This window comes from Nicotiana sylvestris, chromosome 9 (assembly GCF_000393655.2).
Source record: "Nicotiana sylvestris chromosome 9, ASM39365v2, whole genome shotgun sequence".
Classification (NCBI taxonomy): domain Eukaryota; kingdom Viridiplantae; phylum Streptophyta; class Magnoliopsida; order Solanales; family Solanaceae; genus Nicotiana; species Nicotiana sylvestris.
Window position 1 is genome coordinate 107,791,225 of NC_091065.1, and position 59,156 is coordinate 107,850,380.

The 59,156-nt window shown below is 39.3% G+C and overlaps 1 protein-coding gene, 1 long non-coding RNA gene and 1 pseudogene across 2 annotated transcripts; all 3 read right to left on the bottom strand.

Annotated features, from left to right (window-relative positions):
- Window positions 1–12,354: 12,354 nt before the first annotated feature.
- LOC104234458 (myricetin 7/4'-O-methyltransferase 2-like) lies at window positions 12,355–31,605 on the bottom strand (annotated as a pseudogene).
- Window positions 31,606–34,776: 3,171 nt separating this feature from the next.
- Window positions 34,777–36,609, bottom strand: LOC104234457 (uncharacterized). Its single transcript, XR_712950.2, has 2 exons — window positions 36,293–36,609; window positions 34,777–35,064 (listed from the first exon to the last, which is right to left on the bottom strand). It is a non-coding gene; the product is annotated as an uncharacterized lncRNA (long non-coding RNA).
- Window positions 36,610–42,610: 6,001 nt separating this feature from the next.
- Window positions 42,611–48,053, bottom strand: LOC104234455 (uncharacterized). The gene is made up of 2 exons (XM_009788021.2): window positions 47,181–48,053; window positions 42,611–43,545 (listed from the first exon to the last, which is right to left on the bottom strand). The coding sequence occupies exons 1-2, from the start codon at window positions 47,760–47,762 to the stop codon at window positions 42,787–42,789; spliced, it is 1,341 nt and encodes a 446-aa protein (XP_009786323.1). The 5' UTR covers window positions 47,763–48,053; the 3' UTR covers window positions 42,611–42,786.
- Window positions 48,054–59,156: the final 11,103 nt, after the last annotated feature.

Sequence of the window (59,156 nt, forward strand, 5' to 3'; positions counted from 1 at the left end):
GTCCATTCTTTTACGAAAATAACCTTTCGACAACTGAAAGATACTCTAAGGCTATTTCGGCAAGAACGGTTTAAGACGCGGCCGAAGCTGGGTCGGCTTATTTTGACCAAAAATCCGAACGGTATTCACCTAACTGCTGACTCTTTGTTTTTTTTTTTCAAATTACAATGAAAACGTGGAGTTGCAAACACGGCCCTTCAACGCCTCGGGGACGAAGATTTTTAAGGCTGTGCGGGTCAACTGGACCAAACTCCTAAACATGACCCAAAAGGTGGTTGTTTATGCAAAGTCAGCCTTCCGGCGTCCCTTTCGGGAACATTCGGCTATTTATGACAAAACAACATCACCTGACTTATTTATGACTCTTTTTATCGATTTTCAAATTAGAAAACTCAATACTGCAAACACGGCCTTTCAACGTCTCGGGGACGAAGATTTTTAAGGTTGTGTGGGTCAACTGGACCAAATCTTAAATATGACCCAAAAGTGGCTGTTTATGCAAAGTCAGCCTTCCGGCGTCCCTCTCGGGAACATTCGGCTATGTCTTGATAAAACAACGTCACCCGACTTCTTTATGACAAAATTAAAATTTGACATATTATTCTTTTATTATTATTTATTTGTTTTTGGCTTTTTAGCAAAAGGTGGGGTTGGACCCGATGAGGGTTGCCTACGTATCTCACATCCGGTGAGAATCAAACCCGCGTAGTTCGGGCAGGTCATGAATAAGTAAATGAACTAACACATTTTTTTTAATCGGAATTTGTGAATGAACCGCTTCAAAATAAGAAAGGAAGTATTTTTTGATTGATTTTCTTTTTGAAAGAAAGACTTGTAAGAATTCTTTTTCTTTTGATTTGAACTTTGAGAATTGCAAAAGTAAAAGGAAGATATTTTTTGTCTGAATTTTCATTTGTTTTCTCTTATTCTAAAGAAGAAAGAAAATATTTTTTTTTTTGGAATTTTACCTTTAATAAAAGAAATACTTCTAAAAATATATATATATCTTTTTTTTGAATTTTGAATTTTCTTTTCAATTTTTAAAGAAGAATCAAAATATTTTCGGATTTTTTTTTTTAAAACGAAAATATTTTTTTATTTTTATTTTTATATTTTTTTTTTAATTTTTAATTTTAAAAAAACAATTAAAAAGACTTTCTAAAGAAATCAATAATGGAAAATAAAGATATATATATATATATATATATATATATATATATATATATATATATATATATATATATCTATTTTTTGCAAGACATATCTTTTTGAAATTTTACTTTGAATTTTTTTGGTAAGACAAATATTCTTTGCAACAAATAAAGATATATATACATTTTGGAAGTAAAGAAAAATACTTTTTGGATTATATATATATATATATATATATTTTGGAACAAATAATAAAACCACGTTCAACGCACGACTCATTTTATTTTATTTTTATTTTTTGGCCTTTTCATAAACAAATAAAAAAACTATTTTAAACATAAGACTCTTTTTCATTTTCATTTTCATGACAAACTATTTTTCTATGTTTTTTTTTGAAAAAAAAAAAACAAACAGAACAACGATATTTTTTCTTTTATTTTCCCTTTGCTTTTAATAAAACAGACTAATAAGACATTTTTTCATTTTCTCAAAATTTCGGCAGAGTTTTGACAGTATTTGGGTATTGTTTTTTTTTCAAAAATAAACAATCAATTCCCTAACCGCTATTTCTTTTTTTCAATTTCACAATATTCATAGTATTCAAACACCGGTCAGTGAGACAAAATAAATGCACGGAAAACAAATAGGATGCATCAGGATGGTCTTTTCATATTAGGTTGCTAGTCCTAGACGGACTCAACCCCTATGTTGAGTCCCTTAAGTCAAATGCAACGTGATGCAAATAAGCGTTCCTACTAGGGATCCGACATGAAGTTACGTTATTCTATGTTCAAAAACCTGGGTCGGTGTTCTAGACAGTGCACCCGAGCGGACAACTCGAGTTGAGGAAGGAGCTCCTTTCCGGGAACCAAAAGGCCAGCCGGCTTAGAAACTTTCCGAGCCTCTTTTATTTAGGGTATGACACTAACAGAATAGGGAGTCTCAACCAGTGAGCACATCCCCGGAGGTAAGAAGAGAAAGGTTTCGGCACAATTTATATACAGTTCAGATAATATCAAAGCGGTAAAAGCAGCATTTAGCACATTAGGCTCAGAACATGTAATAATCAGATAATAAATAAAGCCAAATAATAACAATTATTCTAAGCTCGAATTCTTAACCCTGAACCAGTGGTTCTGGGTAAATATAAAATCCCCAGCAGAGTCGCCAGAGCTGTCACACCTCCTTTTTCCGCGCCCGCGGGGCGCAGGGGAGTTTTTTCCAATTAAAGGACAATCGAAACGGGATTGGTTTAATTATTTCAGAGTCGCCACTTGGGAGATTTAGGGTGTCCCAAGTCACCAATTTTAATCCCGAATCGAGGAAAAGAATGACTCCATATTACAGTCTGCGTACCAGAAATCCGGATAAGGAATTCTGTTAACCCGGGAGAAGGTGTTAGGCATTCCCGAGTTCCGTGGTTCTAGCACGGTCGCTCAACTGTTATATTCGGCTTGATTATCTGATTTTATACAAGTGTGAACTTATGTGCAAAATTTAACTTTTAACCGCTTTTATCATTTACTGTTTTTATCAAGAATTGCAACGTTGTGAAAATGTATCTCGAACCGCGTTACAATCAATGTACCCGTGGTCGTCGACACACTTTGACTCCGTTGAGATTTGGATTTGGGTCACATCAATGTGCACCCGAGTTTTAAGGAAATTAAATTATTAAAGGCGCGCCTAAAGCGACTAGCGTATTTATTTTGGGTAGGACCGTGGAATTTTACTAAACGGTCCATCCCGAAGTCTAAATAATTTTTAAAGCAAATATTTACTGAGGGCCCCGCAATTTGTATTTTATTTGGCGAGGCTCATCTCATTCTTCTTATTTTTTAAAAATGAATTTGCAACGTCATGGACACGCATCTCGAACCACGTCACAATCAATGTACCCGTGATTAGAAACACATTTCGACTCCGTTGAGAATTGGATTTGGGTCACATAAATGTGCACCCGAGTTTAAGAAGGTAAGATTTATTAAGGCGCGTCCTAAAGAGTCTAACGTATTGTTATTTTAGGAAGAGGCCGTGAAGGTTCATTAAACGGCCAAATCCAAAGTCTAGTCAATGGTTATGTATTTTATTGAGGGCCCCGGCGGTTTGTGATTTATTTGGCGAGGCTCGTCTCATTTTTATTTTAAAAGGATAAACCTATAGCGACTACATTTTTTATTAAGTTCGTCTCTAAAATAAAAGAAAAATCTCCTAATTATTTACATGCTGAAAAACGCAACTTATTAGTTATTAAGTTACGGCTTATGTGAACGGAAAATTGCGATCGCGTTTGTACAAGGAAAAACTGCTTTCATTTCACATTTTATTATTTGCTAGAACATGAGATAAATACACAATAATATCAAAGCCGATTAACTATTCTTCAAATAATTTAAACTAGCATTATTAGATGAAGAAATCATACATATGCAACCTCATTACTCATTAATTAATCGACTACATTTTTATACGAAGAGAGGAAAATTAATATTCAAACACAGATCCAAACAAAAGAATTCAACAGGAGCAGGAGCCTGATTAATATTTCATTTTTCGCTTCAAGCCAAGAGTGTACAAATGTGTACCTGGAAACAGCAGTACAAGAACAAAGAAGTAGGAGTCAGCAACAGTAATAACGCGGCAACAGTAGGTTCAGCAACACCGCAAAACCAGTAACAACCAGTAGAATGACCCAGTAACAGATTGAAAACTCAGCAGTGCAAAAGTACAATCGCAGTCAAAGCAGAAGAGAGAAAAGATACGAGATGCAGTAGTTTCTGACTTTTGAATAACACTCGAAGAAAAGCAAACAGAATTGTTCGAGTGAAAGTTCAAATTGTCTTTCTCTTTTACTATCACAAACTCTCTTAAGTATAAAAGTATGTCAACTCTCAAGTGTAAAAAATCTCTCAATAATCTCCACCCTTTTTCTCTCAATGTTCAAGTTCTAGTCTTTTTCAAAAACCTCCCCTTAATGTCAAGAATAGTCCTCTATATATAGCAAGACAAGTCTTCAATTCCCAACCCCAAAATTATTCTCCCAATGGCATGTTTTGTCCCACTACATAATGTTTTCTTTATTTTAAACTTTGTCCCCCATGCCTACATTAAATAAATACCACATTCCCAACCCATTACCATATGTCCCCCATGCCTATATTAAAAAAGTACAAGATTCCTCCCCATTATGTTTTGTCTTGTCCCCCATTACATTAAACAAGTACATCAAAAACCCCACCCCATTATATTTGTTCCCCATGCTTAACATAAAGAATCAAAATAATGTTTAATTACCAAACTACCCCTCCTGCCTTGTTGCAATTACAAATCTACCCCCGAATGCAATACAATTTACCAAATTACCCTTCTGCTCTAAACAATCAATTAATCATAACTCAACCAAAATATAGTCAAGATGACCAATTTCTCAACAATCTTCAACAACAATTTACATGAACATGATGAACAACACAAACTCCAAATTAATGGAAATAAATCAACCATATCGGGAACCAATCCTGGTTAATTTAGACCATTAATGGATGAACAAAGAGACAATAATACAAACAACAATATGCATGATTCAAATTAAACTAACAAATCAAAGACAAACATAAACTCATATTAAATCACTGGATTTAAACATGAACTTCAAACCAAGACGAACATGAATTTAATCTATCTTTAAGCAACAAACATGACGGATTCTAACGATTCAAACAACATTAATATTTTCTGGAAAATACATAACACATGAAACAAATTGAAGAAATAATTAATTAAATTTCAATTTGAATCTAACAAACATTAAAAAAACAAATATTCACTTAAACAACAATACAAACATGAAATAAACATGAAAAATAATTAATTAATCCTTCATTTGAAATCTGAAAAATTAATTTAACAAACAACACATGAACATGAACTAAAAATTAATTCAAACGATAAACAAAACAAACATTTGCCGATTTTAGATTCGAAAATATCAAAACAAAATATGGACAAATAAAACTCAAAAATCTACTAACCGGAGATGAACACCATACGTACGGACTGTTTCGTCAAACCTCGAATGGGAATAAATCTGTCCGGACTCAACAACGGACTTAACGACGAACAAACGACTTTAAGAACTTGACTGAAGCAAAAAGCCGAAGAAGATGAAACAGTGGCTCGGAGCGGAGGGGCTGTCTTGACGAGCGTCGACCAAAGCTCGAACGAACGACGATGGAGGCGAATAAGAAACGAACCAAGCGGCGCCGAAGCAGTAGAGGCAGTACAGCCCAGCAGCGACGCATCCCTTCAGCAGCGACCAAGCAGCTACGAACCAAGTAGCGACGAGCTGCTGTGTTGTTTGGATGGGAATATGAAGGCAGCGACAGCAGTAGCAGCTTGCGCGAGCTTGCAGCTGAAAGCAGAAGAAGCGAGGTGGAGGAGGGCAGTGTTGACGACGGGTTGGCCATGGCGATGCTCGAGCTTTGAAGAAGACGAAGTGAGGCAACTGTTCGTGCGTTCGGCTAGCCATGGAGTCAGCAGCGATGAGCTGCAGACATGGCATCCATGGGGTTTCAGAAGCAAGGGCAGTAGCGAGAGACAAAAGCAGTAGCGCGAGCTTGAAGCGGACGACGCAACAACAGTTGGGTTCGTTCGAAGAAGGTCGATTTATAGGTAGCAGCTGCGACAAGAAAACAGCAGCAGTACGGAGGAGCTGGAGCAGTTGTTGGCTTCGTCAATGGCGGATGTTCGCGATGGTGAGGTCGAGGAAGAAGAAGGCAGAAGCGTCTGGTTTAAGGGCAGCCATGGGAGGTCGTTTGGTGGTTCTTAGTTTTTGGAGAAGATGGAGCGTGGGGGCGGGTGAGTTTAGTTTAGGTTTTTAGGGTTTTTGTTTTGTTTTGTTTTGTTTTTTTTGTTTTGTGTTTTGACAAAATGAAGAGTGGGTCTTGGGTCAATGGGTTAATGGGGCGGACCGGGTCGACCCGTGTGAAGTGGACTGGGTCGTGGACAATTGTTTGGGCCTGGGGTTGAAAATTGAAGAAGTGGCCCAATCCGATTTTTATTTGTATTTTTGTTATCTTTTCTTCTTTTGTTTTCTAAAACTAAATCATAAGAATACTTAAATTATTATTAAAAACTAAATTAAGTTATAAAAGTGCAAATTAACTACCAATAACAATTAAAGCACAATTAAGTAATAATTAAGCATAGAATTGTATATTTGGACATTAAATGCTAAAAATGCAAAAGGTGCCTATTTTTGTAATTTTAATTTTTGTAAAACTAATTTAATTACTAACAATTATAGAATTAAATCCTACATGTAAAATATGACATATTTTTGTATTTTTTATTAATTTAACAGATAAGCAAACACAGACAAATACAAATAATAATCCAAAAATGTCACAAAAATACTCAAAATTGCACACCAAGGAAAATCATTTTATTTTGCATTTTTTTGAGAGTAATTCTCATGTAGGGCAAAAATCACGTGCTTACAGCCCCAGTTCTGATATTGCCTACAGGTTTGGGGTCTTACACTGTCTATTATGATCATTGAGGATTGGCCTCGCAGCAGTGTTGATGTAGGACGGTAAGGTGATTGCCTATGCGTCCAAACAATTAAAGGTACATGAGAAGAACTATCCGGTCCACGACCTTGAGTTAGCTTCCACTGTTCACGCCTTGAAGATTTGGCGCCATTATTTATACGGGGTTCCCTATGAGATTTATACTGACCATCGGAGCTTGCAGCACTTATTCAAGAAAAAGGATCTAAATTTGCGCTAGAGGAGGTGGTTAGTGTTGCTGAAGGACTATGATATCACTATTTTGTATCACCTGGGCAAGTCCAATGTGGTCGTCGACGCTTTAAGTCACCGGGCAGAGAGTTTGGGGAGTTTGGCTTATTTACCAGCATCATAGAGGCCTATGGAGATGGATGTTCAGGCATTAGCCAGCCAGTTTGTGAGATTGGATCTTTGAGAGCCCAGTCGGGTTCTAGCTTGCGTGGTTTCTCGGTCTTCCTTATTGATCGTATCAGGGAGCAGCAGTATGATGACCCTTATTTATTTGTCCTCAAGGACAATGTTCAGCACAGTGATGCCAGGGATGTGACTATTGGTGATGACAGTGTATTGAGGATGCAGGGTCGAATTTGTGTACCCAATGTTGATGGGCTTAGGGAGTTGATCTTGGAGGAGGCCCATAGTTTGTGGTATTCCATTCATCTGGGTGCCGTGAAGATGTATCAGGATTTGAGTCAGCACTACTGGTGGAGGCGGATAAAGAAAGATATAGTTAGATTTGTGGCTCAGTGCCTCAACTATTAGCATGTGAAGTATGAGCATCAAAGACAAGGTGGGTTGCTTCAGCAAATAGAGATTCTGGAGTGGAAGTGGGAACAGATCACCATGGACTTTGTAGTTGGGCTCCCACGCACATTGAGAAAGTTCGATGCTATTTGGGTGATTGTGGATCGGCTGGCCAAGTCTGCTCAATTTATTCCTGTGTGTACTACTTATTCCTCGGAGCGGTTGGCGGAGATCTATATCCGGCAGATTGTTCACCTGCATGGTATTTAGGTTTCCATCATTTCAGATAGAGGTACTCAGTTCACATCACGGTTCTGGAGAGTTGTTTAGCATGAGTTGGGTACTCGGGTGGAGTTGAGTATAGCATTTCACCCTCAGACGGACGAACAGTCCGAGCGCACTATTCAGATTCTTGAGGATATGCTTCGTGCGTGTGTGATTGAGTTTGGAGGGTCTTGGGATCAATTCTTGCCATTAGCAGAGTTTGCTTACAACAATAGCTATCAGATCAGCATTCAGATGGCACCGTATGAGGCTTTATATAGTAGGCGGTGTAGATCCACGGTGGGTTGGTTTGAGCCAGGTGAGGCTAGACTATTGGGCACAGACTTGGTTCAGGATACTTTAGAGAAGGTTAAGGTGATTCAGGATAGACTCTATACAGCCCAGTCCAAACAGAAGAGTTACGCGGACCGGAAGGTTCGTGATGTTTCCTATATGGTTGGAGAGCGGGTTCTGCTTCGAATTTCGCCTATGAAGGGCGTTATGAGATTTGGGAAGAACGGGAAGTTGAGTCCGAGGTTTATTGGTCCTTTTGAGATATTGAGGCATGTTGGGGAGGTTGCTTATAAGCTTTCCTTACCTCCCAGTTTGGCCGGAGTTTATCCGATATTTCGTGTTCCAATGCTTCGGAGGAATCACGGTGATCTGATGCACGTGCTAGATTTTAGTTCAGTCTAGTTGGACAAGGATCTATCCTATGTTGAGGAGCCAGTGGCAATATTGAAAGGCAGGTTAGAAAGCTGAGGTCAAAGAACATTGCATCAGTAAAGGTTCAGAGGCAGGGCCTGCCGATCAAGGAGGCAACCTGGGAGACCGAGCAGGATATGTGCAGCTGTTACCCTCATTTTTTCACTACTTTAGGTATGTCTTTGTGCTTGTTCGAGGACGAACGAATGTTTAAGTATAGGAGGATGTGACGACACAGCCGGTCATCTTAAGAATTTACGCCCCAATCCCTCATTAACTGCTTTCTCCAAGTTTATTTCTGCTATTTTGATTTGCCAGGATGTTCAGTTTTGAGTTTCAAAGCATTTTGGGATACTTAGTCCCTAATTGAAAGCTTAAGTGTTGGAAAATTGGCCGTAGTCAAAATAGTGAGAAGATGGCCTCGGAATGGAAACTCGATGGTTCTGTTAGCTCCCGTTGGGTGATTTTGGGCTTAGGGGCATGTTCGGATTGTGTTTTGGAGGTCCATAGCTAATTTAGGCTTGAAATACCGAAAGGTCAAATTTTGAAGTTTCCGGTTCGATAGTGAGATTTTGATACGAGGGTCGTAATGAAATTCCGGAAGTTGGAGTAGCTCCGTAGTGTTGAATGTGACGTGTGTGCAAAATTTCATGTCATTCGGACGAGGTTTGATAGACTTTTTGATTGAAAGCGTATTTTTAGAGTTTTTGGAACTCTTAGGCTTGAATCTGATGAAAAATAGGTGTTTTGATGTTGTTTTGAGCGTTCCAAAGGTTGGAACAAGTGTGAATGAAGTTTAAGGATTGGTTGGAATGTTTAGTTCAGGTCACAGGGGCCTCGGGGTGATTTCGGATGGTTAACGGAAAGATTTTTTTGGAGTTTGATGTTTGCAACTCCAACTATTATCTGTCATAACCGCACCTACAGTTTGGGCCCCGCAAGTGCGGTGCCGCAGAAGCGGCTCAGTGGTCTCAGAAGCGGAAATGAGGAAGGGGGCCAGGAACCGCAGAAGCGGCTTAATGAACCGCATCTGCGGAGGAAGGGGGCCAGGAACCGCAGAAGCGGCATAATGAACCGCATCTGCGTGACTGCAGATGCGGAATTTGAGGTTGCAGGTGCGAGATTGGGCTTTTAAGTGAGAACCACAGAAGCGATATCGCATATGCGATTATTTCACCGCAGATGCGGAAATAGCTGGACAGAAATATGAAATTTCGAGGGTTTAGTTTCAAAAGTTAGAAATTCGACTTGCAGTTCGGGAAAGGGCGATTTTGGGAGGAAATTGAAGAGGAGATCATTGGGTAACAATTCTTTAACCCTTTCTAGTTTTATAACATCAATCTATAGTTAGTTTCATCATTTAATTTCGGATTGGAGATGAAAATTGGGAAAAAATTGGAAGAAAGTTCTTAGACATTGAATTCGACTTTTGATTGGGAATTTAACCTTGGATTTGGATAATTTTGGTATGCATGAACTCGTGAGAGCGTGAGGATTCTGAAAATATAAATTTTACCCGATTTCGAGACGTGGGCCCGAGGGGCATTTTGGTCATTTTACCTAATTTCGCATATTAGATTAGAATTTCTTTGTAGAATCAGTTACTTGAAGTGTTATTTATATTATGCAATTGAATTGAATAAATTTGGGCCATTTGGAGTCCAGTACTAGTGACAAGAGCGTGGTTTCGGGTTAATTTTTGAGTCGGTTCAAGGTAAGCGGCTTGTCTAACCTTGTGTGGGGGACCTTCCCCTTAGGATTTGGTATATTTGGTAATTGAAATTCCTTGTACGTGAGGTGACGAGTGCATACTTGTGCTAATTGTTGGAAATCCGATTTTCTTTATGTAATTACTAGTATGTTTCCTTTCCTGTTTCTATTACTTGCACTATTAAGTCTATTGTTAGCTTAGGAAAGCATGTCTACATGACTTAATTGCTTTACTTGCTCAAACTGCCTTACCTGAATTCTGTGCAACATGCTAGGCTAGAATCACTTGTTGCCTTAATATGAAATTTTTCCATTTCTGTATATTTTCCTATTGCTGCTGTGTATTTATTTTGGGACTACGGATGTGGGATTGCGGTAGCTCCCCCTTGTCTGTTTATTTTGGGACTACGGATGTGGGATTCTGGTAGATCCCCTTGCACAGTTATATGGAACTACGGGAATGCACCTAGTAGATTCCCCCAGTACTAGGTATTTACATTTGGGACTACGGAACGGGATTCCGGTAGATCCCCGCGCACTATGAGTTGGACTACGGGACGGGATCCTAGGAGATCCATTGGATATGTACATATGGGACTATCAGACGGTATCCTGAGAGATCCCCGGTTGTTATTTTGGTGCTAAGTCACATTTCTTTTCGTGTTTTGCCTTGTCTCTATAATAGTTGTTGTTGCCCTTTTTATATCATGTGTTACTTTTACCGCTGTATTTATTTATACTCTTCTGTTCTACAATGTCAAACTTTATATTTTATTTAACCTCAGTAGGGCCCTGACCTGCCTCATCACTACTCGGTCGAGGTTAGGCTTGGCACTTATTGAGTACCGATGTGGTGTACTCATGCCCCTTCTGTGCATGTTTTTCATGTGCAGATCCAGGTACTGTGACTCAGTCCTATCACCTTTGAGGCTTGGCGACTGCTCCAACGACTTCGAGGTATATCTGCCGTGTCCGCAAACCGAGGAGTCTCTTTCAATTCTAGTTTTTAAACACTTTCCCTTCTGTATTTCTTTTCCTTGTTAGATATTCTAGAGTTAGAGTACTGTGTAGTGATCCTTAGCTTGTGATTTATGGGTTTCTGGGTCTTGGAGATATGTATTGGTTTCTGAGAGTTAAATATTGTGTAAGCCGAGCGGCACTTTTAAACACTGTCTTATTACTCTAATTCTGTTTTAAATTGTTTGCTTCCGCAAATTGGTTTATTTTTCGCAATTTAGGCTTACCTAGTCATAAGGACTAGGTGCCTCACGATGGTTCACGGAGGGAGAACCGGGGTCGTGACAATTAAAGTCTTCAGAAGAATGTAATAATTTCTTCCTATAGTCATTCCAAGTGGCTGGTAATTTTGCAAGTATAACAACCACTTGAAGATATTCAGAAACATCAACTTTAAAATCTTTGAGTCTAGATATCAAAACAAGCTACTCATTAACCTGTTCCATGATAGATTTCCATCTATCATTTGAAATTCAAAAAATTTCATTCTAAGGAATCAGTCTGTTCCTTGTTACACAATAGTATATTTCTGTTCCAAGGCTTTCCAGATTTCTTGTGTTGCTTTTAAACACCTCTTCCTTTCTTTCTTTTTCCAATTATGGACAAAACAGCCTCTTCTCAAATACTCCCATCAAACATTAACTAATCTAACAGTAGTCTTAGGGTCCAACACTTAAACAATGACGCTTTAAAATCAATTTTAATTTTGGAGTTGTTTATAGAGTTAGTTATACATGATTATTATTCGTTATCTTCAGGAACTTATACTTTTATTTTATAATTTAAATTTAATTTTTAAGTAAACTTTTACTCATTGAACAAGGTACATGCGCAAAGCAACTACACTAAGATTACTATGTAAAAAAGAGAGAGAAGGGAAAGTTAATACTTGGAGTGACAAGAAGCATGTTAAAATATATATCGCGAAGACATCCAAAAAGGATAAAGGGAAAAAGGAGGTTATCAAATAGTAACAAGTAAGATTATAATGAGAAAGAAAAATAACATATAACAATCTCATCACTACATATATATATAAGACAATGCATAACAGAATTTGGTGGAATAGATGTGATCCCCATCCTTAACAAGAGATATCGGGTTCAAGTCTTGAGAACGGAGAAATATCTAGTACGGGTGTTCCCATTGAATGGATCTCACGTGGTGCGAATCTGAATTAGCTGAAGTATAGCTAAGGATAGATTTCAATGAGAGACCTTAAGCCAAGTGCGGGAATTATTTTGTATTCAGTGAAACCAGCATGAGTGAAGAGCTTTTCCCACTCCTTGTTAGTTCTCTCTTTGGAAGCACAAAGAACCATCATCAACATATCCATATTACGTTGTGCTCGAACAAACTCATCAGTACTCTGCTTCTTTGTATCAGACTCCATCAATGTGTCAATGATTATCATTTTCCCTCCTTTCTTCCTATTTGGAATTGACTCTTTGCATTTCTTCAGTATCTTCACACAATCTTCTTCCCTCCAGTCGTGCAAAATGCACTGTTCAACAATGAATAATTAAGTTGAGCAAAAACAAAATTGCCCTCCTTTACCCTATTCAATTGTTATGTTGACAGTATCAATTTGTGCTACCTATCTGATTGGATACAGAGTTTCATAAAGAACTTCAGAAATCTAGTAGTCATACACATGCGATAACGTTTTTGTGGCTGTAAGTGCATAGGTCCAAATTTGGTAACCACGGTAACGGATAAGCAAGACATAGGACGGGATCGACCACGACATAACGACTGATGGTCGTTGTGATAAAGGCCGACGACCAGAAGCGGACAACTGAGATAAAGATAATAACTGTAGCTTAAACTTAGAAAGAGACAGGAAGAATATTCCTTTGGATATTCTTTATGTTGTACTTTTTAGGGTTTCTTTGGGGATATCCCTTATAAATAGGAGGAGATAGTGAACAATGGGGGATCTGCCTTTTTGACAACTGAGAAACACATTGTAAAGTTAAGAGAAGAATACACGAAAGAGTTGTCTTATTCACTTTATTCAAGCATATGTTATTCAACCTTCATCAATAAATCTCAAAGATTCCACATTCATATCAATTGCATACCTATTCACGTCATCAGAGAGAAGAGGCACACAATCACATAATCATTGGGTGACAGTTTCTTTACACTATAACATTGTCGTTTCTTGCATTTATTGCATATTTATGATATTACATATTTTGTCAATCTTAGTATATTGAACTCACTAATTAATGCTCTTAAACTCTTCTTACTATACAAGAGTTTCTTTCTATTTAATCTTGGATTTATTAAGCTCAACTGAGAATCACCCCATTAACCTGTTACTAATTACTTCAGTATTTATTTGCTCAAACAATTTGGCACTGTCTTTGGGGAAGTTTTAGTTGAAACTATAGTTCTTTCTAGATCATAAAAAAAAATTCCACGTTTTAAACAAACCAACGATGGAAGGAAAGGGAGATATGAGACTGAAGGCGATAGCAGACATCACTACCAACATTCTAAACACCATCAACGAAGATGGCAGGGGAGACGACGAGAATGTAACACTAAACGCTATGCCCAGGCGAAGTATTTCACCTCCCCCTTATGAAAGCGTGATGGTGTCACGCGAAAGGGGAGCCTCCATATCCACAGTTGAAGAAGCACCACCAGCAGTGAAGAAACTACTAGGAGAGTGGATGACAAACACTCTAAGCAATATACTCGACAAACCTGCCCAAAGGGAGAACGGCAACACCGCGCAAGCAGACATCGTAACGACTACTGACGAGCATCCCCTTCCTCAAACAGGTAACAGTCACCCCACTATGGATGTAGGTAACGATGCGCTCGCAGGAAACCTAAAGAAAATGGAAAACGAAAACAAGGTGCTTCGCGACCAGATAAAAGAACACCAAGAAAGGATCGACAAGATACTAGGTGCCCCAAAGTTACTACCAAAATGAGGCGTTGGTCGATTCATCGAACAACCGTACAATGAAGAAGCAGCTCCATACGCCATTACCAAAACCTTCAAAATGCCACCGTACCTAAAGATATACGATGGTACTACAGATCCAGAAGATCATATCGTCCACTACGCTACAGCGATGAAGGGCAACGATCTCTTGAAGGAGCAAGTACCATCGGTGCTAATGAAAAAGTTCGGCAAAACCCTAATAGGGGAAGCCCTAACCTAATATTCACAATTGTCGGCGCGGTCAATAGCACCGTTCAAGGAAATGGCCAACAATTTTGTCACCACCCATGCAGGGGTTAAGAAGGCGGAAGCCATGGTGAATGACATATTCGCCATTAGGCAATTGCCTGGCTAGGGACTCAGAGACTTCCTCTCCCGGTTTAACAGGGTAAGAATGAGCCTACCCAATGTATTAGAAGGGATGGCGGTAGCGGCTTTCTAGAATGGGTTGAGCAGGAACGGGTCAAGAGCAACCAGAAAACTATTAAGCAGGCTCATGAAATACCCTCCCACCATTTGGGAAGAAATACACAATGCCTATTGCGCCAAGGTGAGAGCCGATGAGGACGACCTTAACGGACCAATCTAACGGCTAACATAAATTCAAGCAGAATAGAGAAAGGATCGTCGTAACAACGGTCGAAGGGATCAGTTGGGCCCCCGTCTCAGCCGAGAAAGACATAAGCCCTACATCAGAATAGCCATCCCACCACCTTCTCGACATACGGAAGGGCCGCCCAGGCCGCACAAAGGGACTCGGTGAAACGAAAGAGGTATGCCTCCACTCTTATCTGCTCACAATTTTTGTGTTTCCTCCTTAAAAATAGTGTACGCACTGGAGAAGCTCGGCACGAAGGTGAAATGGCCACAAAAGATGAAGTCCGACCCAAATACTCGAAATTCGAACATCCTCTGTGAATTTCACCAGGAACGAGGTCACAAAACTGAGGATTGCATAGGTCTGCGACAAGAGGTAGTGAGAATGTTAAACTAAGGGCACCTGAAGGAACTGATGAGCAATCGCGGACGAGCCAAATTTGCCCGCGGATGCGAACCACACCGGGGACCTCCAAAGCCACCCTCTCCCGCTCGCACTATCCAAATGATCATCGGTGGAGGCGACAAAGCAACTATCAACCATGTGAAGTTAACCACTATGCATCAGTTGAAATGGTCGATCACCCACGCACAATACGACGATTTCGGAGACAGTATCATCTTCGATAAGTTGGACACCGATGATTTGACTTTCTCTCATTTAGATGCTCTTGTTATTACTTTACGTATTTTAGACACTGATGTAAGAAGAATAATGGTAGACGATGGAAGTGGTGCATGTATTATCCACCCTCGAGTCCTCGCACAAATGAGACTCGAGGACAAGATAATACCGCGTTGCATAATACTAACAGGTTTTAAGAATATAGTTGAGCGAACCTCCGAGGAGATAACGCTACCCGTTCTAGCTGGGGGTGTCACCTTGGAAACAACATTCCATGTCATGAACCAAGACACAGCTTATAACTCCATCATAGGGCGGCCATGGATACACGCCATGAGGGTCATCCCGTTGATCCTCTACCAAGTAATCAAGTTCCCTACTCCATGGGGAATATTTAGTATTCGAGGCGAACAACGCACCGCCCAAGGATGCTATCATATCGCCTAGGATTGCACGTACACCCAACAGATGTAGGGAGCGGATGCAGAGGCATAGCAACTACCACAGTCGGGAACCAGACTCGACATACAAACAGACGTCATCAGGGATCCCGTTGTTGTTGAAGCAGCTGGATCAACAGTAGAAGATATCGATCCCATCCAACTGAACAACAGTGATAGCAACAAAAAGGCTTACATCGGGCATAAACTCTCAGAACTAGGTAAATTTTACAAGTTTTTAATTGACAACGCTGATCTATTTGCTTTCTCCCATGCAGATATGTCGGGCATCCCAAAAGACGTGGCCACACATAAGCTGAACATCGACCCACTTCTCCACCAGTAAAGGAAATTCAATAGTGCAATCAACGAGGTCGTAAGTGATTAAGTGGAGAAACTCCTTGCCAACGGTTCCATCCGAGAATCAAAATACCCCCAACGGGTCGCTAACGTGGTCATGGTAAAAAAGAAAAACGGAAAATGGCGGATGTGCATAGATTTCACAGACCTAAACAAGCAGTGCCCAAAAGACTCTTTCCCATTACCGCACATCGGCCAGCTCACATGGAACAGCAGGACATGAGTTTCTAAGCTTCTTGGACGCCTACTCGGGTTGCAACCAAATCCTCATGGAGGAAGAAGACTAAGAGAAAACTACTTCATCACTCATCAGGGAACGTACTACTACAAATGACCAAATGCATGCCTACTTGGGTTACAACCAATTCCCATGCATTGCATTCATTTATACATATACATTAACCCATGACCAGATGGCATTATATATATATATATATATATATATATATATATATGTATGTATATGGGATATGGGAAAATGTTACAGCGTTATATACGCACCACCACCTGATCAACTGGTATACGTTGATGATTTTGCCCACAGTGGCCGAGATGATATGATAGGATGCCCTTAGAGGCCTGTTGATCTTATGAACATGTACCTATGCACGATATGACATTCATATGCTTATGCATGACACTACAATTATTTCATGATTTACAGAATTATCCAGACTTATAGGTTGAGTCATTCACTCGATATTTCTTCCATGCCTGTTACGTACTTATTTATGTGTCTTACATACTCGGTACATTATTCGTACTAACATCCCTTTTGCCTAGGGATGCTGCATTTCATGCCCGCAGGTCCCGATACACAAGTCGAGAGCCCTCCAAGTAGGCTATCAGCTCAGCGGAAGATGTTGGTACGCTCAATTTGTTTCGGAGTTGCTTGATTGGTTAGTATGATTTAGACGTGTATTGTTTTGTATGGTGTGACTCTGTCCCGAACCCTTTATGAAAATTATGTATTCTTAGAGGCTTCTAGACAGATGTCATGTACGTAAAAGATTGTATGACCTTTTCGGCCCATGTTTAGTACCCATACTTCATATGTATAAGTTTGTATTCCCTCATGCTTTACTCCGGTCCATTTACCTATGATAGAATGATATGAAAGATACGTTACGTTGGTACTCGGTTGAGTAAGGTACCGGGTGCCCGTCGTGGACCATCAGTTTGGGTCGTGACAAAAGTGGTATCAAAGTAGTTTTATCTTAGGGAGTCTATAAGTCGTATCTAGTAGAGTCTTGTTTATGGGTGTGTCATGTACCACACTTATAAATAAGAGGCTACAGGGCATTTAGGATTGTCACTCTTTCTTCCTACTCTAGATCGTGTGGTAGAGCTTAGTTGTAAGAACTCAACTTCCTAAACTCTATCTTACTTATAGTACAACGATATCTACATCTAGAAAGACGGTTGGTAAGCGATATAGCTGTGGAAGAGTTGAGTTAGAGGAACTCAATTTTTGCATCATGCTTATGATGGATGAATATGAGGTATTCAGCAAATCATGTGTATACTAATGTGTAAGCTTCTTGATAAGGATCCCTAAGGCAAGAATGTCTATCCACTTTTATAATTAAAAAAAGGGAAATAGAGAATCAGAAGGTAGACATAAGCTCCAGCAAGTAACAGAAGCAAGGTGAAAAAAAGGGTACGAGGTACCAAGTTAATGAAGATTATCGGTATTTTCAACTCAAGCAAAGAGATATAAGCATTTTGAGTTACCTTCAATAGTAATAGAGGTATGTACAATTAGTCACACCCATTCCAGATATTCCCTATGGGGGTTAACAGAAGTAGTATAAGAAGAGGGCGGGATATCAAGATCCGGCTGGGGTTAGAGTAACCCAAAATAATGGATAAATTGTTTGCGTCAGTTGACATTTCCGAAGGATATTGCAAATTTGCTAATAGATCTCTTTATGAGACAACCATATGGTGCACTCTAAAATAGTACAGGTAGATATGAGTAATATAAAGATAGGTACTAGAAGCCTTGAAGGAATAAATATTACCTTAGTATGGCTCCTGTCCCTAGTAGAACGAGAATTCTTGGAAACTCGAAGAGCCAATGGATGAAGTAAGGGGAGCTAAAGCAAAAGAATGTCATGTTGAAGTTTTTAAAAGAAAGTGATAGGTAGAAATATTAGCAGGGAAATAAGAAGAGAGATGAGGAAGCATTATGAATAAGGTGTGATACATGGATGACAATGGTAGGAAAGAATAAAATGACAGTATTACAGAGTCTATAGTCAGGTGAAGGAAGGGACGAGGGGTGATAGGCCTTGAGACAACAAAAGAGTATAGGCCATAAAGTCGTATCCTTATTTCGAGAAATAATTTTGTGACTCCAGCGTGACTACCAGAAGGAAAAGTTAGATCCCAGAGTAATAAAATCAGTATGGAGTGGTGAACAATACAAACAAAAAATGAATTAGGGACTGAGTGATTTGATAATAATCAGCATCATGAGAATTTCAAATTTCGTTCCAGCGATAATACAATAGACAACAGAAGAATATCCATGATGAATTTAGAGAATGGTCATTTAGGAAAATGCTTCCCTAAAGCAAGCAATGTGAGCAAAGTTAAGCTTAAGGGACTATATGTGCCACTTACACTAAGTGCCACCATTGCGAGTGAGGAATTTTGTTATCCTTGGTACATAAGGATTAATGCAAGGCAAGTAAGGTCATTGATAATGCGAAAGGACGCCAAAGATGGAGAGGAAAAACATCTATAATCAGGTCGCCGTAGCTCCAAGTCTTAGTACTCCCCTAAAGGGGGGAATATGAAATGATAAAGGAAGAATGCGATAAAAATGATAAAGGGAGGATATTGCACTTATCCAAATGTTACAAATATGCTATGATTCTAGAATGTTATGTAAGCACGAAAAAAAGAAGAAGTAAGGGTTCCTGCCCGGGATGTTATCAATAGATAAGGAGCCAGTACGTGAAGTAAGTTAAGACAAGGAAATAACCCAAGAAAGATTACGCAGAAAATGGATATGAGAATGGGCCGACGAGTAATTAATAGTTGATTCAGAAAGAGCCCAGTCATGACTAGACAAGAGGTTACAGACAAATCAGCAAATCATGCAAGATAAATATAGTAAACCCCAACATGGAGAATTCAGCCTCGCAGTAATATCATTATAATATTGGAGATATATTCAAATAAGAGTCGGGGTAGTTAAAGGTACCGTATGAGTGTTACAGAAATAAAAGAGAGTGCCACTAGGAAAAAAGTCAAAATATCAATTCAGAAGCAACCCTACAAGCACAAGGGCGTGGAGGTAAGTACTATGGATTAGTATAGGTAAGGAAGGACATCAGAAGGTCCGTAGAGTATACAATGTAATAGGCTCACAATTTTACAAGAGTCAGAGGGTCTTCCCTAAGTACTACGAGAAAGACTAGCTGAGGAAACAAGGAAGAAGGCTTCAACCTAAGCACAACGACCTAAAGAGGAAATGGTCGTGTGACAACAGTCTCCAAACAATATTATATGCACTCCCTAAGAAAGTGGCACCTACTGTGGCTAATGAATAGGGAGTAAAATCAGTAGTAATATTCAAGATCATATGAGTTGTATGGAATTTCTATATGTGTGGGCACTAGGATAAGTTAAGTATGGACGCAACAAGGGGTAGAAGGACCAAGAAAAGTAATAGCTTACGTTTAAAGAAAGCTAAGATGGAATGAAAGGAATTATTTGATCAATAATCCAGAGTTGGTTACGTTATGAACTCACTTAAGGGTTCGGAGTTTTACACATATAGCATATACAGCCGTAGAAGATTCTGGTATACGTTAAAAGAAACTGAGCCCAGGTCATAGACGAAGGATTGAATTGTTAAAGGATATTATCATGAATATCTCTCAGCACCTATGAAAGGATAAAGTAATAATTAATACCGAGAGCCGTAGATCGGAAGATAGCTTAAGCCTACATAAAGGCTGATCAGAAAGAAGAGGAAACTAAAGAGTTACATCGACTAAGCAAAACAGGAGGGACCAAGAGAATTATAGACCTCGGGATCACTCTTAAGTAGCAGAGGTATAAGAGAGATAGTACAGTAGCCATATTTATAACGGCTCTATGATGAAGCCAACTGAAGAGTACCAGCTTCATAAGAAGTCAGTATGAAGCTCCCAGCAGATTGTGTATGCACTAAAGGTGCAAGTATTATAATAGAGCTTCAGGTTGTGGAGATAAATTATTCCTATATGGAAGGGAGGTTATGAAAGAGATAGAAGAAAGTGAGGCAATATTTTAAGGTAAGTATGAAAAAGGTGAACAACATACAAGATACTCAAATACAGAAGGTTATGAATAGTCTATACTGCATAAAAGAGGCTAGAAGCGCGGGGATTCAGTATCTAGGAATGATAGTGGTGTCGCCCGTGGCATACCTTCCAGCCTATGGTTTCTAAGTACCGAAATGTCTAATTAGAGAGTGAAAGAAGAGTTAGATACGATGTGATGTCTCAATGTTCTATAAAAACATAAGGAAATCGGTCGCAAGCTAAAGTATGATATAACGACAAGGTTTTAGAAAGACAGGAGTAAGGATAAGAGAATGGCAAGTGAGGAAATGACGAAAATGGATAAGTCCTCGAGATTAAGCCCGTGAAAACAAGGGAGTTGATGGTTCCTCTAAGTTATAGAAAGCTCAGTATAATCTGAATGAACTCAAAGGAGTCTAAGACTAGTAGCATTTAGAAGAAATGGAACACTGACCTGGGAATAAAATGAAAGTGTAATTGTGACAGATAAAGGATGACGTTTGGGCCTTCGTTTGAATAATGATTTGGAAAAAAAAAGAAGGAGAAAAGATTTTGCGGACGGCACGAGATTAGGATACCCCCCCCCCATAAGGTAAATCACATTGAGACACTATGAAATACGATTATGGAAATCACTTCAAATATTCCTCAATGCAACGTAAGCCCTAGCGGCAATATATTACGTAAGAATCAAGTCTTCAAGTGGAGGATTGTAGATCAACATTGAGGTGAATCAACAATGGATAGATACAAGTTACAAAGTATGACATGAGATTAGTCCATTATTCTTAAGACAGACGGTAATGAAGGAGCATTAAAGGATTGAGATTTATACCTAAAGGATAAGCAACAAATGTAACTGGGAGTTTGGTAAGCATACCTCAGTAACGATAAATTGAAGTAAGAATTATGGTATAGTATGATCTACGTAGATGCAGTAAAGTCATACAAATGGATAACTAGGTTTATGAAATAAGATATAGCCATATTCGCAAGCTCTACAAAGTGCCGAGCGAAGAATTTCAGTACACCTATAAATGCCCAGAGAGGCATCCTATTAAGCCTTGTATATGTTTACAAAGTAAGGCCTAGAGATTTACTAAAAGCTAAGAAGAAAAAGGAGAGAAGAGTTGCATAGGCACACTTACAAGGTCAGTCTCGTAGAGGATACATGATAGAAGGTAGCAACAGTTACGAGATTGGAAAGAATTCGATCATAAGTCATGGCGTGAGAAAGAGGCCTAAATGGAAAGGAGAGTATTAAGGTATGCACAATAGCTATAAGTTATGAAAATGATAAAAGCATAAGTCAACATTCGAGGACGAATGTTCCAAAGGGGGGAATGATGTTACGTCCCGCAATATTACGTTGATATTACGTCCCGCGGTATTATATTACGATGACGTTACGTCCTGCAATATTATATTCCGATGATGTTACATCCTACATTATTATATTACGATGATGTTACGCCTTGCAGTATTGCATTACGATGATGTTACGCTTCATAGTATTATATTACGATGATGTTGCACCCTATAGTATTGTATGTTGAATTTGTCGTAAGGTAATTGACATCAGTCCAAGGAAAAGATTATTTGGAGATTATAAATATTATGCTATTTCAAACAAGTAATAAGTAAATTCGTGAAGGTGAGAGGAGAAGCAAGTCAAAGAAAATAAATTTTCGTCCAAGTTTGGCATGTTGGGATAAAATACAGCCCGGGCTAAAATACCCGATATTTATGGACTAGTACCATACAAGGTACCATATGACCATGATAGTAGGATGTATAGTAATTTGAGGCAATTCTTAATTATGCGGGTAATTGGTTAATTACCGGATAACGGGTATTACCTAATTAAATTAATTAAAATTTTGGATAAATATTAAGGTGAGAACGTGGCAGCAAACCCCTTATTAATAAAATGACTCTTAGTCAATTATTAGTAGGTGGCATCCTAATTCTTTAATCAAAAGACACCTCAACTTTAAACTTTCAAAAACAACATTCAATAACGTTACTATTCTGATAACTCATTCTCAAAAGACATTTTCAATCAAATGCAAACTCTTCCCTACAATTTTCAATACCAAGGCTTTGTAATAAGAAGAGAGAAAAGCTAGCAATCCTCCTTGCAACAAAACGATTCCAACAAGATTTAGCAACATAAAATTTTGCGATTCTAACGGAGTACGGTGCAACCTTTTCGAAGAATATCATATTAAATTTTTTCTACTCCAGGTATGTTAAGGCTATCACGTCTTTCTTTTGGAATGATCTATACGACACAAATGAAATGAGCAAATGCGCAATTTCCATGACTCTATTCATAGAAATGCTAGAGATGTTTATGTTCTTGATTCTCCATGTGTCATATTATTCTATCATCTATTCATGGGTCTCAGAAAAATACATAAGTTGAAAAAGTTTACTTCATGATATTATTCAAAGACACAATGGTCTTATGACACTCCGAAAAGATTTTATTGACTTACTTTCCCATGCATTGCATTCATTTATACATGTACATTGACCCATGACCATATGGCATTATATACGCGTATATATGTATATATATATATATATATGTATATGGGATATGGGAAAAGGTGACGGCATTATATACGCACCACCACCTGATCAGTTGGTATACGTTGATGATTTTGCCCACAGTGACCGAAATGATATGATGGGATGCCCTCAGAGGCCTGTTGATGAACATATACCGATGCAAGACATGATATTCATATGCATATGCATGACACTACAATTATTTCATGATTTACACAGTTATCCAGACTTACAGGTTGAGTCATTTACTCTATATTTCTTCCATGTCTGTTATGCACTTATTTATGTACCTTACATACTCGGTACATTATTCGTATTGACGTCCGTTTTGCCTGGGGATGTTGCGTTTCATACCCGTAGGTCCCGATAGACAAGTTGAGAGCCCTCTAAGTAGGCTATCAGCTCAGCAAAAAATGTTGGTGCGATCCATTTGTTTCGGAGTTTCTTGATTGGTTAGTATAATTTAGACGTGTATTGTTTGGTATGGCAGGATTCTGTCCCGACCTTTATCAAAATTATGTATTGGTATTGCGGGATTCTGTCCGACCTTTATGAAAATTATGTATTCTTAGAGGCTTGTAGATAGATGTCATGTACGTAAAAGATTGTATGGCCTTGTCAGCCCATATTCAGTACCCGAGTGGCTATTTTGGTCTTATAGGCCCGTACTTCATATGTATAAGCTTGTATTCTCTCATGCTTTACTCCGGTCCATTTACCTATGATAGAATGATATGAAAGATACATTACGTTGGTACTCAGTTGATTATGGTACCGGGTACCTGTCGCGGCCCATCGGTTTAGGTCGTGACAGCCACTCTGTCAAGATTTATCTCACGGTCATCCGACTGATGCCACAAATTCTTCAACGTGCTGAAAAAAGACAATGGGCTCCAATGGAACTCAGAATACATCAATGCCTTGAAAGAACTAAAAGTATACCTATCCTCGCCCCCACTACTTGCCAAAGCATAGCCCGGCGAGCACCTTCTAGTATATTTGGCAGTCTCAGAAATCGCGGTAAGTGCGGTGCTGGTCTGCGAGAATAAAGGTACGCAATCCCCAATTTATTATATTAATAAAACCCTGGTTGACACCGAAACGAGGTACACCCACCTTAAAAAATTGGCTTTAGCATTGGTTATAGCTTCACGAAATCTTAGACCCTATTTTCAGTGCCACCCCATATCAATAGTGACGACTTTCCCCCTTCGGAGCATCCTACATAAACCCAAATTGTCGGGAAGATTGGCCAAGTGGGACATAGAACTAAGCGGGCATGACATTACTTATCAACCGCGAACGGCGATAAAATCACAGGTACTCGCCGACTTCAACGCCGATTTCAGTACCAAAATAATGCCCGAGGTCAAGCAGGAAGCTTCTCGTGCTTCCTCTAGGCAACCCGATCTTTGGGTCCTTTACACCGATGGCATATCCAATGTGTCAGGGTCTGGACTAGGACTCGTACTCGAGGTCCCAATAGGGGAAGTTATTCGTCAATACATGCGGTGCCCCGATATGACTAACAATGAGGCCGAGTATGTGGCCGTAATTGTAGGGTTAAAGCTAGCTCCCAAATATGGAGCGCGACGAGTCGTCTTGAGATGCAACTCACAACTCGTCGTCAACCAAGTTACAGGGACTTTCCAAATCAAAGAGCAAAGGCTACAAAAGTATCAGGCAAAAATTCAAAAACTACTGCCGGAATTTGATGAATGTCGATTCAACCAGATACCCCGAGCTCAAAATATCGAGGTGGACGGCCTCGCCAAACTAGAAGCAGCCACCAAAAATATCACTAAAGAAAACATGGTCACCCTCCTCCACTTGTCAACAGACCAACTCGAGGTACATTCCATAAATCTGACTTGGGATTGGCGCAACCGCATCATGACATATTTGTAGGAGAGAACACTCCCACAAGACAAAAAGGAAGCCAAAAAGCTTCTAATGCAGGCATCCAGGTACAGCCTCATAAATCATGACCTTTACAAGAGAACGGTCGGTGGCCTCTTGGCAAAATGCCTAAGGCCAAATCAAACAAGGCGCATTCTCGAAGAAGTACACGAGGGTCATTATGGTGTCCATACAAGCAACCGAGCCCTCGTCAATGCCGTATTCGGGCAAGGTATTACTGGCCCACTATGAGAAAGGAAGTCACAGACTACGTCAAGAGATGCGAGCAGTGCCAAAAGTATGCGCCTATGATATACCAAGCGGGCGAACTCCTTCACCCAGTCACTTTACTATGGCCATTCATCAAATGGGAAATGGACATCGTTGGACCCCTCCTAGTGAGGTGAGGTAAGACACGTTTCCTTTTAGTTTTAACTGACTACTTTTCCAAATGGGTGGAAGTAGGTGCGTTCACCCAAATACGCGAATAGAAAGTCATCACATTCATATGGATAAACATCATATTCCACTTTGGCATCTCCAAAGAAATCAGCTGTGATAATGGACCTCAGTTCACCAAGAAAAAGAGGAGTTCTTCGAAAAATGGCACATCAAGCGAGTACTCTCCACGCCATATCATCCCGCTGACAACGGTCAAGATGAATCCTCCAACAAAAAAATATTGAATATCTTAAAGAAAAAGCTTGAAGATGTTAAAGGGCTATGGCCGAAATTGCGATCGGAGGTATTATGGGCCTACCATACCATGCCAAAAACAAGCACAAGCAAAACGCCATATTCATTAGTCTACGGGGTTGACGCCATGATACCTGTTGAGGTCGGAGAGACTAGCCTGAGATACTCTAATGAAAGCAGACCACACAATGACGATAACAGAAAACAAGATCTCCACGAGGCAGAAGAATGAAGAGACATGGCTTATGTAAGGATGATAGCCCAAAAACAACAAGCGGAAAGGTACTACAACAAGAAGGCCAAAATACGACCACTCAAAGCCGGAGACTATGTTCTCAAGGCCAAAACACAAGCAACCAAAGACCCAAAAGAAGGCAAACTGGGAACCAATTGGGACGGGTCGTACAAAATCACAACGGCAGCAAGCAAAGGAGCATTCCAACTAGAAACAGTGGAAGGAAAACCACTACAAAACAACTGGAATGTTGCCCACCTCAAACACTTCAACTTCTGAAAAATGACGCCTCTCAAGTTGTACTCCTTTTTCCCTCACCTAGGTTTTGTCCCAATTGGGTTTTCTCGGGGAGGTTTTTAACGAGGCGACAAGGGGGATGTCTCAAAGTTCGAAGTATAATTCATCGCCCCGCCTGCCGATAACCTCTCCAGGTCGAACGATGAGGAACTAGATACATGGAAACTTCTCCAATATATGTATGAAATAGACATGTATAGTACTCTAGTAAATGAAATAAAACAACATTTTTTACTCCAAGATATTCTCCAACGAAGTGAAACAAAGCAATATTTTACTCTCCATCATTTTCTTTTGCATCTAACATTCGATCTCGCTCGAATTACAACGGGTTAACATTTTGACCTTAACTCAAAATAACACCCATACGGCCAAAGGCCATCGCAAAAAGAAAACATTCAACCTCGCTCGAATTACAACGGGTTAACATTTTGACCTTAACTCGAAATAACACCCCTACGGCCAAAGGCCATCGCCAAAAGAAAACATTCGACCTCGCTCGAATTACAACAGGTTAACATTTCGACCCTAACTCGAAATAACACCCCTACGGCCAAAGGCCATCACCAAAAGAAAACATTTGACCTCGTTCGAATTGAAACGGGTTAACATTTCAACCTTAAACTCGAAATAACACCCCTACGGCCAAAGTCCATCGCCAAAAGAAGACACTCGACCTCGCTCAAATCAGTTAACATTCGACCTCACTCAAACCACTTAACATTTGACCTTGCCCGAATTACCAATATCTAGAATCGACTATACCAAAACGTTATACACAAGCGGCGGAAAAGTTGGCGACCCCCTCACAACAAATAAATAACAATTTGGAAGTGCATAACAAAAAGGTAATCATTCCATTACAACTGTTGTATTACAAAAACTTATTACAAAGGGCTCGAAGACACCCTCACAAAAACAACAAAGCAAAACAAAATAAATACAACAACCCTACGTCGCGTCATCCCCCATAGCGTACTCCGCATTATACCAAGAATCGGAGGCAAGCCTGTCTGCATCATCATCATCGACATCATCCCCGTAGGCATATCGGGATCATAATCATAGGCTTCACAGGTTGTACGTGCTTTAACACGAACACCCTCGAGTTCTGCCTTGGAATCCTTCTCATTAGCCTGCAGGGACTTGTACACATCAAGTTGAGCCTCGGCATGGACCCACATCTCATACAACTCTCGCGGTATGATGAGATCAACTGAGGTATGAGACATGGAGGGTTGCGACTGCCGTCGCACCTCCTCCGCCTTCAAAGCAACAACTTGTTCGTTCAATATGGACAACTCCGCCTCCGAATCTTGGATTCGTTCCTCCAACATCGCTACCTTGAGCACAGACGTCTCCGTCTCATTGTCCCGCTCAGACCTACAAACACGAAGGGCATCTTCCAGAGCCGTTACCTTAGAAACGGCACTCACCCTGCCCTTTTTAGCACGAGCTAATCCATCCGCCTTAACGCTCAGTTCGCCCCTTAGATCGGCAGCCTCCACCTCCCTTCGTCCAAGCTCAGTAGTCAAGGCGGCCACCCACGCCTGAAGGTCAGCGTTCTCGGCTATCACCCCTTGGCTCACCTCAAACTCATCCTCCTTGGCCTTAAGAGTCGCCTGAAGTTCACAACAGCGGCTAACGGCCTTCATCAACTCTTTATCCCGCTCTTTCATCTCTTCAACCTTTTGCACCAACTCTTCCTCTTTCTGCTTATGCCCGTCACGAAATAGCTAAAAATTGCTTTCTTAAGTGAAGACATCGGCCAATGCACGATGCTTGGTGCGGTACACTTTGTACTTAGAGGACACTTTCCCAAAAATGGTCGTCCTTCGCCTATCCCTCCGATTGCGCTCAATCCATGATGAGAATCTGACATGCAGAGGAAAGAATGTCAGATTAAGTAGATTACGCATGCAAAACAAATCCAAAAACAAACAGAAGAGAGAAAACACTTACCCGCAAAGCCATACCAGAAATACTTCGCGATAGCTCCGCGTCACTCATCGCCTGAAGTGCCATGCTCTCAGAAGAAGCGCACGAAGGGGCAAATGCCGACGTTGCTTGCTCGGAGTTCGCCAAAAGGTCGTAAACCACGGGAATGACTACGTGTCGGTTACGACCCTCCGTCCTTACTTCTATGCGGGTATGTCACTCCAAGAAAGCTTGATGTTCGGGGTCGATGTCCGAGCCTGAACCATCATCCTCCGCATGCCCCGCTCTATCTCCTCCGGAAGCAGACGATGCACTGCCTTCAGCAGATCGTACAGGTCCCCCGCCTTGACATATCTTTTCGACCCTAGGGTACCTCCCCGCCAAAATAGCATCAGCCATAAAAACGGCCCCTGTGCCTGACCTAGGCGAAGATGCCACTATCGAAGTAACTATTTTTCTCTTTTCAAGATCGGTGGCGATGGCCTTCCCAAGCTCCACCCTCCTCCTCTTTCTCGACGGTGATTCATCCCCATTGGAAGACTCATCTATGAGGTGGTAGGTAGGCCGGGAAGAGATCTCGTCCTGTATAGCGATGTCCCAAGGAGGGTCCCTTGTTGGTACAGTTTGAGTACAACCTTCGCGGACGGACTCAACCAAAGTAAATTGCATCCCCGCCGATGCAATGGCCTGGAGAAATGCCAGGACTAGAGCCTTCTTTTTGGAAATCCGTCGGCCTGTCACCATAAAGAGGTCATATCAATAAATGACAGCAAACAATCAAAGGTTGGAGTAAAAGAAATACTCACCAGATGGAACCTTCAGTCCAAAGCGTTTGAGGAAAGCGGCCCAATCTCGAATCCCCACCATGTGAGATAGCACGCGAGCTACCCAATCCTCAATACCGATGACGGGAAAGGGTGCACGTCTCTCAGCTATATAGAAAAGTCACAGGTGAATAAAAATTAGAGAGAACGAAAGTAGATAACAAGCGTACATCACCGACACCTACGGTTATGATTCCACTGCTCTGGAAGTCCAGCGGGTTTCGACACCAAGTGTTCTGTTTTGATGAAAAAATATTGTCCCAAAACTTTCGGCTCGTCCTGTCATCCGTTCCAACCACGATGTCGCAAATATATTATGGTACCCCTATGAAAGCTCGGGGAAAATAAATGTAAAAGGTGGTGAATGCCAACCTCACACCTAGCCAACTCTGCATACCTCGTCAGCACCAGAAAGATTTTATACAAGTACAGAGATAGTTGTGCCGGGCAGACTTCGTAAAACTGACAGAACTCCTCCGCCAGCGGAAGAAGAGGGAGGGTATGACCAATCACGAAAGGATACACATAAAAAGCACAATATACCGGTCTGTGGACCTCCACGATGTCCCTACCTACCGGAACCATCTCGATATGAGGAGAAACATTGTACGTGGACCGGAGTTCGTTTATCTGAGATGGCCTGATTTCAAAGATCACCAGCGCGAGATAAGGAGCAGGTTCCTTGTGGAAATTGTTCCTGGACATAGGGTTGCTGGGGAGTATCTCTTCTACTGTTAGGGACACTATCACCCTCCTCAGTCGCAATATCTCCAAAAGGAGGGGCCACTTACAATGGAGTGGCATCGGAAACTTAATCGTGTGCATGGAAGGTTCGGGGAATCTTGGTAATAGAGGGTGTGCTAGTAAACCTAAAATGAGGAACTATGAGTGAACGGGAAGACGGGAAGCAGAACTACATAAACAGAGCTAAAGAATTGAGAAAGATGATCAAAGGAGGATAATGTATACACAAGGAAGGAAATGGCGAAAAATTTCTGAAAAAATGAAACCTTCACCTATTTATAGGGCTAGATGGCGCGAGAATCGAAGCAGAAGACTGCCAATGGCGCTAAAACTAAAGCGACAAGCATTCAGACGCTGTCTCGAGAAGATGCATAATGATAACGCGTGTGGGAGTGACGTCACATCTTAATAACCACATTAATCAGGGTTCCGCATGACGTGTCGCTCTCTCGATCTTGGTCAACCCTGCGTAATTTAAAAGCCAAATTCTCCCACAATAGAAACGAATGATGTTCGCTTATCAAGGACGTGCAGGGCTACGACCTCAACAAGTGGACGGACTAACTATATAGGTCCAAATTTGGTAACCACGGTAACGGATAAGCAAGACATAGTATGGGGTCGACCACGACACAACAACTGACGGTTGTTGTGATAAAGTCCGACGACCAGAAGCGGGCAGCTGAGATAAAGATAATACGGTAGCTTAAACTTAAAAAGAGATAGGAAGAATATTTCTTTGGATATTCTTTATGTCGTACTTTTTAGGGTTTTTTGGGGGGATGTTCCTTATAAATAGGAGGAGATAGTGAACAATGGGGGAATCTGCCTTTTTGAGAACTGAGAAACACATTGCAAAGTTAAGAGAAGAATATACGAAAGAGTTGTCTTATTCACTTTATTCAAGCATATGTTATTCAACCTTCATCGATAAATCTCAAAGATTCCACATTCATATCAATTGCATACCTATTCACGTCGTTAGAGAGAAGAGGCACCCAATCACACAATCATTGGGTGACAGTTCCTTTACACTATAACCATTGTCGTTTCTTGCATTTATTGCACATTTATGATATTACATATTTTTTCAATCTTAGTATACTGAACTCACTAATTAATATTGTTAAACTCTTCTTACTATACAAGAGTTTTGTTATATTTGATCTAGGATTTATTAAGCTTAACTGAGATTCACTTTATTAACCTGTTACTAATTAGTTAACATTTATTTGCTCAAACGGTAAGCAGAGGCAGAGCCAGGATTTGAAGCTTATGGGTTCGAGATTCTAATCATTTTTAAATTAATAGGTTCTAAATTAATAACTTATAATGAATTTCATCAAACAAATATAGGGTTTAAACCAAAGCTACTGGGTTCGTTCGAACCCGTAACTCTCTCTCGAGCTCCGCCCCTGGCTATAAGACTTTTGAAACTTATGATCTTAAACCAATCATAACATTTGGGTGGCTATAAAGCTTTTCATTAATGACAAAATGGAAAGTTGAAGTTAAATTGTCTTTAAACTAAGATAAGTGAATAAGTTCGCATAAACCGGAATGGATAAAGTTTTTTTTTGTACCTTGAGTAAGATGGCATTAGCATGGGAATGTTATCGAACATATCTCCTCCAACAAACTCCAAATTTACACTTCCCTTGCAATCTTATACAACATGAGGTAGATCAAGTATAGTGCATTTTATGTTAGGAAAAACTTTAGCTATAGCAATTGACACAGTACTAGTGCCACCACCAACATTCATCAATGACCTCAACCCCTCAAACACATGTTTACATTCCGTAATAAGCACATTGGTATTCAACCTCGAGTCACTAGCCAATGCATCATTGAAAATATCACCTGATACCCTTGGTTCTTGATCCACAACATAATCCCATAAAGATTTCCCATTAGCAGTATGAAAAAGCAGTAGGAGAATCATTTTGGAACCAAGTGGTGAGGTTTTAAGCTAAAATAGGCTTAAAAGAGGCTGAATGGGAAATAGAGGGAAAATGAAATATTTGAGATATTTGAGATTTCCTCCTTGACAATGGGACATTGTCCCATATTGGAAGAGGAAAAGGTTTTTGATGGGTATATATACAATTGCTCTTCTTGTAGCTCTTAAAAAGTTAAGAAGAAGGCAAGCCTCGCACCATCGTCATCGCTCGGCTTCATATTTCGGATTTGGGATTTCGGATTTTGGATTTGGTCAAATGATTGATTGATTAATGTTTTGGACCAAATTTATTTGTTAATAGTAAATATTAACGTAATTAATAATCTAAATTATCCGTTTCATTGGATGCCCGCTTTTTGTAACGGAAAAACGTTTCCTTTGGATTTGGATTTGGATTGGGATTTGGTCAAATGATCGATTGATTGATTAATTTTTTGGACCAAATTTATTTGTTAATAGTAAATATTAACGTAATCTGTGTCTGTAACGGAAGATTAATAATCCAAATTATCTATTTTATTGATTGTTCATTTTTTGTAACGGAAAAACATTTCCGCTGCCCGTTTTAATTTGTGTAAATGGCCATTTATGTTATGGCCATTTTACATAACTGACCTCTGAAGAGTTACAACTCTTCATTTGAACTCAACATGTTGGGGCTATAAATTGCAGTCCATTCTCTCAGATTTTCCATACGAATTTCTGAATTCTCCTTCTTTCTTCTACATTGTTTTAACTACAAAGAAAGCATCAGTAAGTGTGATTTGCAACCGATCTTTGTGTTCGCTGAAACACTGGAGTTTGAAGTACCACCACACGAGTGTGTAATTCGTTCTATCCTTGGAGGAAATAATCCTCAACCTTGGGTACTAGGAGAGGATTAAATTCCTTAAGGAAACACTGTGAATTCAGTGGCTCGCATTAAATTCTGTTTCGTTTACATTTCTATTTATATGTTATTTTATCATCTCCAGAATTATTTTACAAAAATATTTTATTAACAAGCTTAAGGAATTTAATTTATTTTCTGTATTTGTGTTATACTCACTATTTTTGGAGAGTAAAACCTTTGTGGTCTTATAATCCATTAGAGATTAAAATCTATGTGATTTTAACGTTTGTTTGTGTCATTCTTTTACAAAAATGACGAATAACAACGGGAACCAGAATGTTCCTATGGTGACTGCCAATGCATCGACAAGCCGAACAATACCAGCAGAAAAATCCGAAAAAAATTTCAGGATTGATTTCAAGCGGTGGCAGCAGAAGATGTTCTTATACTTGACTACTTTAAGTCTACAAAAGTTCATTAAGGAATATGTTCCAGTTCTGCCCGAAGAAACTTCAGAGAATGAATGCTTTCTCGTGATTGAGGCGTGGAAGCATTCTGATTTTCTGTGCAGGAATTATATTCTTAGCGGACTGGAGAACGATCTGTATAATGTCTATAGTAATGTGGAGACATCAAAAGAACTATGAATTGCGCTTGAAAGGAAATATAAAATTGAAGATGCCGAGTTAAAGAAATTCGTTGCCGCTAAATTTTTGGACTACAAAATGGTAGATAGCAAGTATGTTATTACCCAAGTCCAAGAATTGCAAGTGATTATTCACGATCTCCTTGTTGAAGGTATAAGTAGAATTAATACTGATGTTGAAAGTATTAATTTTATTATGTTTACTAACAGAATTTTCATTGAAGGTCTTGTCATCAATAAAGCATTTCAAGTTGCAGCGATGATTGAGAAGTTGCCTCCTTTGTGGAAGGACTTCAAAAATTACTTGAAACACAAACGTAAGGAGATGTCGCTTGAAGATCTCATTGTTCGGTTGAGAATCGAAGAGGACAACAAAACAACTGAATAGAGAGGCCGTGGAAACTCAGAAATAATGGGAGGAAACATTGTTGAGGATACTCCTCAAAATAAGAGAAAGAGGAAGCAGGCTTCTGGACTGAAAAGCAACCCAAGCAAGAAGCGGTTCAGTGGAAATTGCTACAATTGTGGGAAAGCTAGACACAAATCCACAGATTGTCGTGCTTTGAAGAAAGACAAGAAGAAGGGTCAAGCAAACATGGTTGAAAAACACGAAGATGTTGATGACTTGTGTGCTATGCTTTCTGAATGCAACCTGGTGGAAAATCCTAAGGAGTGATAGATTGATTCTGGAGTCACTCGCCATGTTTGTGCCATTAGAAAAGCATTTGCTACATATGCTCCTGTTGGACCCGAAGAAACGTTTTCTATGGGAAATTCTGCAACGGCCAAAATTGAAGGATGTGGGAAGATAATTCTGAAAATGACTTCTAGCAAGGTGGTGATTCTGAACAACGTTCTTCATGTTCCTGATATTAGAAAGAACTTAGTTTCTGCTGGACTTCTTGTTAAGAATGGGTTTAAATGTGTCTTTGTATCTGATAAGGTTTTAATAAGTAAGAATGAGCTGTTTGTAGGAAAAGGTTACATCACTAAGGGCCTTTTCAAGCTGAATGTAATGGTTGCTGAGAATAATAATATAATTTCAGCTTCTTCTTACTTACTTGAGTCAAATAATTTATGGCATATACGTTTGCGTCATGTCAATTATAAAACCTTGCAGAAAATGATTAACTTGAAAGTATTGCCTAAGTTTGAATGCGAAAAATCAAAATGTCAAATATATGTGGAATCTAAGTATGTTAAATATTCTTATAAGTCAGTTGAAAGGAATTCAAATCCTTTAGACTTAATTCACACATATATTTGCGACACGAAGTCAATACCATCTCGCGATGGAAAGAAGTAACTTTTATTGACGACAGTACTCGATATTGTTATGTTTACTTACTTAATAGTAAAGATGAAGCAATAGACGCATTCAGGCAATACAAAAATGAAGTTGAAACGCAACTTAACAAGAAAATCAAAATGATAAGAAGTGATCGGGGTGGTGAATATGAATCTCCTTTTGAATAAATATGTTTAGAATATGGAATTATTCATCAAACAATGGCCCCTTACATGCCGCAATCCAATGGGATTTGTCACGCCCCAACCTTGGGAGGCGTGGCTGGCACCCGGTGCCAGATTGGCCCGAGCGAATCACTCTGTAACTCATTCATTCCTTTTGTAACTATTATGGTCCAACATGGCCACAACTCGTAATGTACAATTGTGAGTTGGCAAATGTTATATTAATGAACCATCATTCTTAAAACATGAAAACATATGGGCCGTCAAGGCCTCTGACATACTGCACAAAATGAACCTCCGCCTACAAAGCCTCTAAGATTATTTGACATCAAATGGGATAGGGTACCGTCCTACCCATAAGTGTGTAGAAAACTTTTGACACGATGACTCATAGACTCGGCTGCACTCCGAATGAGGTGGAGTCTTATCGATCCTTTACTGAATGCCAATTTCTTCTATTATGAGGGCTCGTTAAACTAATTGTTTATGCCTGCAGGTATGAACGCAGCGTCCCCAACAAATGGATGTCAGTACGAATAATATACCGAGTATGTAAGACATGTAAATCAGTATATAAGGGACATGGAAGAAACATGGAATAAATGATTCAACCTGTAAGTATGGATAGCTCTGTAAATCAAAATCATGAAATATCTATAATGTCATGCATATGCATATAAATGTCATGTAATGCATAGGTCTGTACGTACATAACATTATTAAGCCTCTAAGGGCATCTCATCATATCATCTCAGTCACTGTGGGTAAATCATCAACATATACCAGCTGATCAAGTGGTGGTGCGTATATAACGCCATAACCTTTTCCCATATATATACGCGTATATAACGCCGTCTAAGTTATATTTCAGCCATTGTGGGCAACATCATCATCATATACCAGCTGATCAGGTGATGGTGCGTATAACGCCATAACCTTTCCCAAATCTCATATGTATATATATACATATATATACATATGTATATATATACATACATATACATATATATACATACATACATATATACGCGTATATAACGCCATAACCTTTCCCAAATCTCATATACATATATATACATGATCATGTGGTGGTGCGTATATAACGCCGTAACCTTTCCCATATATATATAACGCCGTTTGAATCATATTTCAGCCACTGTGGGCAACATCATCATCATATACCAGCTGATCAGGTGATGGTGCGTATATAACGCCATAACCTTTTCCCATATCCCATATACATAGAGAAACAAAATCATTTATATACATATATATACATATATATATATATACATATATATACATATATATACATATACATATATATACATATACATATATATATATATATATATATATATATATATATATATATACATACATACATATATACGCGTATATAACGCCATATGGTCATGGGTCAACGTACATGAATGCAATGCATGAAAAGTACGTTAATAAAATCTTACAGAATGTAATAAGACCATTTTGCCTTTGAGTAATATCAAAAAGTAAACTCTTTTCAGTTTTCGTATTATTATTTTTTTTGTCTGAGGCCCATGAACAGATGATAGAATATTATGACATATGGAAATTCAAGAACATAGATATCTCTAATACTTCTATGAATAGAGTCATTTATGGAATTTGTACACTTGCTCGTTTCGTTTGTGTCGTATAGATCATGCCAAAAGAAAGAAGTGATAGTCTTAACATACCTGGAACAAGGAAAAATCCATATGAGAGTTCACGTCAGATTGCAGTGTCTTGTAGTTAATGTGCGAAAGCTCATGTTTGTAGCATGTAGGTGCGAGGCCATGATGATCCAAGGAATTCAAAAGGAACAATACAAACCGAAAAGTTCATGGAAGGAAATTGTCCAAAACGAGATACTAAATTTTTCCGAATCCATATAGACTTAGTGAAACCCAGAACATAATAGAAGTAAAAAAATTCCTTTGGGGAATACCAATTGGATGGATCTAATGCTTAGTCATGTTCAAAGAGGGCACAACTAGCTTTATGAATTCTTCATAGTCTTCTCTTTCAAAACTAGAGACTAGAGATAGCAGTTAAAGGGCTTGACATGTGACTAAAATGAAATCGGTTCTTCTAAGAAAGGAAACTTCTATCTTTCCGGCTTTATTTGAAAATGTGTTCTATATCCACTGCTATTATTATTATTATGTAAGACCGAATCCTTGTCTCACCACTGTCCTTTTCTACTTAGTTTAATTGGAAAGCAAATGAAGTACATGTAATCATATTCTTAAAGCATAATTTTCTTTCTAATAATAATTGTGGAAGTGACATTGTTATCACTTCATACAAGTTAATCAACATCCCAAGATTTCCTTTAATGTGATGATTAGCCTAAAGATCTGTCTTAGGTTGTCAAACTCAAGTAATAAAGCAGTTTTTAATAAAAGAATAAAGCATAAAATGGTTTACCGTAAGAAATTGAGGAGCAACATACATGTGAGATACTATTATCTAGCAAGTGAAGAAGCCTATTTTACAAAATAATGAAAATGGACCATACGCATGCAACGGAGAAGCTGGAATCGTTGGTCCGCCTATCTCCTTTCCTTTATTATCCCACATGAGGACTGACTTTTTCTGCCGAAAATCAAATATTGAGAAAGATAACAGCTTAATATCCTACTATCTTCTCCAAGACTCATTTATTCTTGCCACCTATTTAACTAGTCATCTAGTTAATCCTGTATGGATGCCACGTGGGGGTGGGGTGGGAAAAGTTAATCTTTATCTACTTATTAGGTAATTAGGTAGTGTCTCGTTACCCGGTAATTAATCATTACCCGCATAATTAAGAATTATCTCAATTTACTTAAAATACTACTCACTTTTAATACACTTTATACCCTACTATCATGGTCATATAGTACCCTATAAAATTAATACATACACTATTATTTTATTAAAATATCCATGTAAAAATACATATATTTTCTTAACTTCTAATTTTTCTAATCTCATATAAAGAGTACAAATTTTTCGTACGCTCAATTTTTAAAATGTTAAGAAGATAACCTTCTCTTCATGTGAGAAAATAATTTCCTCATATTATGTGTATAATTTTAAACATATTCGAAAGTAGTAATATTAATAACTATATAAAATCATATTTTTCAAACCATTTTATTTATTTATTTTTACTGTTAAACTTACGGGGTGTAACATCCTTCCCCCCTTTAGAACATTCGTCCTCGAATGTTAACTCTTAGAGGTTTACAAAATTTTTAGTAGGGTCTCCTCTATAAACTAAACTAAACCTGAAGTATATTTGTAGTCTCGACTATTCACAACCTTTTGTACTTAAGTATCTCGTATCTTCTTCACCACCTTACTTACCTTTCAATCTTGCATCGTATCTTCTGTTTCTTTCATAATCTCCCTTCAACATTATGCCTTAAAGCTCTACTGTGATACCTGCACCTCTAGTGTATACAAAATCTCGCAACAATCTTCATACTGGCTTCTTACGACTCACCTCTATGGCACGATCTGGAAACAAAAGAAAGGTAATATTTCCTAAATGCCCTATAGCCTCTCAGTTATAAATGTGGCGCGCAACACACCCATAAGTGAGACTCTAGTAGGCACGGCTTTGTAGACTCCCTAGGACACGATCTGCTCTGATACCACTTTGTCACTCCTCCCAAGGTTTGGGCGTGATAGTATCTATGGGATGACACGTTTAGGAATCACCTATGTAGGTGTGAAGTGTTAGCTGCTTCAAGGAGAATTTCGTAAGGCCAGTTCTCTACGCACTTATGAAACAAGGCGGTGTTCATGGCTGAAACGAACACAACAATGAGAACCAGAGACGGTTAGGGGTTACTTGTGTGACTTATGGTTGTCTAGGTATACATCAAAGTTCGCGGTTCAAAGATATCAAATCTACCGATTGACCGAGTATATCCGGCATAAGTTCACTACGGAAAGTTCAAAGGGAAACCTACTTATCCAGATGCGATTAATCCTTGCTTGTGAATCACACAGTTTTTCATGCATATTTCCGTGATATAGTCATTCCCCATTCATGTGGGGGATTGTTGAGGTTTTAAGCTAAAATAGGCTTAAAAGAGGGTGAATGGAAAATGGAAGAAAAATGAGATATTGTAGATTCTCTCCTTGACAATGGGATATTGTCCCATATTGGAAAAGGAAAAGATTTTTGATGGGTATATATACAATTGCTCTTCTTGTAGCTCTTAAAGAGTTAAGAAGAAGGCAAGTCTCGCGCCGTCGTCGTCGTCGCTCGCTCGGCTCTGCTTCGGTTTCAGCTTCGGCTTGGCCATTTACATTATGGCCGTTTTACGTAACTGACCTCTGAAGAGTTACAACTCTTCATTTGAACTCAACAGGTTGGGGCTATAAATTGTAGTCCATTCTCTCATATTTTCCATACGAAGTTTTGAGTTCTCCACCTTTCTTCTACATTGTTTTAACTACAAAGAAAACATCGGTAAGTGTGATTTACTACGATCTTTGTGTTCGTTGAAACACTGAGGTTTGAAGTACCGCTACACCAATGAGTAATTCGTTCTATCTTGGGAGGAAATAATCCACAACCTTGGGTACTAGGAGGGGATTAAATTCCTTAAGGAAACGCTGTGAATTCAGCGGGCTCGGATTAAATTCTGTTTCGTTTACATTTATGTTTATATGTTATTTTATCATCTCCAGAATTATTTTACAAATACAGTTTATTAACACCAAGCACTTAACTCAAACCATGCTTTTGAAAAGACTGGATCATGGTTGATAACCAAGAGTGATCTAACATTAAAGGGCTCATTTTCCACAAGAAGGCGACTAGCTGGGGTAAGAGAATAGTGGTGATCTTGATCATGTTGATTTAGGAAACCAGAATGCACTAAAAATCGCATTGAAATTGGCAAGAAACAAACCTTTGAAGGGTTGATTACTAGGGAAAGTTCAGCCGAGAGATCGGAAAGAGACATTGGCTTACCATATTTATAGAGGACATCAGGAATTACTAGTTGAAGTGCACATCTTACTGCTGAAGAACTTATGAAAATATGGTTCCAGATTTGAGCTTGCGCATGGAGAAGCTCAGTGCTACTCTCACAGTTTCACTCGCTGACATTTCTAAGGGACTTGTTTTGGTTATACTTGCATATTTATAGAGCTAATGAGAACTAATATACACTGATAATATAACTAATTTTTAATCTTGTCACATGGTGGGGACTAGTTATGTTGTCTCACAAATACTATATCAATACTGAGGCGGAGCCAAGATTTCAAGTTTATGGGTTCGGGATTCTAATCGTTTTAAGTTAGTGGGTTCTAAACTAATAATTTATACATATTCAATGAATTTTTTAAGACAAATACAGGATTCGAACCAAAGCTACTGGGTTGGGCCGAACCCGATGGCGACACTCTAGCTCCACCCCTGATTAAGAAAGTTATCACCAATGCAAAATTTTATAAAAGTTAAAGTTCTTTCCACCATTGCAGTGACCAAAAAAAACATCAAATTTAAACAAATAAACAAGTTTCCATATCTCGTGAATATTTGTTTTCAATGTTCACTACATAATCAATACTAGATGCGTAGAAAAGTTTTTCTGTTTTCCTTTTTACTTTTTGCTAATAGAAGGTTATCAGATGATGCAATGTTCCCTCAGTGGCTTAATGGTCACATCCTTTCCGGCCTAAACAAATATTGCTATAAAAAAAAAATTATTTTGAAAAAACTAGTTTGTCGTCAACCATTACAAATTGAACATCTCACTTTAATTTGATTTTGCACAATAAAATAAATAAAAATAAAATAGTTGAAGATTTAAATCACTTAGTATTTTTGTCAATGAAACTTTTGAAGACATATATAAATATTATAAAAAATTTATAAGAAATGAAAAAGAACAAAATCTATGGTTGACCCTCCAATTAATACACAAATTATATTCACGTGGCAAAACTGAGAAAATATTAAGAGATGGGTCTAAAATTTTAGGGGAAACAGAAAAATACAAATATAAAATGCGAAATGAAAAATTCAACCTTTGGAATCAAACAATTTAAAATCAAGTAACATTTAATTAAAAAATCAAAAGATAAAAGAAAGCAAACAAATAAAAGAAGAAAATAAGATAAAATAGCAGGGATGAACCTTGAAAAAAAATATGACTAGTTGGTACTTTTGATTTTAAACAATGACAAAAACTTTTTAAAACCTTAACTCTTTCCCACACTTTTCTTTTGATTTTGATTGGGGAATAACTCTCTCAAAGAAGTAAAGGACAGCTGGGCTGTTTTGGAGCTTTTGTCTTTTCCTTTTTTGTCTTAGTAGTAATAAGTTTGTGGATTTTTTCCAAAAAATGAAAAGGAAAACGTTGTTAAAAAGGAAAAAAATTTAACTGCTTCTGGGCAGAATCCAACCCGCGTGTTCCGCTGTAAATGCGGACTCCGAACCCTGGACAATTACCACTGAACCCAGAGCTATTTTGTTACTAGGTTTGCCGTTGTATATTTATATATTTTCAATAAAATTTTCAATGTAAATACAGGGTCCGAGTAAAAGTCACTGGGTTCGCCCGAACCCATACTCACTATTGTAGTTCCGCCCCTGACTGAAGTGTACGGGAATATTGAACGTGGGTAAGTTCTCGAATGTATTAAACCAAGATGAAAATAAAAGAAGCATTTGTTTTTCAATTTGCTATGTTCTTTTTTATCTTTTTAAGTTCGGCCTCCACAATCTGAACCCCTCCAGTTATTTCTCTTGAATCCTCATTTCCATTGTTGTAATTTTCTATATTTCCATTACAATGATTATATTTTATTATTTATGCAATAACGATAGGGTTCTAACTCAACTTTATATCCATTACGTAGCAGGAAAAGAAAACAATAGAGATTCCTGTATTTTGCAGGCGTCTGAATCTGTCAAAGTCACGGATTGCTCCATTGGTGCAATTTTTCCTAATTCAACTGGTGTTTTGGAGAGAGTAGGGGTGTTCATGGTTCGGTTTGGATTAGTTTTTCCCTAAAAAGAAACCAAACCAAGTAAGTCGGTTTTTCAAATATTAAAACCAAACCAATTAAGTCGATTTTTTCTCGATTCGGTTTATGTCGATTTTTCGGTTTTTTCGGTTATTTTTCGATTTTTTTCTTAAATATAAGACATACACTACCAAACACATATTTTGGCGATCACATTTTTAACATAACACTATCAAATCAATTGTCCTTTGAGAAATCTATTATTTACCAAGATATATTGATGATAATTGAATCAAATAGTGATGAATAATTTAAGGACTCAATTAAAAATATATTATTTTTAACATGAAATAGATTCTTACACTTAACAAAAGAAAACTACCAATTAAACTAGAATGTAAAGGTAAAGAATTGTACTAAAAGTGCAAACGATTAACATTTACTATAAAAATTTTGAAACTTTGTATAAAAGTATACATATATATATATATAGGTGTAATTCTAAATTTAAAATAGTTACTTCTATATTCGATTTGGTTCGGTTTTTTTTTTATTAAAATCAAAACCAAACCAAATTTGATCGGTTTTTAAATTTCAAAACTAAAACCAAACCAAACCAAAAAGTATCGGTTTTTTTGGTTGGTTTTCGGTTTGGTTCGATTTTTCGGATTTTTATGAACACTCCTAGGAGAGAGTATAGGTGCAAGCTAATAAATTGGAGCAGTAATTTAAATATGCCTGCATGCATTAATACAAGATAGAAGATTTTCCAGTCTTGCTAGAATTATTGGATCTTTAACATGAAGTGCGAGGCAAAAGTGCTTCTCAAAATAAGCAGCTTGGCCTAACACACTCTAAATCTACTAAGCATTAAGCTATATGAATGTTTAGTTTTTATTACTGAAGTAACAAACTGTTCTCCTATCAGAGATTTTACTATTTTATGTCATTTTTCTACTTCATCAGGTAGCTTATCACTTGAAATACATTATACTCTACACATGCCTCTACTAAAGAATTGCTGAATTTCAAGAAGAGAGACTCAGATTCACATATACACAATACGCTTTATTACAGAACGTATGTTCCTGAGACTGACTGAATCCTAACTCAAAGTGATACAGTTCGGGTTAGCTTACTGAAAATCAAGTTAACAATACAAATGTGAATACTATCATGGGATGGAAATGTCAAAGTCCGCCTTTCATCAGACATCCTCGGCGTCATCATCAGAATTATGAATCTCATCACGATCATCATCATCATCGTTGAAGATGTCCATAGCATGTATCTGTATATTCTGAAACTGGTTGATTGCATCTCTTGCTTTGGATATGAGAGCATTTTTTGCAACTTTAATCACATCCATTTTTCTGACATTCTCATCCTTGTGATCATTCTTATTTTGGTGGCCCTTTGCTGATCTTGAAGTGGCTGCTTTTCTCTTTGCTTCCCTGCAATGTAGCTGATCAATGTACCTCTCATGTAGCACCTTGTTCTTAATTGGCTTTAGCACTGGTGGGCTGGTAAGAGCTGCTACTGATGAACCACTTAATCGGGAAAGGTGCTTTTTATGGGCTGAAGAGGATCTCTCCACGCACTTTCTAAAATAATGCAAACCTTCTTCGTTGCGCTCTGGGGTGAAAATTTCTGCATTCTGGCAAAATGCCCTAGCAGTTGGATCTGTTGATTCAAGAACATTGAAGAAGTCTGCCTCCTTATCTCGATCTACGTCGTTTTGCTTTTGCAGTAGTTGTCTCACTTTCTTCCGTGAGAGATGGCTCTTCGGCTTGCTATATCTGAGCTTTTTGGTGGTTTTCCCCGTGGACAGGAGCAGTTTAGTTGCACAAGGAGAAAGTGATGACGTGTTCATCTTTTTAACCCTTGAACGTGGTTGAGGCTGAGGTGGGGTCATGAAATCCGAATGTATCTTGTCAAAACATTCCTTTGCTGATTTTCCAGGCACCTGCAAAGCAAGTCCAAAGTTTACTGAGATGACCATTTATGTCGCAAGCTGACGTTCAAAATACAAGGAAAACTAAAGCCAGAAATGGTAACTACCATACCTTTCTTTGGTTTTCATATTTGAATTGCAGTGTTCAGAAAATTCACAGGTTACATGCACCATTTGCTAACATATTGATGTCAACAAAGGACCTAGAATCTACATTCATGGATTTCTAGGTGAAGCGCGATCCTAATAGATCTTAATCAGAAGCTGAGGAGTAGAAGTATATACTAAGTTACTACTCAGATCTCAAGGCTTGTTGGCTAGCAGCTTGTGTCCAAATGAGCTGTAGGTATGCAAAAATATTTGGATCTAAGAACAAATATACCACCATAAGTAATTCTAGCTAATCCACTACCATGTCATTCATATATAGGTTTCATCTTGGGAAAAATATTAATACGAAGCAACAGTTTAGCTTTTGGCACCTGTTTACATCCTCCAGTCACAGCTGGTAAACCCCAGGATCAACCCCTCCAGCGAGACAATACCTCACTACCCAATACTGTTGACTTATCTGCTGATATAGTCCCAAAACCCAATATTACGTCAAATGATGAAATGCTCCAGCCAAACTTTCTTCAAGTCTGACGGCATCATCTGTGGCCTTTACTTTGTCCTTTACTTCATTACAAAAGAGACATGATCAGGAGTAGTGACAAAAAAGGTCAAAGAAGATGGGATAAACCTATAAGTGCTATGCTGGACAAACTAAAGTCCTACTTTATAGACTGAGATAGTGCTGTTTTTTATTTTTTCATCACCTGATGTCATTCACTGTAGTTCATCGCCTCTGGCTTCGGAAGCATCACCAAGCCTCACAAGAAACTAGCCTTTCACCCTCTTCCTACAGTAAAGGTTCTATGCATTATCAACTTGCTACCCAACTTTTATTTTGGACACGCCCTCGTACAACCATCAAGCGATTGATATACCAGTATGATACTTGGGTGGCTGAAGTATCAAGTACTGCTCGTCAGCATCATTACAGTCATGCTGCTCACAGATTTCAAATGTTCTTGTAAAAAGTCACTTTCCCTCGATGAAATGAGTCCACTAATCAGCCTTCCCGTGCAATTTGTCCTATTTCTCACTTAATGCTGGAACTAATGTTGACGCTCCAACCGCATTGATGCTACGGTACCCCAAGAGATCATCCCCCCCCCCCCTCTCCCTCTCTCCCTCCCTCCCTCCCTCCCTCTCTCTCCCCCTCTCTGTTGATGAACCACAAGTTCTATACTTCTATCTAACTGCAGGAGGAAGTTATTCTGGCAACATGCCAATCTTCTAAAGTGTAAAAGATCAACCTTTATGTCTCTCTCCTTTTCTCCCTCCTGCAATAATTTATCTTGCTATTCCAATATTTCATGGTATAAGCAGGGAAAATAAAATCATCATGCGCATAATAATGATTTTTCCTACTCCGACCCCTTTGTCCAAATAAAACTATCTTAAGTTGTTTTCCTTTTTTGATAATGTAACAAAAAACTATCTTAAGTTCCTTTCAAGCCACCCCAGAATGTCGTATACTTTAATTAAAAATTTCTCCTTTCGGTATTAATGGACTACCATATTACTTCGTAGGTTAATACTCGACACATCAGCTCAAATTTTGAAGAATTATGCTTCTTCTACTTTTGTGCCCTGGATGTCTATAAAAATGTGACAAGAGAATATCTGAACAACTAAAAACTCTCAATCCTAAAGAGACAATTCTCACAATTTCTAATCTCCACCTTTATCCCATTCTCTCCCTCTTCCAGCTGCAAACAAATCCATCAATTTCCTCTTTATTATTTCCATTCAGAACCGTCGAGCGTATTTCCTTCCCTTATCAGTAGTACTAGTATTTTAATTCCCTTAACCTTATATTTCTATTACTACCTGATGTTTCTTATGCTTTGGTTCTCTTATTATCTTGCATTGTTAACACTTCTTCTTCCATGTCTTCTTCGCTATCGTATTTCCTTTTAAACTGCTACTCCCTCCGTTTCAATTTATGTGAACCCATTTGACTGGGCACGGAGTTTAAGAAAAGAGAGAAGACTTTTGATCTTGTGGTGTAAAATGAGGCACATATATTTTGTGTGACTATAAATCATTGTGTAAAGGTAAATTGTTTCCAAATAAGGAAAGGGGTCATTCTTTTTGGCACGGACTAAAAAGGAAATAGGTTCACATAAATTGAAACGGAGGGAGTATGATTTTTGTTTTCCTTGAGCTAAGGGCTTATCGTAACAGCCTCTCCACCTGCACAAGGCAGAGATAACGTATGTGTACACATTATCTTCCTCAGACCCACTTGTGAGAATATACTGGTATAGCTTTATTTATTATTTCCATTCAAAACCACCAGCCGACTTAGCAGCGAGTTGAAGATTTGGTAGCAATTTGGAAGGTGAAAGTAGTTTACTGGTCAAGATGACATTGATTGTTCAAGTAAAATAAGCATACATGGAGGAAAGCGGGTAAAACAGTACCGTAGTAGAGATGGTAGAGGGAGGAGGCCAATGAAGAGTGCTGGAAAATTAGGTCGTATCATACTAATAATACTCGCTGCTGGAGGATCAGGTGGTAGAAACGGATTAAAATCCACAGAGACAACCATATTAGAACACTCAGCATGTTGAACAAAATTGGAAAGCAAAAATAGAAAGAGTGACTATCTAAGAATCTATAAGAGGGCGAATCATAAAACTGAAATGAGGTCCTTGGAATACATAAACGAACTACGTTTGGTCAGAGAAAGTTGAAAAAGAGGATAATAGAGAAAGGAGTGAGATACAAGAATATACAACTGTTAATTGATCTGATATTGATCTTATTTGTCTTATATATAAGAATAATATTCCTTACGGGTACTTTTACTGATGGGAAAGATGAAATGAAATTGTCTCTACCCATCAACTATTTCTCTTCTGTAAACAAATAAAATCTCCCAATTAACTTTTGTAAAAATTCAAGAGGCAATCCGCTTGTCTAGGCCCAAAGTTATACAACAACATTTTTGCAGCAAACAGGCTATCAGGCACATTAGCTTCCAATAGGAGGGGAGGAAGGGAGAGGGAACCCTTGAAAGAAAAGGAGGAAAAAGTGAACGTAACCCTTTGACATTGGTTAAAGGTTGGGCGGTCGTGCATCTTAAGACCATCCAAAGACTATCTGAAACTCTTTTTTTGACATTCTTAATTTCTCCTGGACAAAGATCAACTTAATTCCGAGAGCCCCAATTTCAGACTAAAATTGACTAAACCATCTCGAACCTATCAGCTCCTATACTTGCAAAATTCGTTTTCTTATTACATTGAAACTGTTGATGTGCAAACATATCCAATAGACTGAGATCACTTGGTAGGTCTTCGTAAGACAAAGAAATCGTCCAGGCAGGCAATTCGTATCATACCTGAATCCTACCTTTGATTATACCTGGACTTTGACACTTAAAACCATAAATCCTAAAGACAACTTTCCTTATAAATCATCAAGTAGTATATAAATGCTCAATGCTCAGCTAAATTAGTTTGTCATGAAGATAGAATTATAGAAAGCACAAAATGAAACATAAGCTAATTTTAAAATCACAGCCAAATTACCATCTTAGCAACTTTCTTCCAGAAGTTAGGCGTTGCCTTTGCCGCGAAATAAGCATTTTGCAATGCCAGCTCCTGTTTGTTGGTCCACCCATTAGCACTACTGCTCTCCTCCATTCGTTGGTTAGTTCTCTTTCTCTTCAATCCCGTGCCTTTCTTTACCGTGCCATTATCATCCTTTCCACAAACCACAACTTCAGATGATGGGCCAGCTAAACTTTCTTTACTAGTCTCTTGAGCATGTGTAGGGATCTTTGGCCCATTCTTTAAATCACCCTTTCTTTTCTCAAATGAATTGTCAGCGGAATCATAGCCTAGTACTTTACTGACAGGTGGGTCCCCGGTAGAACTACGTGTAACCCTTCTCTCTATACTATTTACCGCACCATTATTCTGCAGATTTACAATGCTCAATCTTGGCGACCTTCGCAGCCTAGTACTGGATTTTTGGGAGCTTTTTGAGACAACAATCTGATTTTTGTGGACTTCCTTATCAGAAATCTCAGTAGCAGCGGCAGTAAACCGGGGAGATCTTCTCAGAGTGGGTGTTGGATTTTCTTGGTCTCTCCAGTTTCTTTGGGGCATTTTCGCAAACAGAGGTGACGGAAATGAAGTCGGGACACACACCGTCTCGGGAGGGAAAACTTTAGGATGTGATGTTTCAAAATTGTGAGCACGGGGAAAATCAAGGGCCGACAAACTGGATACGGGACTTCGTCACAAAAACAAAAAAGGTAGATACTGGACCCGTAGTGAAGGTCCAACTGTAACGGCCTCAAGATTGGTGTGGAAATGACACCAGATAGCCACTAAACATATTGTTCAAAATACATTTACAGTTTACAATGTATTTAACGATTATCCAATTTGCTTAAACATCAGAACACTGTGTCCTAAAGTTCGAAAATTATGTTCATAAATTCGAATCTTTTATCTTGAATTTTAAATTAGCAGTTCAAAAATACAGGACACTTGGTCCTCAATTTCAAATTAGTAATTTTCAAGTTAGCAGCTCAAAAATTTAGGACACTAAATCTTGAATTTCAAATTAACAGCATAAAAATTCAGGACACTTAGTTCCAAATATGGGCAAAATTTATGGCCAAACATGAGTTTTGAAAATAAATTCCAAATTTATTTTGGCAAAACCCATGGCCAAACGGGGCCTTTGAATGGGTTTTCAGTGTTGGGTAATTTCTTTTTTCTTTTTTTTTCCCCACTAAGCCTACAAGTTTAAATTCTACGCATACTGTCGAAAATAATTACACAATTAGATCACTTATACGGTAAAATACTATTAAATTTCTAAACTTTAAGTTATACATACAGACGAGTAAAGATTTTTTGACACTATTATGTGATTTTTACTTATCTATTTTTACTTGATTAATAATTAATGTTTATCAAGAGATCTTACTTGTAATTATCTGGTGAATTATGTAATTATTTTTTATTGCATTAGTGTGTATGGAAACTCAAATTTCTATAATAATTATTACTTAATTCGTAATCTATAAGATCATAAGTGATCTACTATCACATGTTAAACTATACTAATAGTTGGGTTAATGGGTTCACTCCTTGGAACTTAAAACGTCGAGTGTCCGTCACGGCCTTCGAATTTTGAATCGTGAGTAAGATTTTTGGACTGTCAAAAGCTATAAGTCTATGGAAGGAATATTGAACAAAGTTCAAATGTTAAACTTGTATTGTCAGTCCCAAACTTAAATTGTGACTCCCTATTGAAAGGAGAATGGATCTGGCACAACATATAGGGAGAGTGGTTTCTGTATGGGTAAAAATTCGACCGAGAAAATTTAGTACGAAAAAGTGATTGTCGTGACAACGATAACACATTATAGGCAGCTTGGTCGAGGTCGAACAGTGGTTAACAAGAATGAGCCATCGTGTGGCTCATCTGGCCGAAGTTGAGTAGCGGGAACAGAAATAACGGCTAGTATAGCCTTGAGACTTTCAAAAAATATATTCCCTTGAATATTCTCTCTGTTGTACTTTTAGGCATTTTTGGGAATACCCCCCCCCCCCCACACACACACACACACACATATATATATAGTAGGAGAGAAAGGGATAAGGGGGAATTCGATTTTGGAGAAGAACATTTGTAAAAGATAAGCATTCAGAAAATACAAAGAACCACTTTTCGTAGAGATTCCACCGTTTTGTGAACTATTCTAGTGTCATTTCCATCATATCCAAGAAACTGTGAAATATTGTCCAAACACTCGTGTCAGTCATCATTGTCAGAGGAAAGAATCCTTCGCCCTCTTCAATATTGGGGAATCTTCTCCTATGTTTATATTTATTGTCATTTAATGTTATTTAATATATGGTCTTTTTACATTCCATTATATCTAGGCATAATCACTGTCAACATTAACATTCAACTATGTCTTCTGTTCATGTTATCCATCTCAGATCTAGAATTAATTATCTTTAACATCTTATTATCTAATTGGTTTAACAAAAATGTGTTATACTTTTTTGTCGAACAATTTGGCGCCGTCTGTGAGGAATTTTCTAGTTAAAATTTTAGTTTTCTCTAGATCCATAATATAGAACACACAACATTCCATGTGCACACAAAGCTAACATGGCAGGTAACGGTGAGGAAAAGAGGAAAGCAATAGCTGACCTCACTGCTAATCCCCCCCATACCATCAACGAAATCGATGAAACGGAAGGCGATGATGTAACACCAAATGCATTTCCTTGGCAAAACAGCTCGCCCTCTCCCCATGGCAGCATCACGACCTCATACGGTAAGGGGGCCTCTACGTCCACAACGGAAGAGGCACCACCAGCAGTGAACAAACTGCTCGAGGCATGGTTGGCAAAAACGCTAACCAGTATTCTCGATATGCCCGCTCAAAGGCCGAACAAAGAAGATGTAAAAGTCAGCGTTGCATCACAAACGAGCAATACGCCCCCATCATAACAGGTATTACTCACAAAGTTAGTAATGCAGGTAATGACACCCTCATAGCCATTTTGAGGAAAATGGATGGGATGGAGAACGAGAATAAAATGCCGCGACCAAATGAAAGAACATCAAGAAAGAGTAGACAAAATACTGGGCGCCCCAAAACTCCTACCAAAAAGGGACGCCGGTCGATTCATTGAACAGCCATATAGTGACGAAGTTGCGCCACACACAATACCTAAAACCTTCAAAAAGCCATCGTACCTAAAAATATACAACGGCACAACAGACCCTGAAGATCATGTGACTCGTTACGTCACGCAGTGAAAGGAAACGATCTCGCCAAAGAGAAAATTTCCTCCATCTTATTGAAGAAGTTCGACGAAACCCTCACCGGGGGTGTATTGACTTGGTATTCACAGTTGTCCGCATGCTCGATTGAAACATTCGAGGAAATGGCAGATAAGTTAGTAACATCCCATGCCGGAGCAAAAAAGGCGAAGGCGAGAGTAAATGACATATTTGCCATAAAACAATCACCTGGAGAGGGACTCAAGGACTTCCTTGCTCGATTTAATCGAGTAAGGATGACCTTACCAAACGTATCGGAAGGAATGGCCGTGGCAGCCTTTCAGAATGGGCTGAACAAAAGTGGGTCAAGGGCGACCAAAAAGCTGCTGAGCCGCCTCATGAAGTATCCCCGACCACTTGGGACGAGATACACTATGCTTATTGCGCCGAGGTTCGATCTGACAAAGATGATCTAAATGGGCTGACTCAACGGCTAACTTCGGTACAAGCCGAATCTAGGATGGACTGGAGATATGATAACAAGAGAGATCTAGCAGGACCCCGACCTAATGGGAAAGACATCAACCTTACAACCCAGGCACCCTCATGCTGTCTCCCCGACACGACGAAGGCCCTTCTAGGCCAAGAATAGGAACTCACCGAAATGAGAGAGGTATGCCTCCCTTATTGTCTGCTCACAATTTCTGTGTTTCCCCCTCAAAAATAGTTTACACACTAGAGAAGCTCGGCCCAAAAGTAAAGTGGTCATAGAAGATGAGATCTGACCTGAGCACTAGAAAGTCAAATGCCCTCTGTGAGTTTCACCAGGAGCGAGGTCACAAAACCAAGGATTGTATCACCCTAAGACAAAAGGTCGTGAACATGCTTCACCAAGGGCACTTGAAAGAGCTGATGAGCGATCGAGGGAGGGCCAACTTCACCCGTGGACATGAATAGCACCAGGGACTACCCAAACCACCCTCCCTGGCTTGAACCATTCAAATGATCATTGGAGGGAACGACGATGCGTCAATCAACAACGTGAATTTCACCACCACCCACAAACATAAATGGCCGATCACTCATGAACAGTATGACGAACTCGAAGAAAGAATCATCTTCGATAAGTCGGATACCCAAGGTTTGGTGTTTCCTCACTATGACTCCCTTGTCATTACTTTAGGCATCTTAGATACTGATGTAAAAATTACTATGGTCGATGACGGGAGCGGCGCGTGCATCATCCACCCTCGAGTTCTCACCCAACTGAAACTCGAAGATAGGATAGTGCCATGCTGCATCACACTAACGGGTTTTATCAATGTAGTTGAGTGGACATCTGCAGAGATCACGCTGCCCGTCCTGGCCGGAGCCGTCACTTTTGAGACCATGTTCCACTTCATAGACCAGGATACGACATACAACACCATCATAGGTCGACCTTGGATCCACGCCATGAAAGTCGTCCCCTCCAGCTTATATCAAGTCATCAAATTTTCCACCCCTTGGGGAGTATTCAGCATCTGAGGAGAAAAACGCACCGCCTGAGAATGCTATCGTATCGCCCAAGACTACACGCACACCCAACAGTTAAAGGGTAAAGCCAAAGAAGCATAGCAATCAACAGGGTCGAGGTCAGGCGAGGACGAGAAGGATATAATCAAAGATCCCGAAGTCGTAGAAGCTACAAAATCTACCGTAGAAGACCTTGACCCTGTCCTACTCAATGATAACGACCACAACAAGAAAGTTTTCATCGACCACAAGCTCCAAGAATGAGGTAAATTCTGCCAGTTGTTAAAAAGTAATGCAGACCTGTTTGCTTTTTCGCATGAAAACATGCTGGGTATCCTAAAGGAGATAGTGACACACAAACTGAACGTCGACCCATTCCACTCCAGTGCGGTAAGTTAGAAGAAAATTCAATGCCGCGATAAATTTTTACGTCCCGCAGTATTACGTCAATGTTATGCTCTGCAGTAATATATATGGCGGTGATGTTACGCTTCGTAGTATTAAGTTACGACGATGTTGCACCCTGAAGTATTGTACGTTGAATTTGTCATAAGGTAATTGACATCAGTCCAAGTAAAAGATTACTTGAAGATCATAAGGATTATTTTATTTCACAAGTGATTAGTAAATTCATGAAGGTGAAAGGGGGAGCAAGTCTAAGAAAATGAATTTCGTTGAAATTTGGTATTTTGGGATAAAATACGGCTATAGCTAAAATACTTGGTATTTATGGACTAGTACCATACAAGGTACCACATGACCCTACTAGTAAGGTATATAAGGTATATGAAAAGTGAGTAATATTTCAAGTAAGTGGGAATAATTCTCAATTATGTGGGTAATTGGTTAATTACCGGGTAACAGAACATTACCCGGTTATCTAATAAGCGGATAAAATTAATAAGATCATACCAAAAGGGACGTGGCAGCTTGTGGCATTCAACCTAATGACTCATTAGTCATTTATATTATGTGTCACATTAAGGAAAAAGGTGGCTAGAGTTAATTTGACAAAGCAATTGCATGAATGACGTGGTTGGTCTAATATGCATTTCATTGGATTAGTAATATGATTTCTTCAGTAGTTCATGTGGAAACTTGGTCAGTGGGTATACCAAGTTATCAAGTTTGGACTTTTCCAATATGTGATAATCAAAGCTTTTACTACTACTTTGGTAGTGATTCTTGAAACTTTTAATATAGTGAAGGAGACTTCAAATGGAATTGTGGGTATCCGTATATGGTTGTGGTTTTAAATTTCAGTCAATCATGGGAATTGTATTGCTTAGTTCAATTTTATACTATTACAAAGGATGAATTATCTCACATCAAGTCACTGTATACGTTTCTAACGTTCAAGTCAATTAACTTAGTGGCAAGGCGTCGAGATAGCCCAGTTTTCTACACTTCGTTTCTTTAGAAGTCAGATAGCTCAAGCTTTGTAGTTTAAACCCAATGTTCAAGAATACCATATGAATTTTTCCCTAGTTCAGGTATGTTAAGGCTAAGTTGTTCTTTCATTTGGCATGAACTCGTCATTACATTCATATCTCGGAATTTACGTATATTTTGCTAGTCTCGCAAATTGCGTATATTTTCCTAGTGTTGTAAGTTATAATATTCTCCTTATCGGGACTTCATATTCAGTTGAGTATTTCCTTCTTCCAGTCAAGAGAGCAGAGAAGTTATATATATACAGTATTAACAATATTTTCATTACCATCGAGCTATAATCGATGGGCAGGCCCCTATTGGGCAACCTCTGATCAGATGGTAAGTTATATACTGATCCTACTGTGGCCGAACGCTTATGAGCGAGCCTAGTTGGTCGAGATACAGAGCCTAGTATGATCGAGCGCTTATGATCGAGCCTACTACGGCAGAGCAGATATATATGTATACCAAGCCTTATAGGGTCGGACAGCTATTTTACTTACTATATTGAGAGAATTGAGTCAGTATCAGCAGGTAATCATATCTTCAGATTATCTTTGACTTCCAGCTACTTGCAATTATTATATTATCAGTTCAGTTTCAGCTTTCAGTATATTTCCTTACATACTCAGTACATTATTTTGTACTGACATCCCTTTTTTGGGGGCGCTGCATTTCATGCGTGCAGGTCAGACAGACAGACGAGTAGGCCTCTTCAATAAGTGTTGCCCGAGTTCAGCTTGATCGGTAAGCTCCATGCCTTTCGGAGTTTCAGGGTCTAGAGCCTTATGTATATCTTGTATATATATGTATATATGTCATGAGTAGGTCGGAGAGCCGTTCCAATCACAGTATATCCATCAGTAGAGGCTTGTAGACATATCTTGTCAGTTAGTGCAGTATGTTGGGCTTTCAGGCCTTATATGTATATTTGGTTGGTTTGTCAGCTGTAATAAATATGACGGCCTTGTCGGCCATGTTTTATATTGATATTTAGTCAGCATTCGCTGTCGTCTTGCAATGTGGCCCATGGCCAAAAGTATGACATCATATGTTCAGAGTCCCTTAGTTGCAAGTTGGTACGCAAGGATAGGTAAGACACTGGATGTCAGTCTCGCCCCCAGGTTCGGCGCGTGACATAAATGATGTTATCCACGAGGAGGTGGAAAAATTACTTAAGAATGGCTCCATCAGAGAGTCAAAATATCCCCAATGGGTTGCCAACGTGGTCATGGTAAAAAAGAAGAACGGAAAATGGCGGATATGCGTAGACTTCACAGATCTGAACAAATCCTGCCCAACAGACTCATTCCCACTGCCCCATATTGACCAACTCATCGATGCAACAATCGGGAACGAGCTGCTAAGCTTCTTCGATGCCTACTCAGGCTACATTCAGATCCTCAAGGAGAAGGAGGACCATAAAAAATCACTTTTATCACCCACCAGGGGACATACTGCTACAGGGTTATGTCGTTCGGGTTGAAAAATGCAGGGGGGACATATCAAAGGTTGATGACCAAAATGTTCAAAGATCAACTCAGCAAGACCATGGATGTATATATAGACGACATGCTAGTCAAGTCGAAAAGGAAAGATGACCACATCGACCACTTAAGGGAAGCCTTCGACATACTTAGAAGGTACGAGATGAAATTGAACCTCGATAAATGCACCTTTGGAGTAACCTCGGGAAAGTTCCTCGGCTTCTTAGTATCGCAATGAGGCATCGAGGTCAACCCCGACCAAATCATGGCTATAGAGGGAATACCAGAAAACTTGACCAGCAAGAAAAAGGTGCAGAAGCTAATCGATCGTACAACCGCCCTATCAAGATTCATATCACGGTACTCTGATAGGTGCCATAAATTTTTCGGCGTACTCAAAAAAGACAACAGACTCCAATGGAATTCCGAGTGCGTTAACGCCTTAAAAGAACTAAAGGCATACATGTCCTCGCCCTCGCTGCTCGCTAAAGTAGAACCTGGAGAACGTCTCTTCATCTGCCTGGCCGTGTCCGATGTCGCAGTAATTGCAGTCCTGGTATGAGAAAATAAAGTTACGCAGTCTCTCATCTACTACATTAGCAAGACTTTGGTCGATGCTGAAACACGGTGCCCCCACCTCGAGAAGCTAGCCATATCCTTGGTTGTAGCTTCACGAAAGCTTAGACCCTATTTCCAGTGCCACCCCATCTCAGTGGTCACGACCTTTCCGCTAAGGAGTATCCTGCACAAACCCGAATTGTCGGGTAGATTGGCCAAATAGGCCATAGAGCTGAGCGAGCATGATATAACTTATCAGCCGCGAACGGTGATAAAGTCGAAAGTACTTGCCGACTTCATCGACGATTTTAGTGCAAAGATAATGCCTGAAATCGAAAGGGAAGCCACCAGCACTTCCAACAAAATGCACGACCAATGGGTTCTGTATACCGATGATGTTTCTAATGCGTCAGGATCTGGACTGGGACTCGTGCTCGAGGTCCCAACAGGAGAAATAATTCGCAGTCCATACGGTGCCCTGATATGACTAATAATGAGGCTGAGTATGAGGCCGTGATTGCAGGATTAAAATTGGCACTCAAGTACGGAGCACGACGAGTAGTCCTAGATGCGACTCGCAACTCGTCGTCAACCAAGTCACGGAGAATTTCCAAATCAAGGAACAACAGCTGCAGAAATACAGGCCGAAATCTGCAAACTTTTACCCGAGTTCGAAGAATGCCAGCTCGATCAAATACCTCGAGCACAGAACATCGAAACGGATGGACGGTCTCGCCAAACTGGCAGCGACCACCAAAAGCATAACCACAGAAGGGAACGTGGTCACTATCCTCCATTCATCGATCGATCAAATTGAGGTACAGAATATAAACTTAACTTGGGACTGGCGCAATCGTATTGTCTCATATTTATAGGACGGGGTGCTCCCAGACGACAAAAAAGAAGCGAAGAAGTTTCGAATGTAGGCGTCCAGGTACAACGTCATCAACAACGACTTGTAGAAAAAAAAAGAACGTATGGCGGCCCCTTATCAAAATGCTTAGGCCCAAATCAGACGTGGCGCGTCCTAGAGGAAGTACACGAAGGCCACTACGGAGCTTATACCGGCAATCAAACTCTCATCAAATGCCTCATATGAGCAGGCTACAACTGGCTCACGATGAAAAAAGAGGCCTCCGACTTTGTAAAATAATGTGAGCAATACCAAAAGTACGCCCCCATGATCCACCAAGCGGACGAGCACCTCCACTGAGTCACCTCACCCTGGCCTTTCATCAAATGGAAAATGGATATCGTTGGACCCCTCCCAGTGGGACGATGTAATGATTTCTTTTTATTTTAACCAGCTATTTTTCTAAGTGGGTAAGAGCAGGTGCATTGGCCCAAATACGTGAGCAAGAAGTGATCACATTCATATGGAGGAACATCATATGCCGCTTTAGCATCCCCAAAGAATCAGTTGTGACAACGAACCACAATTCACTGGGAAAAAGATCGATGAGTTCTTTGAAAAATGGCACATCATAAGAATACTCTCCATGCCATATCACCCCGCGAGCAACGGACAAGCGGAGTCCTCCAACAAGTTAATATTGAACATCATGAAAAAGAAGCTCGAGAACGCGAAGGATTGTGGCCGGAATTGTTATCGGAAGTGCTATGGCATACCGCACAAAGCCGAAAACGAGCACAGGAGAAACACCATACTCGCTAGTCTATGGGACTTATGCAGTGATACCGGTCGAGGTCGGAGAACCAAGTCTTAGATATTCACACGAGAGTGGACCGACTAACGACGAAAGCAAGAGGAAAGACCTCAACGAGGTCGAAGAGCGAAGAGACATGGCATACATAAGGATGGTCGGTCAGAAACAACAAGAAGAACGATATTATAACAAAAAAGCCAAGGTCAGACCGCTCAAAGTAGGGGACTACATACTCAAAGAACACAGGCGAGCAAAGACCCACGAGAAGGAAAACTAGGAGCTAATTGGGATGTCCCATATAAGATCACGACAGCAGCAAGCAAAGGGTCATTCCAACTAGAAACAATGGAGGGGAAGTTATTACCAAACAACTGGAACATCGCCCAGCTCAAGTACTTTAACTTCTAAGAAAAGATGTTCTCTGGGCCGTACTCTTTTTCCCTCAACCGAGTTTTGTCCCAATTGGGTTTTCTCGGGGAGGTTTTTAATGAGGCGACAAGGAGGACATCTCGAAGTTTAAGGCTTAAGCAGGTTATATTACAAGTTTGGCAAGTTCATTGTTCGACCCCTCGAATACTTCTCCAGGCTAAACAATAAAAGGACTAGATAAACTGAGACTGGAATACCAGCCCAAAAAACATGTAAACTTTGATATAAATATATCTAAGCAAAGCATACAAACACATGATATGTGCCTGTATCCACCAAGTTTTAACTCTGCACCAATCAATTTACTCATATTCGACCTTGTTCGAATCAACTAAGAGTCAACATTGGACCTCGCTCAAATCGACTCACGTTCGACCACGTTCGAATCAACTAAGATTCAACATTCGACCTCGCTCGAATCGACCCACGTTCGACCTCGTTCGAATCAACTAAGAGTCAACATTCGACCTCGCTCGAATCGACTCACATTCGACCTCGCTTGAACCAACTAAGAGTCAACATTCGAGCTTGCTCGAATTGACTCACGTTCGACCTTATTCGAATCAACTAAGAGTTAATATTCGACCTTGCTCGAATCGACTCACATTCAACCTCGTTCGAATCAACTAAGAGTTAACATTCGACCTCGTTCGAATCGACTCACATTCGACCTTGCTCGAATCGACTCACATTCAACCTCGTTCGAACTAACTAAGAGTCAACATTCGACCTCGCTCGAATTGACTCACATTCAACCTCGTTCGAACCAACTAAGAGTCACATTCGACCTTACTCGAATCGACTCACATTCGACCTTGTTCGAACCAACTAAGAGTCAACATTAGACCTTGCTCAAATCGACTCACATTTGACCTTGTTCAAATCAACTAAGAGTCAACATCCGACCTTGCTCGAGTCAACTCACATTCGACATTGTTCGAATCAACTAACAATCAACATTTGACCTCGCTCGAATCGACTCACATTCGACATCGTCCGAATTAATTAAAGTAACATTCGAACTTGTTCGAATTAACTCACATTCGACCTTATTCGAATTAATGCCTTCGACCTCATTCGAATTAGTAAAGAATCATATTCGACCATACTCGAATTCAACTCATGCTCAACCTGACTTGAATTCGATTTACAACTTCGTTTGAGTTAAGTATTATGACATGTGACTTCACCCAAAATTCAATCAAAGATATACTCGACCATGGTCAAAATAACACGTACCAACACAATTCTTCTAAAGAAAAATGTTCGAAGAAAAGTAAAAAAGGCCCAAAAACATACAACAAAGGGTTGTGATCGTTCCATTCCAAAAAACATATCTTACAAAGGGCCAAAAAGACGCCCCCACAAACAAAACAAAAAAGAAAAGAACACAAAAACTAAGTACAAAGTACTACTCCATGACATCCCACCTTCACCACCGACGCCTTCACCGCCCGGCCAAGCAGTGCCATCTCCATCATCGCCCTTGTCATCGGAATACTCGTCGGCATACCAAGCATCTGATGCAAGCCCGTCTAAATCATCTTCACCTTCACCGATCCCTAGTATAGCAGGGTCATAACCGTAGGCAATCCTAGTGGCACGCACCTTAACACAGCATCCTCAAAATCGGCCTCAGGAACCTTCCCCGTCG

Excerpts from the sequence above, each read along its gene's own strand:
- LOC104234455 (XM_009788021.2), bottom strand. The coding sequence starts at position 47,762 with ATGCCCCAAAGAAACTGGAGAGACCAAGAAAATCCAACACCCACTCTG. Across the intron at positions 43,546-47,180 it reads GGAAGAAAGTTGCTAAGATG|GTGCCTGGAAAATCAGCAAA; the intron begins GTAATTTGGCTG and ends CTTGCTTTGCAG.